Genomic DNA, 72,089 nt, shown 5'->3' with positions numbered 1-72,089 from the left:
ATGGTGAATAATCTTCTTAATATATTGTTGGATCCTATTGGCTAGTATCTTGTTGAGAATTTTTGCATCCATGTTCATCAGGGATATGGGTCTATAATTCTCCTTTTTGGTAGTGTCTCTGTCTAGTTTTGGAATTAAGGTGATGCTGGCCTCATAGAATGAGTTTGGAAGTACTCCATCTCTTTCTATCTTTTTGAACAGCTTTAGTAAAATAGGTACGGTTTACTAAAAGTAATATAAATACAATTCATTTAAGTAATTTTAATTTTTTTCATTTCTACCTTTTAATGAGAAGACAGCTGGTTTTCAGTTTAAAAAAATGTGGAGTGTCCAATTTTCCCGCACCATTTATTGAAGAGACTGTCTTTTTCCAGTGGATAGTCTTTCCTCCTTTGTCGAATATTAATTGAACATAAAGTCCACTTCTGGATCCTCTATTTTGTTCCATTGATCTATGTGTCTGTTTTTGTGTAGGCACCACACTGTCTTGATGACCACAGCTTTGTAGTACAAGCAGAAATCTGGAATTGTGATGCCCCCAGCTATAGTTTTCTTTTTTAAAATTCCCCTGGCTATTCAGGGTCTTTTTGATTCCACACAAATCTTAAAATAATTTGTTCCAACTCTCTGAAGAAATTCCATGGTATTTTGATAGGGATTGCATTAAATGTATAAATGCCCTAGGTAGCACTATTTTCACAATATTAATTCTTCCAATCCATGAGCATGGAACACTTTTCCATCTCTTCGTGTCTTCCTCAATTTCTTTCAGAAATGTTCTGTAGTTTTTAGGGTATAGATCCTTTCGTCTTTGGTTAGGTTTATTCCTAGGTATCTTATGTTTTGGGGTGCAATTGTAAATGGGACTGACTCCTTAATTTCTCTTTCTTCAGTCTCATTTGTTAGTGTACAGAAATGCCACTGACTTCTGGGCATTGATTTTTGTATCCTGCCGCACTGCCGAATTGCTGTATGGGTTCTAGCAATCTTGGGGGTGGAGTCTTAGATTTTCTATGTACAGTATCATGTCATCTGTGAAGAGGGGGAGTTTGACTTCTTCTTTGCCAAATTGAATGCCTTTTATTCCTTTTGTTGCCTGATTGCTGAGGCTAGGACTTCCAGTACTATGTTGAATAGCAGTGGTGAGAGTGGACATCCTGTCGTGTTCCTGATCTTAGGGGAAAGGCTCGCAGTGTTTCCTTATTGAGAATATTTGCTGTAGGCTTTTTGTAGATGATTTTTAAGATGCTGAGGAATGTTCCTTCTATCCCTACACTCTGAAGAGTTTTGATCAGGAATGGATGCTGTATTTTGTCAAATGCTTTCTCTGCATCTCTTGAGAGGATCATATGGTTCTTGTTTTTTCTCTTGTTGATATGATCAATCGCTTTGATTGCTTTCCGAGTGTTGAACTAGCCTTGCATCCCAGGGATAAATCCCACTTGGTCATGGTGAAAATCTTAATGTATTGTTGGATCCTATTGGCTAGTATCTTGTTGAGAACTTTTGCATCCATGTTCATCAGGGATATGGGTCTATAATTCTCCTTTTTGGTGGGGTCTTTGTCTGGTTTTGGAATTAAGGTGATGATGGCCTCATACATTCTCTTACACCATATACAAAAATAAACTCAAAATGGATGAAAGATCTAAATGTGAGTCAAGATTCCATCAAAATCCTAGAGGAGAACACAGGCAACACCCTTTTTGAACTCGGTCACAATAACTTCTTGCAAGATACATCCATGAAGGCAAGAGAAACAAAAGCAAAAATGAACTATGGGGACTTCATCAAGATAAGAAGCTTTTGCACAACAAAAGATACAGTAAACAAAAGTAAAAGACAACCTACAGAATGGGAGAAGATACTTGCAAATCAACTATCAGATAAAGGGCTAGTATCCAAGATCTATAAAGAACTGATTATATGGTCTCATTCATTTGGGGAATATAAAAAATAGTGAAAGGGAATAAAGGGGAAAGGAGAAAAAAATAAGTGGGAAATATCAGAATGGGAGACAGAACATGAAAGTCTCTTAACTCTGGGAAATGAACAAGGGGTGGTGGAATGGGAGGTGGGCGGGGGGGTAGGGGTGACTGCGTGACGGGCACTGAGGGGGGCACTTGATGGGATGAGCACTGGGTGTTATGCTATATGTTGGCAAATTGAACTCCAATAAAAAAAAATGTAGAGTGCTCTTTAATGGGGAAAATATATGCTGCCTATGATACTGAATTAGACATTTATCTTAATGGAATCTTTGAAATTTAATAAGTATTAATAAATGGAATCAGGAGGCATCTGGGTAGCTCATTCGGTTAAGCATCACACTCTCGATTTTGGCTAGGTCATGATGTCAGGGTCCTGGGATCCAGTTCAGCCAGGAGTCTGCTTTCTTCCCTTTCCTGCTGTCCCTTCCCCCATTCACATATGGGTGCTCTCACTAATAAATACATTTTAAAAAAGAACTGGAATCTGAACTCTCAAAACTAATATTTACAGAAGAGTAAATGTTTGAGTCAAAGAACCCAAATTTTCCCAAATTCATTGGATTTTTTCCCATGGTATCACTTATGTTCCTTTTTTAAAAAATTATTTTATTTATTTATTCATGAGAGACACACAGAGAGATGCAGAGACATAGGCAGAGGGAGAAGCAGGGAGCCTGATGAGGGACTCGATCCTAGCACCCAGGGATCATGACCTGGGTCAAAGGCGAGACTCTCAACCAGGTGTGAGCTATCCAGGTGTCCCACTTATGTTCCTTACAAACAAACAAGTTACTTTTGCAAGTTCTCATTCGAGAGAAAATGAAATGCTGCTTATATTTCAGTGAAGTTCTTCCAAAGAATGCCTGGAAGGCCAGCAAGTTTTCATGTAATAGAGAAAAACACATTTTTTTCTCTTTGAATACTTTTATTTTTATTTATTTATTTATTTATTTATTTATTTATTTATTTATTTATTTTATAAATTTATTTTTTATTGGTGTTCAATTTGCCAACATATAAAATAACACCCAGTGCTCATCCTATCAAGTGCCCCCATCAGTGCCCATCACCCAGTCACCCCCACCTCCCACCCACCTCCCCTTCCACATCACTTACCATCAGGGAAATGCAAATCAAAACCATAATGAGATACCACCTCACACCAGTGAGAATGGGGAAAATTAACAAGGCAGGAAACCACAAATGTTGGAGAGGATGCGGAGAAAAGGGAACCCTCTTACACTGTTGGTGGGAATGTGAACTGGTGTAGCCACTTCGGAAAACTGTGTGGAGGTTCCTCAAAGAGTTAAAAATAGATCTGCCTTATGACCCAGCAATTGCACTGCTGGGGATTTACCCCAAAGATACAGATGCAATGAAATGCCAGGACAGCTGCACCCCAGTGTTTATAGCAGCAAATGTCCACAATAGCCAAACTGTGGAAGGAGCCATCGAAAGATGAATGGATAAAGAAAAACACATTTTATTCTTAAATCTTGGTATAACCTCTTGAGAAGCTGGATATTCCAAGTCCTACATTTTGAATGTTGATGAAATTGACTATTTTCTTAGACACAATTTCAGAGCTGTTAGAAGAATTTCTAGCTAATGGATGCCAAGAAAAAGAGCAATGTTCACAATACTGTGTGGAGTTTCCTCTCATCAAAAGAGTAGCAAGAGCAGATAAATTGCTAAAAATGAAATACTCCATTTAATAAAAGCGAATCATATTTTTCCCTCTGTGTACTTCTTGACAAAGCAGCTCTGTAGATTATCAATTTGATGTCTCTTGACATCACGTCCACCCTTCATTGGCCTGCTTTATGATACCATACCTGGACTCAAACCTTTTACCTTTGTCAGGATAGGATGCTTGATAAATGCTACAGAAAAAAAAGGCTTCTCTTCCCACTTCCAGTGTCCTTAATTTCTTTCTCCTACAGTGCAGCTGCAATGGGCCACCCAGTGGCACTCAGCCTCCAGCAAGTTTTGTTGCCAGTCTCAGCCTTAATTTTCTGCTCCTCATTCTCTCCATTTATGGACCAGCTTTGCCACAAGGCAATCTAGGGAACTTGCTATCCAGGGGGCCTAGTCATATGCTCTTCCCAGAGAGTTCTGAAACCCCCTTCCAAGTGTATTCTTTGCTTGGGTTCTCTCTTTCAGCCCTAGCACATTATCTAGAGCTCTCTTTCATCTTTTTGTAACCTCTTATTGCCATTTAACTAAGTGTTTATTCAATATTCGCTGTTCAAAATACCAGTGTGGTTTTTGTCTCCTGACTGGACTCTGGTAGATACAGAAACATTTAAGTATTTTGAAGATACTGAAAAATCAGAAGCATCTAAAAGTGGTTCATAAAATATGACACATAATGAGGAAATTCAGGAGCTGGGTGAACCAAAAAATGTTAGCGTTTTCATCTGTTTATATATTGATGTGAAATTCATCCACAGCATATTCAAAAAGGTGCAGAATCCTGCATCTATGAAGTATGTTATATCATTTTGCAAGCTATTTAAATGTTTTTCTCTTGGTAAGACAACAAATTAAGTATTTGCTATCTTAAAAAAATAATACAAAAATAAAATTTCAGTCTCTGCTCCAAGCCAATGTGACTCTTTCCATTGATTCAGCACTTTTTCCCCCATTGTTTTGTTTTGCTTGTTTGTTTTTCCCCATTCATAGTTTTTTAATGTGATAGGAAACCTTGTAGAGTGCTCTGTAACAAGGGAAAATGGATAATTCAAGTGTATATGTCACTGAATCCTCAAGGTTTGTGTTAAAATTGTAATCACTAGTCTGGTTTTCATGGAAATCTCTTACTGAAGTACTTTCAATTTGAAAAGATAAATCTGTTTTCTTTACCCTGTAGGCCTTCACATCATTACCAAGGCAGAAGCAACACCACTCTGCTACTGCATTTGTGTGTCATACATTCAATGATAAAAACAAACTATAAAGCCAAGAGTTATAGACTTTAATAAGTTTTTTTCATAAATATTTCAAATTACTCTAGTTCCAATTAAACAAAGACATTCATAATACTGAAACCAATGCATTTTTAATTTACTTTTTATCAACTATTCAAGGAAACTAGCAATATATTTCAGCTGGATGTGACATTAAGTGCAGTAGAAGCCGATGTTATATTCTGTTTAAAACTAATTTTAGGGATGCCTGGGTGGCTCAGTGGTTGGTCACCAGCTTTTGGCTCCGGTCGTGATACCGGGATCCAGGATCGAGTCCTGCATTGGGATTCCTGCAAGGAGCCAGCTTCTCCCTCTGCCTATGTCCCTGTCTCTCTCTCTCTCTCTCTCTCTCTCTCTCTCTCAGTCTGTGTGTCTCATGAATAAATAAATAAATCTTTAAAAAAATCTTAATCTAATTTGGTATAATTTTTTCTACAGGTATTTCAAAATGATAATTTGAAATAATCTTTTCTTTCTATCTGCTTCACAGATTTCTGTAGACTTTTCCTATACCACTTGAGAAACTGGTAGAGAAATTAAACTGCATAAAAATGGGGAAATCAGAAATATATATTTTAGAAATCTGAAAATAACTTTTGTAATGCTTGTCAAAACACTTGTCAAATCCAAGTACAGACTAAATTATTTTTATGTGATCTTGATCAGGTCACCTCCTTAAAATCTTTCAATTCTTATCCATTACTCTTGAGACAAAAGGAAAAAAAAAGTCTTCACTAACCCAGTTAACAAGGCTCTTGGCTCTCTACTCATATACCACACTAACCTATATCCTCATTTGATTAATATAGTTCTCCCTGACAGAACTAAGCTTCATAAGAACAGGGACTTTGTCTATGGTAGGTCATAAAATTCCCAAAGTGTTTTCATAATGTGACTATTTTAAAAAGTAGAAGTCTCCCCAAAAACCAGGGGAGACTTGTTTCTTCCCTCCCTCAGCTCTCAGAATTTAAATTACTTCTGCTATGTGTATAAGCTAAGTAGATGAGTAACACTTTAGACAAGGTACAGAAACGTAATGCATAGCCCAGAGAGCTGAAGTGATGGAACAGACTCAAGAGAAAAGACAATATGGCCAAAGGAAAGTGTACCTCAAGATGCTAGCTTGGGATAGAAAGTGAAGAAGATTTTTTAGCTTGACTCACACAGGATTTCCAGCTTACAATGAATCTTCTGTACTAAGTCCAGTCTTGAGGGCAAGCTACCCTGGTATTCAGGCTTCATAAGCCAGGAAAACCAATGAAATAAAGATATGGATGATAAATAAGAGCACTGTGTAGATTCTTTGGCAAAGTCACTTAGAAAAATGACGATGCTAACTCCTAGGAATCTAGAAAATACACCCTGCATCCTGCAGCAGAGAACTACATACTGGCTGAAAAGCAAATCCTAGGGTGCTGAAGGTCCCTATCAGAGAATGAGTTTTCTTTTGACAGTCTGAGACCATGGGTTTTCAGGTGACTATGTGACTAACACCGCTTGTTATAAACCAAGTATAGCAAGTCACAATTTCTAGCTGTCACAGTAGTAAGCCGTCATGTATTGCAACTGGTAAATCTAGGGCCAGACTGAAGCAGGTAAAAAAGCACAGGTAATTGGCACGATTAAGTAGCCCAGAATTCTATGCTATCTCCTTCTGTTGCATCAGTGCCTTTACTACAGATTAAGTTTATGGTGGCATAGAAGGATTTCTAGAAGTGGCTTGATTCTATGTCTTGATGCAAGCTGAAAAATGGACAACTGCTGCATTCTTGCCCACTCAGATGACTCTACTGGAAACTGGCAAAGGAAAATTCTATTACTGGGAAAGCCATAAATATTTCACTCAATTATCAAATTTGGGAAGGAAAATTGGTCTTAAGTAAGAATAAATACGAATTCCTAGACAGTGAAAAATAGTTTTGCTGGTTTGGTAGAGGTCTTAAAAGATCAAAATTGGAAAAATGAGGATAGTTCTAGGTGAGTAGGCACAAAGTGTGTGGATTTTTATATCTCACATCAGTGTCCACCTGAGACCAAAGCCATGGAATCCTTTTTATTAAGGTTAGTCTCCTAAGTGCTGCTGCTGCTCCTGAACACTTGATTAGCACAAGGGACTGATCCTGATAACTTGATATAATGTCATTCCCCAGTGAGACCACATCAAGTGGTGGCAAATCAATTATATCAGTGATTTGTCCTTACTGGGATCGAATCCTACTCCATCAGTATATTTGGCTATAGCTTAAAATTTTGCTTGTAATGTGAATGGAAACCATCCTTCACTGTATTTTGTTTGTAATTTTATAAAATTTTGCTCATTAGGGGCACCTGGTTGGCTCAGTCAGTAGAGCATGTGATTCTCAATATTGAGGTCATGAGTTCAAGCCCAACTTTGGGCATGGACCCAGGGGGAGGGAGAGAGAGAGAGAGAGAGAGAGAGAGAGAGAGAGAGAGAGAGAGAAAGTTTTGCTCATTAAAACTTATTTTTCTAATTTTTTTGAAGATCACACTTTTGACAAATATTGAAGATGTAAAAGCACAAAAAGTAAAATTTTAAAACAAGTATTTCCTTAACTTACTATTATATATACAGTATATTTGGTCATAGCTTAAATTTTTAAAAATATTTTCAGATTCACTTTAAGTCCTTTTTATCATATCTTGATATATTTCTTTATACATACCTGTTCCTTTTGTTTTATTTCAGTTTAGAATTTGTATTACTCACCAGTATATTTTAAAGCTGTTTTTCATAAGTTTGTCCAGATTTTTTTTGGTTTCTAAAAATGTACATGTAATAATTTTATCAATTTCCAATTACTTTCTCTTGACATGTTTTATAATCTGATGTAAATTCATATGCAAAATTTAATATGCAAAAATAATTCTAATCATCGAATATATCCATCAGATTAAAAATTTATATGCTACACTCTCAAATTCATAGATATGTCATTTGTCTCATGTTATCTCTTTCAATCAATGCTGCAGTATCACTCACTGTTCATTCTTTGTTAGGTACGTGAACACTTTATTAGAGTATATATATATATGCACACACAAAGCATATATATATATTCCATATTCCATTCCATATATATATATGGAAACTTATTTTCAATTTCCTTCTGTAAAGATGACCATTTGAAACTGCCATCTAAATCACCTTTGAAGAGCTACAAAACTTATGTAAAATAGAGTTGGAAAGACTGTTGACGTACGTTTAAGAAGAAATAGATTTGTCATGGAAAAGAAATGAGAGCACCTTCAAGTATCTGCAAAACCAACATGTTGAAGTGAGAATACATTTTTTCTATTTAACTACTAATGGTAGAACCAGTTGTGCAATTTAACAATAGATGGAACTATCTTGGGAAGTAGTGAGTTCCACGTGATGGGAGGAACCACTCTGAGCCTAGGTGATCGTTTGTAAGATTGTTTGATTATTTTAACAGAAATCAGTGGTTGAAAAAGTATTTGCTGACTGGAAGTCAGTGAAAATCTAATAATATTTTGCTTTTCTATGTGCCAACTAGTTGGCAAAATTTTTTTTGCCTTTTCCATTCCTGGAAAGATAATTTTGCAAAACTTAATTACTCCCACTGCAGAATGACATCAGATCTCCAGTGAGTGATTTCTCACTGCTCCAATGTAATCTATTTCCTAGAATAAGGATGGAGGCTTTATATTACCTTACCTTAGGATACTATTACTGTATAGTCAGGAGCAGAGGAGGAGCCTCACTACCTCAGGACTCAACCTGAGGGGCTTGCTTCTGCACAGCTTAGTGCAGAGAACAAGTTAAAATGCATTGTCGAGACTATAACACAAATATTTTAGGTATGAAGACTCATAGCAAAGGTGGGAAGCTTAGAAACTAATAGTAGGACACCATATTTGGAGAAAATAAGGAAGAACTAAAGGACTGGGAAAAATCATTAAAAGTATAAATATTACACATGCATTTCATCACTGTGTTTGGACTAGATAATTTGTAAATTGTCTTCTAGATGCAAAATCAGCAACCAGAAGATTTCAAAGGAAAGGTCACTGTTCTCTCAGTCAAACTGGAAACTCCACCTAAAAGAGGCAAATTCTTGCTCTCCACTTCTCTATTTTCCACTATACTTTAGGGTAGCTCTGCATATGATAAACAAAGGGAAGTATGGTACAACAATTACCTGTCCCTTCTTTGCTTCTTTTGTGCTTTCCATTCAGAGAATATTTAGCCATTTGTTAGCAAATATTTGTTGAATTTCCCTGGAATGAAGAAGGAGTAGCTACCGAAAGTAAGTCAAGAAAGATACCCTTGACTGTTTTTTACTGCTAGGCTTATAGGTAATCAACTTTAAAAGATAGTATAATGAAAAGAAAAAGTATGCCTGTTTATGGTTTTGGAGTTCTATCGAGATATTTTAAATGGGTACTGATGTAACATCAACTTTTATATATCAGACTTGGTCTTACATTAGAATGAAGAAATTCTCTTATAGTATATTTTATGATCTGAAAATATTTGTATCTCTGAAATTTTCTGGTGATAAAAACATGAATGTCTCATCAATGGAAAAGCTTCTGGGTGTTCTGTGCATAGATAGCCCAAGAAATGTTGAGTGACTTGTGTAAACTTCAGATATTTCCATAATATAACTGCCTCTGCATTTAGAATTTTAGAGATGAAAACAGCCTTAAAGAAATAATCTACTTCTATTTTCTAAGGTCAGTCACATAACTACTAAGTGGCATATATGGTATCTTTTCTAATGTGTACCTATCTTAATTAATAAAAAGAAAATGAGATAGAATGTTGAAACTGGTCTACTTAGATTTAGAAATCATGGGAAATCAGTGTGGAAAGGATTTTCTAATTGTTTTATATATTTTGAAAAATGAAGACTAACAAACTATCATTCATTAGGTATTAGAAGGATGGAATTTGTAGAAAGTTTTATTTTCAGAGTATCTTTTTTTCCAAAAATAAAGATCTTTAAAAATTCTATTAGTACCATTAATTTTATCTAACATGTTTTAATCATTATGCTTTCTCTTTCCCTTCTTCCTCCTCCTCCTTTTTGTCCCTCTTACTCTTTAATGTGATCTTACTAAGTTACCATAGTAGTTGGTAGCCTTTACACAATGAACACTGAAAGAAATCCCTCATGTCAACCTCTTAGATTTGAGATTTTAATCTTATCTTTTAAAAATGAATAACTGTAGATTCTTTAGGATTTTAGATCTTAGAAATAGGAATCTTTTTCCTTTCAATGTTTATTTGCCTCCTTCTCTCCCCTTTGCATTATAAATATGTGATCAGAAATGCTAGCATTGGCTCAACTCTTTCAAAGAGAGATAAGAATCCTATACTCATATGGAAGTCAGTCCATGTCTTATTGATCCGTTTATATTCTTCAGTCATTTACATTTTGGCCTTCTTCTTAAAACTACATATAATAATTCAAATACAAAGATGGAAATTATTGAAAGAGTAAGACTTAGTGCTTCGACAACCATAATGAAAGCTTATAACAGTTTAAATATTTTTAATTGATTTATGTTTACCTGTACAATTTTGCTTTTAAAGCTTTAAATATTTATATTAGTTATATATGTCATGGACAAACACAGAGTACAAAACTTGAATCAGTATAATGATAAATAAATACCTACTGTGTATTGTTAGGTACATAGGACTAAAGTCAAAAATGATTCCTGAACCCCCAGATGTTATATAGAATTTTCTTCTGGGATCAAGTGGCCACATGGTGTCCAATGACAAAAAAAATTTCAAGGGGCAATTTAAACACTAAACTTTACTCTTCTAAAAATCTATTATGCATGCAGAATGCATCATGTATAGTTATATGGATTATTTCCAAAAGGATGAGTTATGAAAGGTGACAGAGATTTTGATAAATCCAGGTGTGTCAGGTGTGTTTAGGAAGAGACAAAAGGCAGAGTCAGAAAGCACTGAAAAAACACACTGGTGGTTCATTCGAAATTGATCTTTATGTGACAGGAGGTGGACTCTGATAAACTAGTGTTAGATGAAAAAAACACTCTTGATTTTTAAAGAAATTTTCAAAGTATCAACATTGCCTCTTATTTTCATAATATGGCAAACTGCTTCCACTAAGCTTCTTAAAACATTGTCAAGCACTTTATGATTTTCAATTTCAAGAATATTGCTGCAGTTCACTTAGCCATCCTTTCAAGGTGTTAATTACAACTGTGTTTTGCTCCTGATCTATCATTTCCATCTTCGTTTTGATTGGTCCTTAGCATACCTTTCTCCAGCCAGGCCATTCAATTCATGGCATCATGAAAATGACTTTCATACTTTTACCTTTGTATTTTTCTTCCTGCTATTCCCTTTGCTTGAAATAGGCTTTTTCTTCAGTTTTGGCTGGCAAATTCCAAACTTTTAAGTTTGGACACCTTGCTTCACCATTTAGAAGTAATTTCTTTCATCTTACTAATATTTGTAATATTAATGTATCGCTTACATTTGTTTGTTTTGCATTTAATTTTTTATTTTCTAATACATGTATCTTATTTACTGAATTATGATAGTATCCATATCATCCCCCAATTCCCATACTTCTACTTTTCACAGCAGTCCAGATGTTAGTCAATTGATTATACAATTTCATTAAATTAAATTGACCTTTAGTTGAAATCTTATCATATTTCTTTTGCATATATACTAGACATAGTACCACCGTTGTGATCTTTCCTGATTTTCTTTTACTTAGGTAACAGGAGACTGGCTCCATGGCTCATACAAATGAATCAGTGGTGTCTGAGTTTGTGCTTCTGGGACTTTCTAATTCTTGGGAACTTCAGCTTTTCTTTTTTGCCATCTTTTCTTTAGTGTATGTGACATCAGTGCTGGGCAACATTATGATCATTGTTATAATTTCCTCTGATTCCCATTTGAACTCTCCTATGTATTTTCTGCTTGGTAACCTTTCTTTCATTGATATCTGCCAATCTAATTTTGCCACCCCCAAGATGCTTATGGACTTCTTTGTTGAACATAAGACTATCTCTTTTGAAGGCTGTATGGCCCAGATATTCCTTCTTCATAGTTTTGTTGGGAGTGAGATGCTGCTGCTTGTTGCTATGGCATATGATAGATTTATAGCCATCTGTAGGCCTCTACACTATAGCACAATTATGAATCGGAGCCTATGTATAATTTTTGTGTTTATTTCCTGGGCTGTGGGTATTCTTCATTCTATAAGTCACTTGGCTTTTACAGTGGATCTGCCATTCTGTGGCCCCAATGAGGTAAATAGCTTCTTTTGTGACCTTCCCCTGGTGATAGAGCTGGCTTGTATGGATACTTATGAAATGGAAATTATGACCCTAACTAACAGTGGCCTGATATCATTGGGCTGTTTTCTAGCTTTAGTTATTTCCTACACCATAATTTTGGTTACTGTTCGTCACCGGTCCTCTAGTGGGTCATCCAAGGCACTTTCTACATTAACTGCTCACATCACAGTAGTGATTCTTTTCTTTGGGCCTTGCATTTACTTCTATATATGGCCTTTTAGCAGACTTTCTGTGGATAAGTTCCTTTCTGTATTCTACACTGTCTGTACACCCTTGTTGAATCCCATCATCTACTCTCTAAGGAATGAGGATGTTAAATCAGCCATGCGAAGGCTGAGAAACCATCATGTAAACTCCTGGAAAAACTAGGGATCATCATGAATGAATATAATATTGAATGAGAATGAAGAGTCTCTACTGGATCACAACATCAAGCCAATTATTTTTGCTAGTTATGAGTTATTGAGTTATGGAATTGGATTTTTGTCCTAAGTGCAAGGGAATTGTGTAAAATCAGTCATGATTTAGGTATAATTTTAACCCATCTGTCATTGCTTATAATTCTAAGTATAAATGCTCTTGAAAATATTTAATAATACTTTAAAAATATTTTACAATTTCAAGATTCTAATCTACATAAAATGCTACACATGACACTAAATTCGTGATTCTTTTCAAGTGAACACATGACATTTCTATACCTTGCAATCAAAATATATAAGCAAGTTGAGTTTCTGATACCTTCAACTTATTAATAACATTTTCCCCATATATAGGGGGAAAAAGACATAGTAAAAAGAAATATGTCTTACAACATAGATTTCACCTCATTAATGTATTTGTTAGCTTATCTTTTCTTTCTGTATTGAATATTTTAGTAATTTATAATTTGGTTGGATATACAGTCAATGCCTGAACAACATGGATTTGAACTGTATGGGTTCACTTAAGTGCATTTTTTATATAAATACAGTATAATACTGTAAATTTATTTTTATCTTCCTTATTATTCTTTATTTTGAGCTTACTTTATTATAAGAATACAGTATATAATATATATAACATATAAAATATGTGCTAATTGACTGTTATGTTAATAGTAAGGCTTCCAATCAATAGTAGGCTATTAGTAGTTAAATTGGGGGGAGTCAAAAGTTATACCTGGATTTTCAACTGTGTGGTGGTTGATGTCTCTAAGACCTGCATTGTTCAAGGGTCAGTTGTATTTAGTTATTTATAATCTTCCCTATATACTATTTTTATCTTGCTTTAGATCATTTTATATGCACTTATACTCATTATAAAGCTTTTTCTACATATTTAATGCTATCAACAGTGTATGCAGACTTTCCTTGAAGTATGATGGTTCTACATCCTTCCATTGTAAGTTGAAATATCATAAGGTGAAAATGCATTTAATACATCTAAGCTACTGGAAATAAAAACTTAGTCTAAACTACCTTAAATGTGCTTACATTAGCCTACAATTGGGCAAAATCATCTAACACAAAGCCTTTTATAATAAAGTATTCACATCTCACGTAATTTATTGAATACTATACTGAAAGTAAATAACAGACTGTATGGGTACAAAATGGTGGTGAACATATTGGATGTTTATCCTCATGATCATGTGGCTGACTGGGAACTGTGGGTGCCCAGCATCATGCAAGAATATTGTACCACATATCATTAGCCGAGGCATGATCAAAATTCAAAGTACAGTTTCTACTGAATCCTTATCATTTTCACCCTATCATAAAGTAAAAAAATTTTAAGTCAAACCATCATAAGTTGCAGAATGTCTGTATATTTATTATCTAAGTTTACTTATTTTTAAGTAGAAATAATTTGTTACAATGAATTCTTTGTTATTCACAGAAAAAGTTTAAAAGTTCCATGTGTATCTAAAATATATCAATGCAAAAAATGACAAAAATTATTTGATGACAAAATCTGAAATCTATCCTGTCATATTTATTGAAAAACAGAAGAAAAGTAAAATTTGTGTACATATAATAATAAAGATGAAAAAATCTATTACTAGTATTTCATTTGACAGCCAAATATTTCTTATATATTTCTTCCTGTGATTTACATCATGAAAAAGGCCTTCTAACAGGAAGACTAAATGTATTTTAATAATGAAGAAAAGAATTGCTTAACAGAAAACAGAAGGCTTATAACTATCATCATTCTGGATTCAGTATTTCAATTATAAGACATAAATTAGTGGCTATACACATAGAAATTAACTCTTCATACTAAATCCTAGTGCAAACTGGAGTTTCATATATGAACACATAGTCTTTTTGAACCATGACAATGCTTATCAGCTAATTTCAAGAAATTTAGAGTTTTTGGTTCATTTATACAATATCAAACGTGATAATGATCTATTAAACTTGACTACTTTTTATATATTTTTATGCAGTGTCAAAAACTTAAAAATTCACAATAAACATTAATGCAGTCATGACATTGTTGATAGAATTTTTTTGCTTTTAACTGACTTGCTGGTGAAAATGGAGAAGTACTGATAACATTCTTGAAAAATCAAGTCATTTTGCCATTCTGATCCTCAATATTGTCAACTATGAGAACACTAGTTGAGTATTCTAGTTGAGGAAGAGGGAAGGACATGGGGGAAATGGAGGGGATGGGGAATGAGAACAGCACTGGGAGGAAGAGGGAAATGAGAATTTATGAGTGGCTATTTGACTTGTTCAATTCTTTGTACTGCCAAAGATACATTCTTCCACTTTAAAATTCTTCACCATTGGATCTACTTGGGTTTTCAGTTATCAGACATAAGCTATCACATTAAGTTGGACCAAAAAATCCTAAAGTCATAAAATTAAAAAAAAGGACTGATATCTGACATGATTTTCCATAGTGGGTTTGTTTTGTTGTTATTTTAAAAGCATATTAAATATTAAAAATGAAACTATGTGAAAAACAGTATTATTTGTACCAGTTATACCTTTATTTTGTAAAGAATAAAGTGTATTGGTAAGTGCCCAAAAAGGCAGTAGAAAAATTAGCAAAGTATATGAATAGGGAATTCATTACTAATATAATGAAAGTGAAACTTGAACATATTAATGAATAGTAAAACTATCATGTAAAAATACAAGTGTAAGTATAACAAAATTCTTTCATTTACCTATATGACTGGCAAAGATTCAGAAGTCTGATAGTATATCATGTTGACAAAATTGATAAAACATGAAAACTAAACCTCCCCCTACCAAAAAAGGAAATCTCAAATATTGTTATTAAATCTCTAAATTGGTAAAATACATAAAGGAAAATCTTCAATAGCTACTAAAATTTAAAACTTTGACTTTGGGAATGAGAAGGAAGAAGAGAAAATGGCATCCACGGATTACAATATCTATAGCCAAGCTGCAGCTCAGCAGAGCTACAGTGCATACACCACCAACTGACTCAAGGATATGCACAGACCACCCAGGCATATGGGCAGCAAAGTTATGGAACCTATGGATAGCTCACTGATGTCAGCTATACCCAGGCTCAGACCACTACGACCTATGGGCAGACCACCTATACAACTTCTTATGGACAGCCTCCCACTGGTTATACTACTCCACCTGCCCCCCAGGCATATAGTTAGCCTGTCCAGGAGTACGGCACTGGTGCTTATGATACCACCATTGCTACTGTCACTACCACCCAGGCCTCCTATACAGCTCAGTCTGCATATGGCACTCAGCCTGCATACCCAGCCTATGGGCAGCAGCCACCGCATCTGCAACCTGCTGAGACTAGTCAACCTCAATCTAGCACAGGGGGCTACAACCAGCCCATCCTAGGATATGGACAGAATAACTACAGTTATCCCCAGGTACCTGGGAGCTACCCCATGCAGCCAGTCACAGCACAACCATCTTATCCTCCTACCAGCTACTCCTCTACACAGCCAACTAATTATGATCAGAGCAGTTACTCTCAGCAGAACACCTGTGAGCAGCCGAACAGCTATGGACAGCAGAGTAGCTATGGTCAACAAAGCAGCTATAGGCAGCAGCCGCCCACTAATTAGCCCCCCCAAACTGGATCCTACAGCCAGGCTCCAAGTCAATATAGCCAACAGAGCAGCTGCTACAGGCAGCAGAGTTCATTCTGACAGGACCACCCCAATAGCATGGGTGTTTATGGGCAAGAGTCTGGAGGATTTTCCGGACAAGGAGAGAACTAGAGCATGAGTGGCCCTGATAACTAGGGCAGGGGAAGAGGGGGATTTGATCATGGAGGCATGAGCAGAGGTGGGTGTGGAGGAGGACGCAGTGGAATGGGCAGCGCCGGAGAGTGAAGTGGCTTCAATAAGCCTGGTGGACCCATGGATGAAGGACCAGATCTTGATCTAGGCCCACCCACAGATCCAGATGAAGACTCTGACAACAATGCAATTTATGTGTAAGGCTTAAATGACAATGTGACTCTAGATGATCTAGCTGACTTCTTTAAGCAGTGCAGAGTTGTTAAGATGAACAAGAGAACCGGACAACCCATGATCCATATCTACTTGGACAAGGAAACAGGAAAGCCCAAAGGTGATGCCACAGTGTCCTATGAAGACCCACCAACTGCCAAGGCTGCTACGGAGTGGTTTGATGGGAAAGATTTTCAAGGAAGCAAACTTAAGATTTCCCTAGCTTGGAAGAAGCCTCTGATGAACAGCATGTGAGATGGTATGCCTCCCCGTTAGGGAAGAGGGATGCCACTGCGACTCTGTGGAGGTCCAGGGGGCTCAGGAGGTCCCGGGGGCCCCATGGGTCTCATGGGAGGCCGTGGAGGAGACAGAGGTGGCTTTCCCCCAAGAGGACCTCAGGGTTCCTGAGGGAACTCATCCGGAGGAGGAAACATCCAGCACGAGCTGGGGACTGGCAGTGACCAATCCGGGGTGTGGAAACCAGAACTTCGCCTGGATAACAGAATGTAACCAGTGTAAGGCCCTGAAGCCTGAAGGCTTCCTTCCACCACCCTTCCCACCCCTGGGGGATGACCTGGCAGATGTGGCCCTGGTGGCATGCATGGAGGAAGAGGTGGCCTCATGAACTTCAATGGTCCTGATGGGATGTTCAGAGGTGGCCACGGTGGAGACAGAGGGGGCTTCCGTGGTGGCCAGGGCATGGACCGAGGTGGCTTTGGTGGAGAAAGACAAGACGGTCCTGGTGGGCCACCTGGACCTTTGATGGAACAGATGGGAGGAAGAAGAGGCAGGCATGGAGGACCTGGAAAAATGGATAAAGGCAAGCACCTTCAGGAGTCCAGAGACTGGCCCTACTAGATGCAGAGAACCTGAGAGCTGCATTGACTAACAAATTTATTTTTTAAACCGGAAAATGTTTTAAATTTATAATTCCATATTTATAATGTTGGCCACAGCATGTTGTCTGAACTTTAGTATTTTTCACCATTTGTGAAGAAATATTGAAACAAGTTAAGTGGTAATGTGCTGAGTTTTTTTTTCCTTCTTTTAAAGATGGTTGTTTAACAGAAGACTAAACATTGAGAACCCCTTGTGAGCATACTCACTATCAATGTGGAGAACCAAGAGGGCCTCTAGCGGTAACAATGTTCATGGTTGTGATATTTTTTTTTTTAATTCAAAATGTTTATAAACAGTAAAAAAAAAAAAAAAAAAGATAAAACTTTAGGGAATGGGACAAGATGGCAGAAGAGTAGGGTCCCCAAGTCACCTGTCCCCACCAACTTACCTAGATAACTTTCAAATCATCCTGAAAACCTACAAATTTGGCCTGAGATTTAAGAAAAGAACAGCTGGAACACTACAGTGAGAAGAGTTTGTGCTTCTATCAAGTACAACTTGTTTTTAGCAACTCTGCACTGAGCAAAATGACTAGAAAGAAGAACTCACCACGAAAGAAATAATGAGAAACAGTCCTTTCTCCCACAGAGTTGTAGAATTTGGATTACAATTCGATGTCAGAAAGGAAATTCAGAAGCACAATTATAAACCTACTGGTGGTTCTGGAAAAAAGCATAAAGGATTCAAGAGACTTGGTGACTGCAGAATTTAGATCTCATCAGGCTGGAATTAAAAATCAATTAAATGAGATGCAATCCAAACTGGAGGTCCTAATGATGAGGGTTAATGAGGTAGAAGAAAGAGTGAGTGACATAGAAGACAAGTTGATGGTAAGGAAGGAAGCTGAGGAAAAAAGGGAAAAACAATTAAAAGATCATGAGGAAAAGGTGAGGGAAATAAATGAGAGCCTCAGAAGGAAAAATCTATTTTTTTTATTTTTTATTTTTATTTATGATAGTCAGAGAGAGAGAGAGAGAGAGAGAGGCAGAGACACAGAAGGAGGGAGAAGCAGGCTCCATGCAGGGAGCCTGACGTGGGACTCGATCCTGGGACTCCAGGATCATGCCCTGGGCCAAAGGCAGGTGCTAAACCACTGAGCCACTGAGGGATCCCTCATTGTGGTTTTGATTTGTATTTCCCTGATGGCAAGGGATGTGGAGCATTTTCTTATGTGCTTGTTGGCCATGTCTATGTCTTCCTCTGTGAGATTTCTGTTCATGCTTTTGCCCATTTCATGATTGAATTGTTGTTTCTTTGCTATTGAGTTTAATAAGTTCTTTGTAGCTCTTGGATACTAGCCCTTTATCTGATAGGTCATTTGCAAATATTCTCTCATTCTGTAGGTTGTCTTTTAATTTTGTTGACTCTTTCCTTTGCTGTGCAAAAGCTTATTATCTTAATGAAGGTTTTCTGTGTACAGTATCATGTCATCTGTGAAGAGGGAGAGTTTGACTTCTTCTTTGCCAATTTGAATGCCTTTTATTTCTTTTGTTGTCTGATTGCCGAGGCTAGGACTTCTAGTACTATGTTGAATAGAAGTGGTGAGAGTGGACATCCCTGTCGTGTTCCTCATCTTAGGGGAAAGGCTCCCAGTGTTTCCCCATTGAGAATGTTATTTGCTGTGGGCTTTTCATAGATGGCTTTTAAGATGCTGAGAGATCTTCATCTCATCGGCCGGGACACCTGCACCCCGATGTTTCTAGCAGCAGTGTCCACAATAGCCAAACTGTGGAAGGAGCCTTGGCGTCCATCGAAAGATGAAGGGATAAAGAAGATGTGGTTTATGTATACAATGGAATATTCCTCAGCCATTAGAAATGACAAATACCCACCATTTGCTTCACCGTGGATGGAACTGGAGGGTATTATGCTGAGTGAAATAAGTCAATGAGAGAAGGACAAACATTATATGGTGTCATTAATTTGGGGAATATAAAAAATAGTGAAAGGGAATAAAGGGGAAAGGAGAGAAAATGAGTGGGAAATATCAGAGAGGGAGACAGAACATGAGAGACTCCTACCTCTGGGAAACGAACAAGGTGTGTGGAAAGGGAGGTGGGCGGGGGTGGTGGTGACTGGGTGACGGGCACTAAGGGCAGTACTTGATGGGGTGAGCACTTGGTGTTATGTTATATGTTGGCAATTTGAACACCAATAAAAAAAAAAACAAAACGTTGAAAAAATCTAAATATAAAAATCTAAATCTTCATCAATGCATATTCCTGAAATATATTATTGTTACATCAATAAAATACAATGCTTTTCAGCTATTAAAATATAATTAGAGACTATCTGATGATTTGTTCAATTTATGAGGAAAAGGAGTCGCTCAGATAAAAGGAGGGCTATCTTCATTAAGATAATAACACTTTATCATGGCCTTTTGGGAAAGGAAGGGTTATTAGAGATAATTTAACTCAGACTCTACTTTTTACTAAAGAATTTCAGGCTCAGGGAAGATAAATGACCTCCAAACAATTCAAGGAATTAATGCCATAGGTAAGTTTCAATTATATATCTCAACTGAAATATATCTTGCCTTCAACTAAGTTTTGGGTTATGAAACTGTAGACTTGCATGTGGGTTGCTGTTTTAGGTTTCACGAATATAGATAATTTGATAGGAATGTTCAAATTGAGGCGGTATTACAACCTATGATTTTTCTAACCATATAGTTACAATATTTTGGAAAATAAATTCATTGTAAATTCATGACAAATTAGTCTAGTTATGGATGCTTAGATATTCATGTAACAATTGTTTAAAGAGTTTCTTCCCTTGAACACAATAGAGTATGTTTTGGTTTTATAGTCGAGGAAAATACATTCCCATAAGTCAATAGCTCTGATCCAGGCAGTATTCCCTTAACTACTCTTGGGGATAGTATAAGAGGATGCCAACACCAGTCATGATTGGTATGTATTCAGTCACATCCTCTGTACTTATGAAAAACAATGCTTTATTTTTTACAGGAAATTTAGAATGGATCTAAACTAAAGTGGCCCCTTTTCGCATGTCTAAAAAGTGCCAACAACTTTCAAAGTCACATTTGACCACAATAGCATTTTATGGCAGGTATATTTTGTTATATAGGTAAAATGTTATGTTTTATCTATATTTTATAGATGATATAACTGAGGCTAAGTGGGAGGCAATATTTTTTAATTTTTATTTATTTATGATAGTCACAGAGAGAGAGAGAGAGTCAGAGACACAGGCAGAGGGAGAAGCAGGCTCCATGCAGGGAGCCCACCTGGGACTCGATCCCGGGACTCCAGGATCGTGCCCCCGGCCAAAGGCAGGCGTTAAACCGCTGCGCCACCCAGAGATCCCGGCAGGCAATATTTTAATGCTCGTATATCTAACAGCCATTTCCTACGCATTACAACACCATAAGTGAAAGACTTGGATGTTGAAACCCTACCCTCTTCCCTTGATTTTCTAAAGACTTGCTCTGAGATCAATAAAATTGTAGCGGCAATTAGAAATCTACAAGCCAGAAAGGGCTTCTGAAAGCTGAAATAAATATCATAAAGCCTAAGGCTAAACCCCATATTCTTTACTAGAAGAGGATAGCTTAAATTGTCATTCTGTTACCAATTTTAAATGTTTAAGTTTTTTTTTTATTTTTTTTTATTTATTTATGATAGGCACACGGTGAGAGAGAGAGGCAGAGACACAGGCAGAGGGAGAAGCAGGCTCCATGCACCGGGAGCCCGACGCGGGACTCGATCCCGGGTCTCCAGGATCGCGCCCTGGGCCAAAGGCAGGCGCCAAACCGCTGCGCCACCCAGGGATCCCAATGTTTAAGTTTTTAAAGACATTTTGTAAAAAATTCAAATAAGACAAAATATTATCAAACAAAGGTGCTGCCTCCACCCACCCCCACTCTACACCATTTTCAGAAATAACTGCCAAAATGTTTACATTACCCTTCAAGAGGTTTACCATGGATTCTGTATCCACTCCTTATACACAATACATAAAGTCAGTTTTAGTGTGTTTTCTTCTTATGTAAAAGGAAATGTACTTTCTTTCGTTTGTTGCTTAACCATGTGCCTCAAAAATCTTTCCATGGTCAGTCATAAATCTGTGACGTCTTTTGAACTCCTCCACAGTATTCTATAATTTACTTACCTACTCCCTGATTTACAGATATTTAGTTTTCCCTTTTCTTTTTGTCATTGCAAACACTGCTGCAGTGGACACAGAATATATGCAAAGATGTGTGCATTTTGAATCTTATTAGCCAGTATCAAATCACCCCCTAAATGAAGTACAGCGAGCTGGGTGTACACTAACTTTTACACATAGCAATAGCATTGGAAGGCACCCATTGACTCCCATTCCTGCCAAAATTAAATATTGCAGGGGTGGTAGTCAACCTTATGGCTTTCATGCCTTTCTTTTGTCCCTTTGACACCAAATTAGAGCTGGCTTTTGTGTCTAACAGAATATGATAAGAGTGACCATGAGGAGGTATCTCTGAGATCTGATCCTAGAAAAATCTGCTCTCTTTAGACTGCTTGCTCTGGTCAAAGTCCCTTACTGTATCATGGGGACACTCAAGCAAGTCCATGGAGAGGATTGGAGGCCTCTCTCCAACCTCTAGCTCCAAATGCCAGCCATAGAAGTGTGTCATTAAGTCCCAGCTCAGTCTTTCACTGTAGCATTATGAGAATGAGACACCCTAAGCTGGAACTGCCCAGTCAAACCATTACTGAATTCTAAGCACACAGAAACCATGAAAGATAATTTTTAAAAATCTAAATATAGTTGACACTCAATGTTACATTAGATTCAAGTGTACAATATGTTATGTTATCTTCACTAGAAGTGCAGCTACACTCTGTAACTACACAATACTATTAAAATACCATTTGCTATATTCTCTATGCTGTGCCTTTTATCCCCATGACTTATTCATTCCATAACTGGAATCCTGTAGCACCCCTTCATTCACTATGCCCATCCCCTCACCTCACCCACCTTTGGCAAACGTAAGTCTGTTCCTTGGAGTTAAGAATGTGTTTCTGCTTTTTGTTTTTTTTTTTTTTCTGCTTTTTGTTTATTCGTATTGGCTTTTAGATTATACATGTAGTGAAATCATGAGGTATTTGTCTTTCTCTTATTGCACTTGGCACAATACCCTCTAAATCCATCCATGTTGTCACAAAAGGCAATAAGTAATTTTTACAGACAAAAAGGGTATCATGGCATTATGTATGTGAGAATAGGAAATATCTCCATAAAGTATTCATTACTTTTTCATTACTGAAAAGTCAGTATGTAGAGTTATGTGCAAAGCATGTTACCATTTTCTTAATGATATAAATGTATAGGATATATTACATATTTATATTTACATATACTTAAATTCTTTTTTTTTAATTTTTATTTATTTATGATAGTCACACACACACACACACACACACAGAGAGAGAGAGAGAGAGGCAGAGACACAGGCAGAGGGAGAAGCAGGCACCATGCACCGGGAGCCCGACGTGGGATTCGATCCTGGGTCTCCAGGATTGTGCCCTGGGCCAAAGGCAGGCGCTAAACCACTGCGCCACCCAGGGATCCCATATACTTAAATTCTATTTATCTATCTATCATCTATCACCTATCTATCATCTATCTATAAATTATCCTTGGAAGTATCAAAGAATCGCACAAAGTATGCTGCTTTTTAGGAGAGAAAGTGGATGCCCACAATGGGAGACAAGGGTTGGACAGACAGAATTGAAGGGATTCAAAGGTATCTAAAGTAAGTCCTATCGATTGGCTGCATCTGAAGGTAAGGGACAGTAAGCATTGTCTCTCAGATTTCTTGCTTAGGGAACTAGTAAAAAGACACATACTCCAAGAGGAGTTCATTCATTAATTTCATAAAACATTCATTATGTGTCAAATATGGGGAAGATGATGATTAAGTATTGTACACAAAGGACTTGAAGTGGAGATACTCAGTAGGTAATTGGATACGTAATACAGAGAAAATATGCTTTAATGTTGTAACTACTTCTAGCACGATCTATTTACAAGGGAATGATATAATTCCTCCTAAAACCAGAGGCCTTTATTTAGTGAAGTATCTTGGCAGGCCACTTTTATGCAAGTTTTTCTAAGTTTTGGGCAGTCAGTTAAAATAAGAGATAAATAAGAATGGTTTTAATGGAATGATGAAGTCTAAAATCAGAATGTGTCAAGAAGTATGCAAATTCAGCTCAAAAAGGAAAGAAAAAACACACTTGGCAGAGATTTTTAAATATAATATGCAATATATAGAAGTCCTGGCAGAATTAAATGAAGTATCTAGGGTCTAGAAGCAGGAGTCTTTGCCACTCTTAGCCTGAAGAACTAAAGAAAGGAATGGAAACTAGTAAGAGCTGGAGACATAAAGGGGATTATAGGATATTGAGCAGTCAAGAATGTAAGTATTGCTAGAACTTTAGTGATATGGCAGGGAGAATTAGAAGAAAATTGTATCAAACCATCCCCAAATTTATTCAATTTAAACAACAAGAATTTTAAAAAAATAAAACAAACATTTTATATTTACTCACAAACCCAGTGGGTTCTTTCTCTGGTCTGGGCCAGCATGTAGAATCTCTGCTATACAATCTAGTGAGTCTGGAAACTGGATAATCAACAATGACCTCAGTCACATATTTGGTGGTTGCAATTTGGCAGTGGGAGCCAGCTGACTATCATACTAGGCACCTCAGTTTTCTCCACAGGGCCTTTTATTTGTGGTTGTCTGAGGCAAGAAAGGGCAGCTCCAACACAAAACACCTCTGTGCTATTATCCCACTGGACAGAACAAGACACATCGCCACGTCCAGAGTGCAGAATAGTACTCAGGAATAAAAAGGAAGCAACTATTGATTTATGAATGAATCTTAAAGGCATTATGTTGGGTAAAAAAAAAAAGCCAGTATAAAGAAGAAACCTATAATCCCATTTATGTGACATTCTCAAAAAAGCTTTATAGCATTCTTTAAAATAAATTAAAATAAGTAATGGGAAATTACACACTGTAATTCAATTATTCACTGGGACAATACTATTATTTGGGACATCTACCATTTGCTAAGTTCCATGCCATGTTTAATAACGATCTGAGAGACTCAGTCCTTGAATGCATGAAGCCTATACTCCTAGGGTAGAGAGGAGGAGAAACAAATACCAAAATGTACACAAATAAACATAAGTAAAAATTAAAATTGTAATGAGTGCTATGAGATGAGCAAATATTGTTGCAAGAAAAAAATTTAAAAATTAGGACACGGAGGGGAAGGGTAATCAGATAAGGCCACTCTGTGGAATGACCTTTCACCTGATACTTAAGAAATGGGGATATAGGTGCACCTGCGTGGCTCAGTTGGTTAAGCAACTGCTTTCAGCTCAGGTCATGATTTCAGGTCCTGGGATCCACCTCATATCAGGCTCCTTGCACAGTGGGGAGCCTGCTTATTCCTCTCCCTCTGCAGCTCCTCCTGCTTGTGCTCTCTTGCTAGTGCTCTCACTCTCGAATAACATCTCTCTCTCTCTCTAAAAAAAAAGTGGATATAGAATATGAAGAGACAGAGAAAAAATATTAAGATAGAGGAATGAGAAAGGAAAACTCAGTGATGTAAAAGGGATTTTCCAGGAAATGAAAGCAGGAGTTTAGTGTCTCAGTAGAGTGAGAAGAGGTGAGGTGAAGGTTAACATGTGAAATATAAAATGACGGGGGGGGGGGGGGGGGGGGGGGGGGAGGGGGCAAGACGGCGGCAGAGTAGGGTCTCCAAGTCACCTGTCCTCAACAAATTACCTAGAAAACCATCCAATCATCCTGAAAATCTACGAATTCGGCCTGAGATTTAAAGAGAGACCAGCTGGAACGCTGCAGTGAGAAGAGTTCGCGCTTCTATCAAGGTAGGAAGACGGGGAAAAAGAAATAAAGACACAAAAGGCCTCCAAGGGGGAGGGGCCCCGCGAGGAGCCGGGCTGAGGCCGGGGCGAGTGTCCCCAGGACAGGAGAGCCCCGTCCCGGAGGAGCAGGAGCTGCACCAACCTTCCCGGGCGGAAAGGCCTCCCGGGGAATTGGAGCAGGATCCCCAGAAAGGCGGGGATGCCCTCGGGCTCCCTGGGACAGTAACAGAGGAACTGCGCCCCGGAGAGTGCGCCGAGCTCCCTAAGGGCTGCAGCGCTTGGCGGGACCCGGAGCAGCTCGGAGGGGCTCGGGCGGCGGCTCCGCGGAGGGGGCTGCCGGGCGGGAGCACGAATCCAACAGCGCAGGCTGTTTTTGGGTTTTCTATGTAGAGTATCATGTCATCGGTGAAGAGGGAGAGCTTGACTTCTTCTTTGCCAATTTGAATGCCTTTAATGTCTTTTTGTTGTCTGATTGCTGAGGCGAGGACTTCCAGAACTATGTTGAACAGTAGTGGTGAGAGTGGACATCCCTGTCTTGTTCCTGATCTTAGGGGAAAGGCTCCCAGTGCTTCCCCATTGAGAATGACATTTGCTGTGGGCTTTTCGTAAATGGCTTTTAAGATGTCAAGGAAAGTTCCCTCTATCCCAACACTCTGAAGGGTTTTGATCAGGAATGGATGCTGTATTTTGTCAAATGCTTTCTCTGCATCTAATGAGAGGATCATATGGTTCTTGGTTTTTCTCTTGCTGATATGATGAATCACATTGATGGTTTTACGAGTGTTGACCGAGCCTTGTGTCCCAGGGATAAATCCTACTTGGTCATGGTGAATAATTTTCTTAATGTGTTGTTGGGTCCTATTGGCTAGTATCTTGTTGGGAATTTTTGCATCCATGTTCATCAGGGATATTGGTCTGTAATTCTCCTTTTTGGTGGGGTCTTTGTCTGGTTTCAGAATTAAGGTGATGCTGGCCTCATAGAACGAATTTGGAAGTACTCCATCTCTTTCTATCTTTCCAAACAGCTTTAGTAGAATAGGTATGGTTTCTTCTTTAAACGTTTGATAGAATTCCCCTGGGAAGCCATCTGGCCCTGGACTCTTGTGTCTTGGGAGGTTTCTGATGACTGCTTCAATTTCCTCCCTGGTTATTGGCCTGTTCAGGTTTTCTATTTCTTCCTGCTCCAGTTTTGGTAGTTTGTGGCTTTCCAGGAATGCGTCCATTTCTTCTAGATTTCCTAATTTATTGGCGTACAGCTGTTCATAATATGTTTTTAAAATCGTTTGTATTTCCTTGGTGTTGGTAGTGATCTCTCCTTTCTCATTCACAATTTTATTAATTTGAGTCTTCTCTCTCTTCTTTTTAATAAGGTTGGCTAATGGTTTATCTATCTTATTAATTCTTTCAAAGAACCAACTCCTGGTTCTCTTGATCTGTTCCACAGTTCTTTTGGTCTCGATATCATTGAGTTCTGCTCGAATTTTAATTAACTGTCTTCTTCTGCTGGGGGTGGGGTCTATTTGTTGCTTTTTCTCTAGTTCCTTTATGTGTAAGGTGAGCTTTTGAATTTGAGTTCTTTCCAGTTTTTGAATGGATGCTTGTATTGCGATGTATTTCCCCCTGAGGACTGCTTTTGCTGCATCCTAAAGATTTTGAATGGTTGTATCTTCATTCTCATTAGTTTCCATGAATCTTTTTAATTTTTCCTTAATTTCCTGGTTGACCTTTTCATCTTTTAGCAGGATGGTCCTTAATCTCCACGTGTTTGTGGTCCTTCCAAACTTCTTGTTGTGATTAAGTTCTAATTTCATGGCATTATGGTCTGAGAATATACAGGGGACTATCCCAATCTTTTGGTATCGGTTCAGACCCGATTTGTGACCCAGTATGTGGTCTATTCTGGAGAAAGTTCCATGTGCACTTGAGAAGAATGTGTATTCAGTTGAGTTTGGATGTAAAGGTCTGTAGATATCCGTGAAATCCATCTGGTCCAGTGTATCATTTAAAGCTCTTGTTTCTTTGGAGATTTGTGCTTAGAAGACCTATCGAGGGTAGAAAGAGCTAGATTGTATAAGTACTGTATTAGTGTAAGTGTATTATTATCTAAATATTTTTTCAGTATGGTTATTAATTGGTTTAAATATTTGGCAGCTCCCACATTCGGGGCATATATATTGAGGATTGTTAAGTCCTCTTCTTGGATAGATCCTTTGAGTATGATATAGTGTCCCTCTTCATCTCTCACTACAGTCTTCGGGGTAAATTTTAGTTTATCTGATATAAGGATGGCTACCCCTGCTTTCTTTTGAGGACCAGTTGAATGTAAATGGTTCTCCAACCTTTTATTTTCAGGTTGTAGGTGTCCTTCTGTCTAAAATGAGTCTCTTGTAGACAGCAAATAGATGGGTCCTGCTTTTTTATCCAGTCTGAAACCCTGCACCTTTTGATGGGGTCATTAAGCCCGTTCACGTTCAGAGTTACTATTGAGAGATATGAGTTTAGTGTCATCATATCTATTCAGTCCTTGTTTTTGTGGATTGTTCCACTGAACTTCTTCTTTAAGGGGAATTTTAAGAGTCCCCCTTAAAATTTCTCACAGTGCTGGTTTGGAGGTCACATATTCTTTTAGTTCCTGCCTGTCTTGGAAGCTCTTTATCTCGCCTTCCATTTTGAATGAGAGCCTTGCTGGATACAGTATTCTTGGTTGCGTGTTCTTCTCATTTAGGAAGAAGAAAGAAGTGCGAACTCTTCTCACTGTAGCTTTCCAGCTGGTCTCTCTTTAAATATCAGGCTGAATTCGTAGATTTTCAGGATGATTGGAAGGTTTTCTAGGTAATTTGTTGAGGACAGGTGACTTGGAGACCCTACTCTGCCGCCGTCTTGCCCCTCCCTCCTGATTTTTATTTTTAAACATCTTTCTGGAGGAACTGATTGGGAAACAGCAATGTTACAAGGTAGAGACCATAAAAGGCCTTTGAGACAGTTAAGAGGGAGACATAATAAAGGTTTAACATATATAATAGTAAAGAAGCCCAGCAAACCTCAAACAAAGTAACTCAAGAGAAAACCACAAGAAGGTATATCATAATCCATACTGGAAATCTGTCATAGAAAAAAGTCTTACAGTAGCCATAGATAAAAGAGAGATCATGGACTGAGGAACTAGAGTTAAAATAACTGAAGATAAGAAGACAAAAGAAGAGAATGGCTAGGGACACCTGATTGGCTCAGCAGTTGAGCATTTGCCTTCAGCTCAGGGCATGATCCCGGAGTCCCGGGATCGAGTCCCACATCAGACCCCCTGCATGGAGCCTGCTTCTCCCTCTGCCTGTGTCTCTGCCTCTCTCTCTCTCTTTGTCCCTCATGAATAAATACATAAAATCTTTTAAAAAAGGAGGAGTATGGCTAAAAGTCTAGAAGCACTAAACTGAGATGTAGGAAACAAATCCTTCAAAAATTAAGGTTCAAGAAGGACTGTTTAAACAAATAAAAATTGAGCAAATTTATGGTTGGTAAACTTCCACTACAAAAACAAAAAGATAAAGTCCATAATATGGAATGAAAAAAAAAAAAGAGAAATTCACTTGTATAGAAAAAGAATAAAAGTAACTGAAAAGGATAAATATGTAGAGAAATTTAAATGACATTCTCCTAAGTTTTAAATTTTTAAAAAGATAATTGGACTAAAATTTCCAGACACATTGGAATAATAAGTGGTAAGATCTAATATCTTGCCTAAAACAAACAAAAAACTAAACAGTATATGAAATAACACTTTTTAAAATAGATTTTATTTATTTGTTTATTTATTTATTTATTTATTTATTTATTTATTTATTTATTTTGGGGGGTGCAGAGAGAGAGACAGGATCCCATGCAGACTTTGCACTGAACATGGAGCCCAAAACTGGGCTTGACCCCATGACCCTGAGATCATGACATGAGTTGAGAACAAGAGTCAAGGTTTACCCAACTAAACCACTGAAGCACTCCAAAATAACACTTTCTATATATTTCCATGTAATGCACAAAATTGACTCCTGGGAAAACAAACAATCTGAGACCATGGATATCCCTAACTTACTGCCTAAAGGTTTGTTTTCTAGTCTATGGGTCAAAGATGAGAAATACAGACAAAGCCCAGCAATTTCCATTAGTTTGAGACAGCAAGACAGAAGTTTGAAGACGTCAATATGGCTATTGTTTAAGTACAGAATACTGAAGAGGAGAGAACTGCAAAGAGAAAGAGAACTTCAGAAAACAATATAGGATCACTTTTGAGTTTTCATGTAATTTCCAAATAGGGTCTGTGTGTGAGGAAAGTACCTAGTGTGGGGAAAATAATAGCCAAGGAGAAGCAGAAGGAAAAAATCATGAGACTTCACACAAAATCAGGAAATATCTGTGATACCAGCAGCCAGAGTGGAAAACCTCATAATTTATGTGACATTGCAAAATAACTCAGATTACTATTGCAACAATAGCAAAATACATTGTAGACTACCCTGACACCACCTAACAAAGCATTTTGAGAGCTAGTCTGGAAAAATAAAATAGTTTTCAAAACTTAAGAATACGTGTAGGAATATAAGCAATAGGTAATAATAACTAACAACTAAAATTCACAATACCTGCCTTCCAATAAAAGACTACCAGGACGCAAAGAAGCAGAAAAATTCAACCTGTAATGAGAAAAATGAAACAACAGAAATGAAAAAGATGAGATGAAATTTTTGCACATGTACATTTAAACAATTGTTAGAGATTTCATATAAATTAGAATGTACATAAAAATTTAAATTAAATAGAGACATAGAAGATATTTTAAAAATACCAACCTCTAGAGCTGAAAAATATCATGGCTAAAATGAAAAATATAGTAGATGGGCTTACTATCAGATTAGGCACTAAACAAGAAAATAAAAAAAAGAACTTAAACGTATGACCATAGCAACTAGCCAACATAAAGCACAGGAAAAGAAGGGTGTAAACCACAAACACTAGATTATTAGTGATATGTGGAGCATTTTTAAATGGCCTAGTATATTAGCAATTGGCTTAGGTAAAGAAAAAAGACTTTAAGAAATGATGCCTGATTATTTTCCAAATTTTATGAACATTCTACACCAAAAGATCCAAGAATATAGAAATAAAGCACAAGGATCATGAAAAAAACCCCACATCAACATACATAATAAAATTTCTTAAGACCAATGATAAACAGAAAATCTTAAAAGCAGATGGAGGGAAAAAACCATATGTGTAGAAAAACAAATTTAGAAATGGTAACTGATTTCTCGTTGGAAGTAATGCAAGCAGAAGACGGTCAAGGAGTATATTTAAAGAATTATAAACAAAAAGAATTACCCTCTTAGCATCATATATGCATCAAAAATATTCTAAGAGCAAAATAAAGGCCTTTGCAGAAATATCAAAATTGAAAAATTATATTAGACATACAGTACAAGAAACTTTAAAGGAAATCCTTGAAGGAAATAAAATGACATCATTTATAGAAGTCTGGATTTACAATATACTATAAAGAATACTGGACTAATATGAGGGCAAACATAAAACTTTATATATTTTCAAATTTTCTAAATGATAATTGAAAATTTAAAGCAGTAAGAGTAACAACACAATGTAGAACTTGAACATATGAAGAAGTGAAATATGCAATAATACACAAATGCTTGGAAAGGAGAAAAGTACATATAGTATTTAAGATTCATATACTATGTGTAAAGTGGTATGATGCTACTTAAAGGTAGATTTGTTGAGATAGAAACATATTATAAACAAAAACAACTAATAAAATAAACAGTTCAATATAATAAGCCAACTAAGGAGATAAATTAGAATAAAAGACATACTCAAAAATCAAAAGAAGGCAAAAAAGAAAAAGAAACAGCAAAAGAGAAGTAAAAAAAGAAAATTAATTTCAATCATCCCATTAAATGTAAACAGTCTAAACACACTTATTAAAATTCAAATTGTCAGACTGAGTAAAAAAGCTTGTGTTAAAGTGAATAAATAAAGCCAACAGTGGATGTGGGGAATATGACTCTTGTACACTGTTGTTGGGATTATAAACTGGTACCACCACAATGGAAAACAGTAAGTTTCCTCAAAACATTTAATGAATAGAACGACCATGTGGTCCAGCAATCCCACTTCTGAGAATATATACAAAGGAACTGAAATCGGAATCTTGAAGAGGTATGTGCATTCCAATGTTCACAGCAGCATTATTTACAATAACACAGGGACCTATATATCCATTGAATAGATAAAGACAATGTTGTGTAACATACAATTAAATATTCTTCAGCCTCAAAAAAAAAAAAAAAAAAAAAGGAAATCCTGCTCCTTGCAGTAACATTGATGAATCTGGAGGACACTATGTTGAGTAAAACAAGCCAGACAAAGAAGGACAAGTATTATGTGATAACACTTATATGAGGAACCTAAACTAGTCAGAATCACAGAAGCAAAGAGTAGAATGGTGGTTGCTAGTTATCGGGGGTGGGGGAAAGGGAAGTGTTCATCTAGTCAAAATTTACAAAGTTTCAGTTATAAGACGAAAAATTTCCGGAATTCAAATGTACATCATAATGACTATAGTGAACAATAATATGTTGTATACCTTTAAATCTGTTTAGAGAGTAAATTTTAAATGTGTTCACCACACAGCCACAAAATGGTAACTTTGTGAGGTGATAGATATGAATTAACTTTATAGTGATGATCATTTTATACATTAAAATCACCCCAAAGTGCACTTAAAATTTATAAAATTATATTTCAATAAAACTGGAAAAAGTAGTGATACTTGTAAATAAAAAAGCAGTTTATTAGTTTTACAAAATGAATCGGTCCTAGAGATCTACTGTACAGCATAATACCTACAGCTAAGAATACCATATAGGATACTTAAAATATTGCTAAGAGAGTGATCTTATGTTAAGTGTTCTTATCACAAAAAAAGTAATAATAAATAAAGTTGGTTAGGAAGCAGTTTTGGAAGTAACAGATATGTTTATAGCAGACATTTTGGTGATCGTTTCATGGGTATATAATTATCTTCAGACTCATCAAGTTGCATGAATTTATGTGCAAGTACTGTACACCAGTCATGCTTCAAAAAATTTATTTATTTTTTAAAAAGATTAAGGCCCCATGTCTAACAAAAGTTTAAAACCTGTCAAAGTGAAAAAAAAAAAACAAAAAAAAAAAAACCTGTCAAAGTGGGCAGCCTGGGTGGCTCAGCAGTTTAACGCTGCCTTCAGCCCAGGGCCTGATCCTGAAGACCCAGGATCAAGTCCTGCGTGGGGCTCCCTGCATGGAGCCTGCTTCTCCCTCTGCCTGTGTCTGTGTCTCTGCCTCTCTCTCCCTCTCTCTCTCTCTCTCTCTCTCATGAATAAATAAATAAAATCTTTTTTAAAAAAATTCTTTCTAAAAAAATTACTTAAAAAATCTGTCAAAGTAAATTTGATTAAGAAAATTTATTGTAGGGGCACCTGGGTGGCTCAGTCCGTTAAGCATCTGCTTTTGGCTCAGGTCATGATCTCAGGGTCCTGGGATCAAGCTTCATGTCAGGCTCCCTGCTCAGCAGAGAGCCTGCTTCTCCTTCTCCTCTGCATCTGCCCCCACTCATGCTCTCTCTCTCTCACTCAATCTCGAATAAACAAATAAGAATCTTAGAAAAATTTTTACTGTAATTACTGTCTCAAAAATGAAATGACATTTAATAAATATTTCTCTAAAAATTTAAATATAAAAAGAATACTGTTTCTATGGTCAAATGTTATAATACAGCAAAATGAAAAATAAAGGTTATAGGGCAATTTCAAAACACAAAATACAACCAGGACTGGAAATGAAATAAGATACTGGGGGAAAAAATTCCAACAGAGGGCAGGAAGAGTGAGAAAGGAGCAAAAATAGATAAAATAGAAAAAAACAGCAGATGGTAGCTGTAGAGCAATTTGAGTAATTGCATTACCTATAAATGATCTAAGGACTGCACTAAAAGACAGTGGAAGAACTGGCCAGAGTAACTTAAGAGTGCTCTAAATTCATGTGTCTGGGAAGAGATGAAGATTCAGCTAATCTCTAATCATAATCTCGAAATACGCCAATTTGTGGAAGATGAATTGAGGGACAACAGGAGGGGTGTTAGACAAAATATTAGAAGACATGTCCCCAAACTAGACAGCACAGCCTGAGTCAAGAAACTAATTCCTCAAGAATTTATTCATCCTATCTAATAATTTAGGATGTTGGACTAGTTGATTTGTGGGATTTATATCAGCATCAAAATTCTATGTGAGAATTAGAGGAAAACTCTTTCTTTATCCTTTTATACTGTTCTTGAATACAAAATAATCTCAGAGAAGGAGAAAATCAGAGCTTTGCCCAACACTAATTATTTTCCTAAAAATTTCAACAACAAAAAAATTCAAAAATCTGTGAGATTACTTTAAGTCACTTCACCAGAATTGACTCTGTAGGATAGGGTGTTTCTACTGGAAAATGGCTCTGACTGCCCTACCCTAGAAACCTTGGCCTGGAAAACAGGCATGTGGGTCTTCTATTAAATGCCAAGACATTTGCACTGCTGTGTATTGGCATTTGCACACTATGCAAAGGCACAACGATCTTCTCATCAAAAGAAGATGGCCCTCCTGGGGCCTAAATTGTTCTAAAGCTCTCCTGAAGCAGAAAGGAATAACCGACAAAATTATTCATTGCTTTTCTTTCCACTGGTTACATTTTCTCCAATAGGACAAAGCATTTCCATTAGGCCTGCTCCTTTCATATTTGTAAAATCCTCAAGGTGATGCTCTGTAACTCTTGTGCACACACAAACTCTCTCACATAATTAGCCATAAGGAAGGTGATTTCTACTATCACAACTCTCCTCTGGGTCTCTGAGTCACTGCATTCAGTGATGTCAAATTGCTAATCAGCTTCTATTTTAATGGCTCTCTTAGGTCTATGTGCTGAGGATACTTCAAAGTATAAATAGTGGAGATTAAAGTCTGGAAAGACATGGGTTCCCTAAATTTGTGCCCCACCCAGTGGATCCTGAAGAACGTTCTTTCTCCCAGTTGGTGCAATATAAGCCGAGGGTCAAGAAGAGTACGGTTGTTGTGCAGCCTGCTAATTTGGTCACAACAGAGAACAGAGAGAGAAAATTAGCCTTCACCCTTCCAATTAATCTTTGAATATTTTATGTCCATTTTGCCTATTAAATGTCCAAATTACTAAATCTGAGAAGTGACTGAAGGCCATATTTCTCAGCTAAAACCAAGATGGATTTAGCATGTTAACTGAATATACTTGTATTTCAATACAAACTTTTATAATTTTATCATTGAATTAGCTTTCTGGCAGGGGTCATGCTTTCAAAAGCCAGACGATTACAGGATATTGGAATTAGGAAGGAGACATCTTCCCTCTTGTTTTTGAAGGAAAATGGAGCACCTTGAAGGTATGTAATTTGCCCAAAACTGTGACATTATTTATTGAGAGGCAGAAATTGAACAGATATTTTCTATAACTCAGGCTAATACTTCTCTTAAAATCTATAATGTCTTTGGATATCATCCACTGAGTTGGACTCAGGTTATGTTAAACCTTACAGTTTAGAATGCTCTTTGTTAGTTCATGACTAGAAAATACACATAAAATGAAAAGCAAATTATCCTGCTTGACATATGTCCTTCTTATGGGAGAAAAAAAGAGGATACCCCTTATATGATTTCTATCTTTTACAGTCTTATTAGTACTATGCTAAATTCATTATATTGCAATCACACAAAAATGTCTGGTTCAAGTATTTGATGATCATGTATAACACATATCTGAGAAGCAGGGGAAAATGTTACCTACACTTTGAATCAAGGGGAATGGAGATGAAGGGAAGAAAAGCCTAAGTTTTCCCTAAACATAATTTTAATAAAATGATACAATATTCTGATATATCTCTTTTCAGACCCCAAATCATATAACAGTTACTACCATAACTGACACTTCTAAAAATATTCTTGGTGATTTTTAAAAGAAAAATTATGTGAAATTGTTGTAGAATGTTGCTGAAACCTCTCCTAGTGAACATTGTTTAAATCTCTCAAGAATTTCATCCATACTTTTGGACTTGTTGGATGCAGTTAAGGTAAAAAAGGCATTTTCCTAATATATGCAGGTAAATATTCTATACTGGAAGCTGCAGTACAGACTAAGAACTAACCTTCATGTGATCCTCAGTTACATATGATTGGTATCGATTTCTAGAGGTCTCTGAAAGTTATTTGTAGTCATCTATTAAATAGTAGCCATCTGACTGCTATTAAAAACAGAAGCAAGACAGATACAGTTAGGCTGAGTTCTCTGCAAAACTGGAAATTTTGCTTTAACATTACTTCCTTTTTGTCTATTCCTCTGTCTCTTAGATTCCTGAGGTCTCCAAGTGCTCCCCGCACTACTCTACACCTGAGTTCAAATACTACCTTCAGCTTTCTCTCACCTCTATGAAGACAGTCCATCCTGGCTACAGACAGCCTAGGTCCATTTCCTTCTTATTTAAAAGTAGACTTTATGATTCATCTCTTCTGAGTCAGAGCTATTCCTCTAGGAGTTGTGGAAGTGACAACAAATTCTTGCTAAGTATTAATGAGTATAAATTACAGAACATATCCAGATTTCCCATTTCATCTCAGGTAAGTGAAAGCACTCTGTCAGCATCCTTACAAGACCCACATGCCAGCGTGTATCTCCACAGTAAGTGTTATATCCCTGATCTGGATTTAGAGAGAGAGGGTAGAGGGACTGGCAATGCTGGAAAGCTTGTGAATGATGTCTCTTTGATCTGAGAGTGTTATCTGGCCTCTTACAAACATTACTACTTACTTTACTTAATCCACCAGTCATAATAGTCAAGATAAAAGTAGCAGGAAAAAATTTGACAGAATTTCAAAAAGGGAGGACCTGAGGGTTACCTAAGTACGACCTTGTATGCATGTATTAATTTATTTTCAAATAGTACAAGGGATGAAACTTGGTCTTTACAAGAACACATTGACTCAGTAGAAACTCATTCTTGGATGAGTCAGGTCATGCTATCTTTGAGCATGTAACATCATCAGAAAATACATACTCTGATCTGAAACAGTACAGTAATTTTTAAAAATTGTATTGTTTATTGAGAAAGAGAGATAGTACACATGGGGAGAATGGGAGAAGGAGAGGGGGAGAGAGAGAGGATTCTTAAGCAGATTCTGCACTTAGCATGGAGCCCCACACAGGGTTCAATTCCACAACCCCAAGATTATGACCAGAGCCAAAACTAAGTACCCGACAATTAACTGAGCCATCTAGATGCCCGTAACATAGTTTTTAAAATTTCAAAGCTTTATGTTTTCACTAAATTACAGCAGCCTTATTTGGTGTAAAAAGTCTATTTCTAGTAAAAAAGAATGTGCTAGCCAGTGAAGGAAAATGAGGATTTGGCAACTTCTCTAAATAAAAAAGGGTTGAGTGTTAGTAAATGATCTCTGGAGGCAAGTTACAAACCTAACCACTCTATCACAGTGCACAGCACTGTGCCCTGAGAGGTGGACATCTACATACTGACAGGGCAAATCAACTGAAAAAGAATGCAGTTCTATCAGAAGTAAAGAATTTGTCTTTAGAGTACACGTATTTAGAATTTAACTCATTGTTGTTTCCTATATTAAGAAACCCGGCTCTTGATTGGATTAACTGGCCCAGTATTTTTTCCCATGAAAAACTGGGTCTTTTCTTTTCCTGGGTCCGCCAAGAAGCCATTGACCAGGAAGAGTAGAGCTTGTAGATTTATTGGGAGGATAATTCCTGTGGTGATTTTCTCACATGACTGGATTATGTATTTTATTCCTATATTTCCAGAAAGTCATCTCTGCTATGCCTTTCTGTTGTATCTCTAGAAGGTCCCCCTGGGAGACTCATTTCCTGTGCTTAATTTAAGGCTTTGCTGTTTCTGACAGGACACATGTGGATGCCTATTGGTTGGTCTTGTTGGATATCATTTTCCCTCCTGCTTCCAGGCATTCAAAGTAGTATTTGTGCCAAGGAGTCTAAGAGTCAGGGTGTTTCCTGGGGAGGATAGGCCATGTGTGCACCTGGAGTTAACTTAAAATCAGGCTACCAAGAAATGATGAGGAAGAGAGAAGAAACGCACCATGGAGAATGTGGTGGCTCCTCAAAGACAATTTATTCCATTGTTAAATTTACTTCCATCCTGCTCTGACTTCAGACTCTGCTGTTAGTCCCTTCTGAAATCCTAGAGCCATATTTTGATACATCTGGTGATGATAAGTGAATTACTTTTTTTGTGGGAATTTTCTAGAGAAGTAGAGATTTGAAATATAGTAGTGAGTTCCTGAATCTGATTCCTAGGAGTTAAAATTATTCATCACAGCCCTGTCTTTATGTGTAAATGCTCCAGTGAAACTCAAGGAAACACTAGGCAATTTGCAATTAGATCTAAGAAGACATTAATATAAAAAAAAACTGCAGATAGTTAGAAATCTGAATAGATAAGACACTGTCTTCCAAATACCTGATTTGGATATAGAAAGATATATTTCTCTACATTTCACCTTTTAATTTTCTTATTCACTATACAATGTTTACAAGCTCTAATAGTTTATAAAAATAAAAACAACATGAAAAGGAGAAAGTGTTGATAAAATATAATGCGGAATAATTGAGTAAAAGAGAAGGAACTTTTTATTTATGGTCTGAATTTCTTACTATGAATACTATTGTGCAATATAATTTCTAAAATCCCCACCAAATCAAATCTCAGTCATAATTCAGTAATACATCCATGTGAATTAACAATACCTGAGCTTAATGAATCTTAATATCAGGGAGTAATTAAAGAGAACAAATGCACTAGATTCCTTCATATAATAGAAGTCCAGGAAGAAAGGAGTCACAACTCTAGGAAGAGTTTCAATAAGCTCTAGAGCTTTGGGTTTTGCTGGGTTTTGTATTTTAGTGCATACATTTTGTAACTAAATAGATACGGGAATAAGATCTAATCACTCAAGGCAATGATTCTGCCTGTGAGCTCTTAACACAATATATTGGTGTCCCTTTTATCTGCTGGTTAATGTTTTATTAACAATAAAATATGCACAGAAGTACACAAAGCAGAATTACACATCTTTTTAAAAAAATATTTTATTTATTTATTCATGAGAGACACACAGAGAGAGAGGCAGAGGGAGAAGCAGGCTCCATGCAGGAAGCCTGATGTGGGACTCGATCCTGGGACTCTGGAATCATGCCCTGAGCTGAGTGCTTCAAGTGCTTAACCACTGAACCACCTAGGCATCCCAGAATTACACATCTTTTTAAGTCTTAGCAAAGCAAACACTTCCATGTACTTATAAACCACATCAAGAAACAGAACATTAGCAGCACTTCAGAAGCCCTTCCTGTCACCTTCCAGTGCCTATTCCCCTATGACCACCACAGGAGCTTTATAATATCATAGAATAGTGTAGCTTATTTTTGAACTTTATTCGAATAGGTTTGTACAGGATATACACTTTTGTGTCTACACTTGGGGGTCAATATTGTGAAATTATCTCCCTCTGTGTTAGCCATTCAAACTTTGTTACATCATTTATTGTAGAGAAAATGATCCAGCTTGCCTCCCTGTAATTTTGTAGTCTGGATCTCTATAGGTCAAGAAAACATTCCAAGATTTTCAATTCCATTTTTAGTGTAAATAGATTATACTCCTCAAATTCACATAACTGGATATACCAATGTCAAACATCTTCTCAACTACTCTCCCCTCCATCTCTCTTTAGTGTTGTTTTTATGCTGTCGATATAACTTCCGATGATGCATGAAAATTCAGATACATAATATAAGTAGAAATAAGTAGAATCTCTAAGGAAGATTCTATAAGTAGAATCTCTAAGGAACTCGGAAGTGGAACTCGGAAGTGAAATCCATGCTCACTGATTGATCTCTGTCTCTCTCCTACTCAGGTAACAAGATAAGTTCCTTCCAAAGTCAATGAATGAGACAAATCATTCCCGGGTGACGGCGTTTGTGTTGCTGGGACTCTCTAATTCCCGGGAACTCCAACCTTTCTTGTTCCTCATATTTTCACTACTTTACCTAGCAATACTGCTGGGAAACTTTCTTATCATCCTTACTGTAACCTCAGATTCCCGCCTTCACACCCCCATGTACTTTCTGCTTGCGAACCTCTCTTTTATAGATATATGCGTTGCCTCTTTTGCTACTCCCAAAATGATTGCAGACTTTCTGGTTGAGCACAAGACTATTTCTTTTGATGCCTGCCTGGCTCAGATTTTCTTTGTCCATCTTTTCACTGGCAGTGAAATGGTGCTCCTTGTATCCATGGCTTATGACCGTTATGTAGCTATATGCAAACCTCTCCACTACATGACAATCATGAGCCGTCGTGTTTGTATTATTCTTGTTCTCATCTCCTGGTTTGTGGGTTTCATCCACACTACTAGTCAGTTGGCATTTACTGTTAACTTGCCTTTTTGTGGCCCCAATGAGGTAGATAGTTTTTTCTGTGACCTCCCCCTAGTGACCAAGCTGGCCTGCATAGACACTTATGTTGTCAGCCTACTTATAGTTGCAGACAGTGGCTTTCTTTCTATGAGTTCCTTTCTCCTTTTGGTTGTCTCCTACACTGTGATACTTATCACAGTTAGGAACCGCTCCTCTGCTAGCATGGCAAAGGCCCGCTCCACATTGACTGCTCACATTACTGTGGTCACACTCTTCTTTGGACCATGCATCTTCATCTATGTGTGGCCCTTCAGTAATTATTCTGTTGACAAAGTCCTTGCTGTATTTTACACCATATTTACTCCTATTTTAAACCCAGTTATCTATACTCTAAGGAACAAAGAAGTGAAGACAGCTATGACGAAACTGAAGAGTCAGTATCTGAAGCCTGGCCAGGTTTCTACAGTCATAAGAAATGTTCTTTTCCTGGAAACAAAGTAAAGTTACTCAACTGTAACTGCTGTAGCCTTATCTCTAGACAACTACAAATAGAATCACTATGATGTTAAAGGACATTATTTTGATCAATGGATGGGTTGATTAACTCTATTGAAATAGTAATGATAATAATAAAAGCCAGAGAATGAACCTTACTGATATTTTGATTCTCTTTCATTAGTGTGTGTTTTATTTCTATTTCTTATTTTTTTATTTAAAAATGTTTTAAATTTTTATTTATTTATTTATGATAGTCACACAGTGAGAGAGAGAGAGAGGCAGAGACACAGGCAGAGGGAGAAGCAGGCTCCATGCATCGGGAGCCCGACGTGGGACTCGATCCCGGGTCTCCAGGATCGCGCTCTGGGCCAAAGGCAGGCGCTAAACCACTGTGCCACCCAGGGATCCCTTTATTTAAAAATTTTAATATATAGCCTTTGAATACATTGAGAAATGGTATTTATTTATATATAATAAATAAATTGTACCTCTTCCTCTCAAAACAATACAGCTCAGATGACAATTTTGGAGTAATAGATATTTATCTCCCTACAATAGAGAAAATAGATCTATTTCTGTATATATGATATATTTAGATAATATTACATTTCACACAGTCCTAGATAATTGACAACACATAAAGACAATTATATGATTGGTGTTAATGTTACAGTACCATGTAAAATAGCAAGGCTATCTAACAAAGCATTTATAGTCAACACTTCCACAAATCCTTCTTCAATGTTGCTGCTTAATACATATTAATCATGGAAAACAACTTGCTGAATAAATTTATTCACCAGAGCATTTTGTATTTAGTTATGTTAATTTATGATTTCTTTATTTTTAATAAATTTTTTTATTTGAGGGAGAGAGAGAGAGAGAGAGAGAGAGAATGAGTATGAGCAGGGAGAGAGGCAGATGGAGAGCTAACAGGAGAAGCAGGCTCTTCACTGAGCAGGGAGACTGATGTGGGGCTTGATCCCATGTCCCTGGGACCATGACCTGAGCTGAAGGCAGGAATCTAACCGAGTGAGCCACCTAGGAACCCATTAATTTCTGTTTAATACTGATAAAATAACCTGGGAAATTTCAGAGATGAGTTATAATTCTCTACCACTTGTTATCATATTATGGGAGACTAATACTTCATACAAAACACTCTGTCATCACATAAGTCTTCCTAATTCCTGTCTTTTCAGACAAGGTAGTTTTTTAATATTATTAGCTGGTAGAAATAATCATTTTTCTATGTGGACTTATTTAGTTAAAATTTTATTTTTAATATTGCATAATGAAGGTACAAAAAATGACAGAATCATATTTTTAAAAAGATTTTATATATTTGAGATAGAGTGAGAGAAAGAGAGAGAGCACACAAGTAGGCAGGAAAGGCAGAGGGAGAGGAAGAAGCAGACTCCCCAGCGAACTGGGAGCCCCACAAGGGACTCAAGGGATCATGATCTGGGCTGAGGCAGAAGCTCAACTACTGAGAAACCCACATGCCTGAGAGAACCCTCTTTCAAGAACTTTAAGGGAGCCACGAATTTACTCCTCCATGATCACTTATGAAAATAAGACTTTCTAGGAATCCTTATTATAGTTTATTGGAGGCTTTTACTCTTTCATTGCATTCAAGTTTTTCCTATATTTTCTACTGTGTTCTAGTTTCACAATCTGTTATAATGTTACCTGTTTTGTGGACTCTGGTTCTTAGAATCTGTGAAAGTGGGATCCCTGGGTGGCGCAGCGGTTTGGCGCCTGCCTTTGGCCCAGGGCACGGTCCTGGGGACCAGGGATCGAGTCCCACGTCAGGCTCCCAGTGCATGGAGCCTGCTTCTCCCTCTGCCTGTGTCTCTGCCTCTCTCTCTCTCTCTCTGACTATTAAAAAATAATAATAAATAAATAAATAAATAAAATTAAAAAAAAATCTCTGAAAGTAATTCTATAATTGTTCTTACTGAAATAAAAAATAAGTTCTCCCTTTTAAGCCATAGGAAACTTATTTATTATTGACCTAAAGGCAAAAGCAATTCTAAGAAGGAGTTTTATAGTGATACAGGGATACATTTAGAAATAAGAAAAATGTCAAATGAACAATCTAACCTTAGACCTAGAAAAAGAACAAGAGCAAACAAAGCCCAAAGTAGCAGAATAAAAGAAATAATAAAGATTAGAGTGGAAATAAATGAAATAGAGACTAAAAAATAAATTAAAAGGTTCAATAAAACCAAGAGATAGTTCTTTGAAAAGATAATTAATTGAGAAATATATATCCAGAGTAATCAAGAAAGAAGAGAGGACAGAAATAAAATCAGGAATTAAAGAGCAGTTTCAAATGATACTACAGAAATAAAAAGTATTATAAGAGAATACTATGAAAAATTATATGCCTAACAAATTGAGGGAACTAGGATAAATGGATATATCCCCCCCCAAAAGTATATCTAACATCCTAAAAACATCTTCCAAAGCTGAATCAGAAACAAATAGAAAATTTGAATAAATCAATTATTAGTAAATAAATAAAAATTGAATCAACAACCAAAACATTCCTAAGAAATTAAAGCTCAGGACTGGATGGATTCAAGGTAAATTCTAACCAATATTTAAAGAACAGTGAATACTGGGGTGCCAGGGTGGCTAAGTCAGTTAAGTGTCCAACTCTTTTTTTTTTCTTTTTAATTAATTTTTATTGGTGTTCAATTTACCAACATACAGAATAACACCCAGTGCTCATCCTGTCAAGTGTCCCCCTCAGTGCCCGTCATCCATTCCCCTCCAACACCCGCCCTCCTCCCCTTCCACCACCCCTAGTTTGTTTCCCAGAGTTAGGAGTCTTTATGTTCTGTCTCCCTTCCTGATATTTCCCAACATTTCTTTTCCCTTCCTTTATATTCCCTTTCACTATTATTTATATTCCCCAAATGAATGAGAACATACACTGTTTGCAATGAAACGTCGGGACACCTGCACCCCAATGTTTCTATCAGCAATGGCCACAATAGCCAAACTGTGGAAGGAGCCTAAGTGTCCAACTCTTAATGTTGGCTCATGTCATGATCTCAGCGTTGTGAGATCATGCCATGCTGGGCTCATGCTGTGTGTAAAACCTGCTTAAGATTCTCTCTACCTGTCTCCCTCTGGCCCTCTCCACTTAGAAAACAAATATAATAATAAAAACAATAAGGAACAATTAATATGTAATACCTCACATCAACAAGAGAAATGACAAAAACCATATGATCATTTCAGTAGATTGAAAAAAAAGTATTTGGTAATGTAGATCACCAATTCATGATAAAAATCTTCAACAAAGTAGGTTTAGAGGAAAGATACTGGAGTAATAAAGGCCATATATGAAAAACCTGCAACTAACATCACACTCAATGTTAAAAAACTGAGAGCTCTTCCTCTAAAATAAGGAATAAGACAAAGATGTTTGCTTTTGTGACTTTCATTTATCATAGAACTGGAAATCAAGAAGTACAACAGAAAAAAAAAAGGCAATCATAATGGTAAAGAGGAAGTTCAGTTATCAGTACTCACAGACGACATCATCTATATACAGAAAACCCTAAAGGCTCTACCAAAAGAAACAAAACAAATGAACAAAGAAAGAAAAGACAAACAAAAACCAGATACATATATACAGAGAACAAGCCAGTAGTTACCAGAGGGCAGGTGGACGGGGGCGATGGCTGAAATAGGTAAAGAGAATTAAGAGTACTCCTACTATTATGAACACAGAGAATTGCATAGAGTGTTGAATCACTGTACTGTATACCTGCAACTAATATAACACTGTATGTTAATTATAGTGGAATAAAAAACAATAAGAATAAAATTGAGTTAAAACCTTTTCACCTCAAACTATTTCAAAAAAGAAGAAGGAAAGCCTCCAAATACATACTACAAGGCCAAAATAGATACAGATTACACACGCGCACACACACACACACACACACACACACACACACACACAATACAGGCCGAAATCCATCATTAACATAGATGCCTAAATCCTTAGCAAAATATTAGCAAATGAAATCCAACAATACATCAAAAAAATGATTCACCATGATCAGGTGGGATTTATTCTGGGGATGCAATGATGGTTTACTATTTGTAAATCAATTAACATAATATTCCATGTTTAAAAGGAAGCATAAGAATCATATGATCCATGTGACCAACTCAAAAAAATATAAAAGAAAAAGTATATGATGGCAGGATGAAAAAGATGATAAAAATCCTCATTAGGGGCGCCTGGGTGGCTCATTTGGTTGGGATGCTGACTCTTGCTTTGGGCTCAGGTTGGGATCTCAAGGTCCTGGAATCAAGCCTCAAGTCAGGCTCTGCATTCAGTAGGGAGTTTGCTTCAGGGTTCTCTCTCTCTATGCTTCTCCCCTTGTTTGCTCTCTCTTTCTTTCTAAAATAGGTAAATAAATCTTTAAAACCTCCAATAAAAGGGATTTAGAAGGAACAAAGCCGGGCAGACCAAGTGGCTCAGCAGTTTAGTGCTGCCTTCAGCCCAGGGCATGATCCTGGAGACCTGGGATCAGTCCCATGTCAGGCTCCCTGCATGGAGCCTGCTTCTCCTTCTGCCTGTGTCTCTGCCTCTCTCTCTCTCTCTCTCTCTGTGAGTGTCTCATGAATAAATTAAAAAAAATCTTAAAAAAAGAAGAAACAAAGCCCAACATAATAGAGGCCATAATGGAAAAATCCATAGCTAACATAATTCTCAATGGTGAAAAACTGAGAGCTTTACCTCCAAGATCAGGAAAACAAAAGGATGATTGCTTTTATTCTTCATAAAACTGGAAGCCTTTGCCATAGCAATCAGAAAACAAAACAAAACAAAACAAAATAAAACAAAACAAAACAAAAAAGGCAAGCATATTGCTCAGGAAGACTTTGAACTTTCAGTATTTGCAAATAATGTGAGAAAACCCCCAAAACCACACCAAACAACTATTAGAAGTAATAAATGAATTCAGCAAAGTTGCAGGATACAAAATTTATATGCAAAATTGATTGCATTAATATACACTAATAATGAAGCAGCAGAAAATTAAGAAAACAATTCCATTTACAATTGTACCGAAATGAATAAAATACCTAGAAATACACTTCACCAAAGAGGGTGAAAGGGTTGAACTCAAAACCTATAAAGCACTGATGAAAGAAATTGAAGATGATACAATCTAATGGAAAGATAGTCTGTGTTCTTATGGATTGGTAGAACAGATACTGTTAAAATGTCCATACTGTTAAAAGCAATCTACAGAGTCAATGAAATCACCATTAAACATTTTTAAAAGAAAGAGTGAAATATGGAACTATAAAGACATAAAAAATCCAAAACAATTTTGAAAAGGAAGAAAAAAGGTGGAGGTATCAGTTTCAGATTTTTTAAATAATAAATTTATTTTTTATTGGTGTTCAATTTGCCAACATACAGAAACACCCAGTGCTCATCCCGTCAAGTGCCCCCCTCAGTGCCCGTCGCCGATTCACCCCCACACCCTACCCTACTCCACTTCCACCACCCCTAGTTCGTTTCCCAGACTAAGGAGTCTTTATGTTCTGTCTCCCTTTCTGATATTTCATACCCATTTCTTCTCCCTTCCCTTCTATTCCCTTTCACTATTATTTATATTCCCCAAATGAATGAGAACATATAATGTTTGTCCTTCTCCGATTGACTTACTTCACTCGGCATAATACCCTCCAGTTCCATCCACGTCGAAGCAGATGGTGGGTATTTGTCGTTTCTAATGGCTGAGGAATATTCCATTGTATACATAAACCACATCTTCTTTATCCATTCATCTTTCTATGGACGCCGAGGCTCCTTCCACAGTTTGGCTATTGTGGACATTGCTGCTAGAAACATTGGGGTGCAGGTGTCCCGGCATTTCATTGCATCTGTATTTTTGGGGTAAATCCCCAACAGTGCAATTGCTGGGACATAGGGCAGGTCTATTTTTAACTCTTTGAGGAACCTCCACACAGTTTTCCAGAGTGGCTGCACCAGTTCACATTCCCACCAACAGTGCAGGAGGGTTCCCCTTTCTCCACATCCTCTCCAACATTTGTTGTTTCCTGCCTTGTTAATTTTCCCCATTCTCACTGGTGTGAGGTGGTATCTCATTGTGGTTTTGATTTCTATTTTTCTGATGGCCAGTGATGCGGAGCATTTTCTCATGAGCATGTTGGCCATGTCTATGTCATCTGTGAGATTTCTCTTCATGTATTTTGCCCATTTCATGATGGGATTGTTTGTTTCTTTGCTGTTGAGTTTAATAAGTTCTTTATAGATCTTGGAAACTAGCCCCTTATCTGATAGGTCATTTGCAAATATCTTCTCCCATTCTGTAGGTTGTCTTTTAGCTTTGTTGACTGTGTTCTTTGCTGTGCAAAAGCTTCTTATCTTGATGAAGTCCCAATAGTTCATTTTTGCTTTTGTTTCTTTTGCCATCGTGGATGTATCTTGCAAGAAGTTACTGTGGCTGAGTTTGAAAAGGGTGTTGCCTGTGTTCTCCTCTAGGATTTTGATGGATTCTTGTCTCACATTTAGATCTTTCATCCATTTTGAGTTTATCTTTGTGTCTGGTGCAAGAGAGTGGTCTAGTTTCATTCTTCTGCATGTGGATGTCCAATTTTCCCAGGACCATTTATTGAAGAGACTGTCTTTCTTCCAGTGGATAGTCTTTCCTCCTTTATCGGATATTAGTTGACCATAAAGTTGAGGGTCCAATTCTGGGTTCTCTATTCTGTTCCATTAATCTATGTGTCTGTTTTTGTGCCAGTACCACACTGTCTTGATGACACAGCTTTGTAGTACAACCTGAAATCTGGCATTGTGATGCCCCCAGATATGGTTTTCTTTTGTAAAATTCCCTGGCTATTCGAGGTCTTTTCTGATTTCACGCAAATCTTAAAATAATTTGTTCTAACTCTCTGAAAAAAGTCCATGGTATTTTGGTAGGGATTGCATTAAACGTGTAAATTGCCCTGGGTAACATTGACATTTTCACAATATTAATTCTGCCAATCCATGAGCATGGAATATTTTTCCATCTCTTTCTGTCTTCCTCAATTTCTTTCAGAAGTGTTCTGTACTTTTTAGGGTATAGATCCTTTACCTCTTTGGTTAGGTTTATTCCTAAGTATCATATGCTTTTGGGTGCAATTGTAAAGGGGATTGACTCCTTAATTTCTCTTTCTTCAGTCTCATTGTTAGTGTATAGAAATGCCACTGATTTCTGGGCATTCATTTTGTATCCTGCCACGCTACAAAATTGCTGTATGAGTTCTAGCAATCTTGGGGTGGAGGCTTTTGGGTTTTCTATGTAGAGTATCATGTCATCGGCAAAGAGCGAGAGTTCGACTGCTTCTTTGCCAAGTTGAATGCCTTTAATGTCTTTTTGTTGTCTGATTGCTGAGGCTAGGACTTCTAGTCCTATGTTGACTAGCAGTGGTGAGAGTGGACATCCCTGTCATGTACCTGATCTTAGGGGAAAGGCTCCCAGTGTTTCCCCATTGAGAATGATATTTGCTGTGGGCTTTTCGTAGATGGCTTTTAAGATGTTGAGGAATGTTCCCTCTATCCCTACACTCTGAAGAGTTTTGATCAGGAATGGATGCTGTATTTTGTCAAATGCTTTCTCTGCATCTCTTGAGAGGATCTTGTTCTTGTTTTTGCTCTTGCTGATGTGATCAATCACATTGATTGCTTTACAAGTGTTGAACCACCTTGCATCCCAGGGATAAATCCTACTTGGTCATGGTGAATAATCTTAATGTATTGTTGGACCCTATTGGTTAGAATCGTGCTGAGAATTTCTGCATCCGTCTTCACCAGGCTTATTGGTCTTAATTCTCCTTTTTGGTGGGGTCTTAGTCTGGTTTTGTAATTAAGGTAATTCTGGCCTTATAGAACGAGTTTGGAAGTATCCATCTCTTTCTATATTTCAGAACAGCTTTAGTAGAGTAGGTATGGTTTCTTCTTTAAACGTTTGATAGAAGTCCCCTGTGAAGCCATCTGGCCTTGGACTTTTGTGTCTTGGGAGGTTTTTGATGACTGCTTCAATTTCCTCCCTGGTTATTGGCCTGTTCAGGTTTTCTATTTCTTCCTGCTCCAGTTTTGGTAGTTTGTGGTTTTCCAGAAATGTGTCCATTTCTTCTAGATTGCCTCATTTATTGGCGTAAAGCTGCTCATAATAAGTTTTTAGATCGATTGTATATCCTTGGTATTGGTGGTGATCTCTTCTTTCTCATTCATGATTTTATTAATATGAGTCTTTTCTCTCTTCTTTTAAATAAGGCTGGCTAGTGGCTTATCTATCTCATTAATTCTTTCAAAGAACCAACTCCTGGTTTTGTTAATCTGCTCCACAGTTCTTCTGGTCTCTATTTCATTGAATTCTGCTTGAATCTTTATTAACTCTCTTCTTCTGCTGGGTGTAGGATCTATTTGCTGGTTTTTCTCCATCTCCTTTAGGTGCAAGATTAGCTTTTGTATTTGAGTTCTTTCCAGTGTTTGGATGGATGCTTGTATTGCAATGTTTTTCCCCTCAGGACTGCTTTTGCTGTATCCCAAAGATTTTGAATGGTGTATCTTCATTCTCATTAGTTTCCATGAATCTTTTTAATTCTTCCCTAATTTCCTGGTTGACCCTTTCATCTTTTAGCAGGATGGTCCTTAACCTCCACTTGTTTGAAATCCTTCCAAACTTGTTCCTGTGATTTAGTTCTAATTTCAAAGCATTAGGTCTGAAAATATGCAGGAGAGGATCCCAATCTTTTGTTATCAGTTAAGACCTAATTTGTGACTCAGTATGTGGTCTATTCTGGAGAAAGTTCCACATGCACTTGAGAAGAATGTGTTTTCAGTTGCGTTTGGATGTAAAGTTCTGTAAATATCTTGAAGTCCAGTCATCCAGTGTATCATTTAAAGCTCTTGTTTCTTTGGAGATTTTGTGCTTAGAACATCGTCGATTGTAGAAAGTTCTGTGTTCAAGTCAGCAAGTTTAAGTGTATTATTATCTAACTATGTCTTAACTTTGGTTATTAATTGATACACTTGGCAGCTCCCACGTTTGGGGCATAAATATTCATGATTGTTAGGTCGTCTTGTTTGATAGATCCTTTAAGTATGATATAGTGTCCCTCTTCATCTCTTACTATAGTCTTTGGGATAAACTTTAATTTAGCTGATATAAGGATGGCTACCCCTGCTTTCTTTTGAGGACCATTTGAATGGTAAATGGTTCTTCAGCCTTTTATTTTCAGGCTGTAGGTGTCCTTATGTCTAAATGAGTCTCTTATAGACAGCAAATAGGTAGGCCTTGCTTTTTTTATCCAGTATGAAACCCTGCGCCTTTTGATGAGGTCATTAAGCCCATTCACATTCAGAGTTACTATTGAAAGATATGAATTTAGTGTCATCATGGTACTTATTCAGTCTCTATTCAGATACCTGTTTTTGTGGATTGTTTCCTTGGACTTCCTCTTTCTTTTACAGAGTCCCCCTTCATATTTCTTGCATAGATGGTTTGGTGGTCACATATTCTTTCAGTTTCTGCCTATCTTGGAAGCTCTTTATCTCTCCTTCTATTCTGAATGAGAGCCCTGCTGGATAAAGTATTCTTGGTTGCATGTTCTTCTCATTTAGGACCCTGAATATATCCTGCCAGCCCTTTCTGGCCTGCCAGGTCTCTGTGGAGAGGTCTGCTATTATCCTAATGCTTCTTCCCATAAAAGTTAGAGATCTCCTGTCTCTTGCTGCTTCATGGATCTTCTCTTTATCTTTGGAATTTGCAAGTTCACTATTAAATGTCGAGGCGTTGAGCGGTTTTTATTTATTTTAGGGGGGGGGTCTCTCTATCTCCTGGATCTGAATGCCTGTTTATCTTCCCAAATGAGAAGTTCTCAGCTATGATTTGTTAATATACATATTCTGGACCCCTGTCCCTTTCAGCACCCTCAGAAACCCCAACTGAACGTAGATTTTTCCTTCTGAGGCTCTGATTTATTTCCCTTAACCTATCCTCACGTTCTTTTAATTTTTTGTCTCTTTTTTCTGCAGTTTCCCTCCTTGCCTTCAACTTGTCTTCTTTTTTTTTTTTAATTTTATTTATTTATGATAGGCACACAGTGAGAGAGAGAGAGGCAGAGACATAGGCAGAGGGAGAAACAGGCTCCATGCACCAGGAGCCCGACGTGGGATTCGATCCCGGGTCTCCAGGATCGCACCCTGGGCCAAAGGCAGGCGCTAAACCGCTGCGCCACCTAGGGATCCCTTCAACTTGTCTTCGTCACTCACTTGTTCTTCTACCTCGTTAACCCTTGTTGTAGGACCTCCAGTTTGGATTGAATCTCATTTAATTGATTTTTAATTTTGGCCTGATTAGATCTAAATTCTGCAGTTTTGAAGTCTCTTGAATCCTTTATGCTTTTTTCTAAAGCCACCTCTAGCTTTGTAACTGTGCTTCTGAATTGGCTTTCTGACTTCGAATTGTAATCCAAATTTTGTAACTCTGTGGGAGAGAGGACTGTTTCTGATATTTTCTTTTGAGGTGAGTTTTTCCTTGTAGTCATTTTGTTCAATATAGAGTGGCCAATAACAAGTTGTACTGGAAAAAGGAGAAAAAGAGAGAAAAGAAGAAGAAAAAGGGGGAGGGGGAAACAAAGAGAAAACAAAAAACAAGGGGGAGTATCCTCTGATTCTATATACTGTAAATCCCTCGACTTCCCCTGAAACTTTTCAGTGCTGCTTGGTCAATTACTTGCTTTTCCCCTGTCCTTCTAACTGGTCTTCTGGGGGAGGGGCCTGTTGTGCTGATTCTCAGGTGTGTGCACCTGGGGGAGCTGCCCAGCCCCCTGCCAGGTGCACAGCTCAGTGGGAGCTGTTTATCCTGTGAGGCCCCTGCTCAGTCCCAGGTACAAGGTGACACCAGGAGGAACAGCAACAGTACTGGCGGCCAGCTGTCCAGCTCTAGAGTCAGCTCCCGCAGTAACTATCGCAGCTCTTAGTCCGCAGTGACCTGGATGCTCTGGGGGCCAGGGGTGCGGATCTGCACAGCTCTGGGCTGCCTGGCGGCAGGAGCGTCCTCGCTGTCCTGGGTCCTCCCGGTCCCTGCCTGTCCCGGGCGGAGCCTACGATCTTGGGGTGTGTCTCCCAGCACCTTCGGCTCGGGGCCTGCGCCGGTGGAATTTCCGCCTCCAGGCGGGCAGCCTGAGCTGCTCCTGGGGCCCTGCCATGTGCGGTCTGCAGCCCTTTAGGGAGCTGGGCCTGCGTATGTGGCCCGATCTCTCCCCAGGCGCAGTCCTCTGTTAGTGCCCCTGGGAGCCTTAGGGCATCCCTGCCCCTCCTGCGATCCTGCCGGAGCTCCCTGCAAGCACCTTTCTGTCCAGGAATATTGGTAAAGCGTCTGCCTCTCCTGGCCTGGGCTTTCCTGTCCTGGGGGCGCTCACTGCGGGCCTTAGCCCGGCTCCTCGCCAGGCCCCTCCCCCTTGGATGCTTTTTTATTTCTTTATTATTGTTTTTTCCGTCTTCCTACCTTGCTAGAAGTGCAAACTCTTCTCACTGTATCAATCCATCTGTTCCCTCTTTAAATCTCAGACCGAATTCATAGATTTTCAGGATGATTTGAAAGCTATCTAGGTAAGTTGGTGGGGACAGGTGACTTGGGGACCCTACTCTTCTGCCATCTTGCCCCCACCCCCTCATATGTGGAATTTAAGAAACAAAACAGATGAACACAGGGGAAAAGAAGGAGAAATAAAATAAGATGAAAAGAGAGAGAGAGCCAAACCATAAGAGACTCTTAACTCTAGGAAACAAACGTTTCTGGAGAGCAGGTGGGTGGGAGGTTGGGGTAATTGGGTGATGAACATTAAGGAGGACACTTGATATGACGAGCAGTGGGTGGTATATGCAACAGACGAATCACGAACTTCTAGCCTAAAGCTAATAATACACCATATAGTAACTAATCTGAATTTAAATAAAAATACACTAAAGATATATTTTAAAAGTACAAAAGAAAGTCAAAATATCAAAGGATATATTCAAGAAAGTAAAAAGCCTAAAGATTAGAAGAATATAATTTCAGATTACACACATTACTGGTAAGCGACTTATATCCAAAATATATTATTAATATCTTCTAATATTCAACAATAAAAAGAGAGATAACCCCATCTAAAAGTGCTCAAAGGATTTGAATACATATTTTCCTAAAGAAGGCAAGCAAGTGTCCAAAATAAGCACAGGATACAATGACCAATAGCATTAGGGGAAATGCTGATGAGAATAAAAAAATATCACTTCACACCTACTAGGATGACTAAAGCCAAAAAAACAAAAAATAACAAATATTGGTGAAAATACACAGAAAGTTGAAAACCACATTACATACAGTGAGGGTATAAAAATAAAAATGTTGTAGCCTCTTTGGAAATACTCACAGTTTCTCAAAATGTTCAATTTATAGTTAACTTATGAACCAGCAGTTCTGCTCACAGGGATATACCCTAGGGAAGTGAAAAAATGTTCACATAAAGATTATGACTATTCACAGCTGCAATCCTAGTAACAGCCATAAAGCTGAAACCACTCAAATGTCCAACTGTTGAATGGACAAAGAAAATACTTTATATCCAACAGATGGAATGCTATCCAGCCATAAAAAGGAATGAAATACTGATACATGCTAGAACATAAAGGACCCTTGTGGTTTATCTGTAAACATTTACCTTGGTTTACTTTGGAAACATTATCCTAAGTGAAGGAAAGAAGCCAGTCACAAAAGGCCACATATTGTATTATTTGATGTATATGATGTCCAGAATACATAAATACATAGAAATGGAAAGTGGTTGCCAGAATTTGAGAAGGGAGAAGAGGATACAGGGAGAGTTACTGTGTTCGGGCTTTCTCTGTAGGATAAGGAATATTCTAGTTGAGAATGTGAGACATAATATTCTTGAGACGGTGACTAGAGATAAATCGAATAACTCTGGCAACTGCAGCAGCACCTGGCAGCTAGTCAGTCCTAACTGACAGTAGGCAAAAATGGCACATCAGGAAAAGTTAAAGCAGGGTTCATCCTAAATAGAGCTCTTTTCAAAGAGACTTCTTAGAAGCAAATACATAATGGAAGCAAATTAAATGGCAACCATATGGGTCTAAATATTAAAAGTATTTTCACTAAAACCTGGTGAGAAAGTAGGAAGAAATGCAGTTATGGTAAATGATGAATCACCTTTCATAGAATATATGTTGCTCTGTTTTTAGTATCAACATAAGAATTAACATCTAAATGTTGTTTTCTAAATTCAGCATACATAACTTTTAACTCACTTGAGAAAATTTTAAATGTAAAATAGAGGACAGACTGTGTGTACACATGTGTGTGTGATATTAACAGTGGAATTTTAAATAGCATTAAATCTAAATGTCAGAAAGTTTAATGATCATTTTCCTTTATATTTATTTAAATTTGAAAGACTTTACTATTAATAATTTTCCCTAATAATAAAAATGAAGAGATGGATACAGTCAGCTTTATAAGCATTCTTTTACAATGACTGTTCCTCCTCACCCCAAAAAATATGTTTTTAATTCAGTTAATACAATGGAATACCAAGTTTTCAATTATTTATTTCACACACAGTATTTCAGTTGTGCACAAAAGTACTTTGAATTTTTTTCATGCCTCTAAATCTGACAGTCCTGGATAATCTTCCTTATTTCAGAAACTATAGATCAAGGGGTTGAAAAACGGAGTTAATGTAGAATAGAACAAAGGCACAATTTTCTGAATCCATGCTGGATTGTCTGCTCTAGGGCTTACATATGCAGCGATGACAGAGCCACAGAACAGGGACAACACAGCCATATGGGAGCCACATGTGAAGAAGGCCTTGTGCCTGCCATCTCCTGAAGGGACCATGAGCACAGCTTTAATCACCAGAATGTATGAGATGGTAATAAAAAAGAAGGTGGAGAAAATGTGGACTGAGTTATAGACAGCACAGATGATCTCAGTAGCAGGACCTGGCACACAGGACAGCTTCATAAGGGGTCCTTGGTCACATAAAAAATGATCAATTGTATTGGGGCCATAAAAAGGAAGTCGGAAGATGAGGTAAACTCGGAGAAAAGACAGGAGAAGCCACACACCCAGCACTGGGTCCTATTCTGATGTAGCACTGAGCAGTCATGACAGTGGGGTAGTGCAGGGGCCTGCAATGGAACCTGTCAAAGGCCATGGCAAGCAAGAAGAAGGTCTCAGCAGTGCCTTTGGAGAAGAAGTAGAACTGGAAGAAGCAGCCATAAAAGCAGATGGTGCTGGTCTCAGAGAGAAAGTTGGCTAGCATTTGGGGGACAGTGGAGGTGATAAAGCGGATCTCTAGGAAGGAGAAATCAGCCAGCAGGATGTACATTGGAGTTTTTAGGTGATGGTCCTACCTCACAGCACAGATACTACACAGATTACCAGTCAGTGTCAGAATGCAAGTCCCACAGAAGATTGAAAAAAGGACAATCTGAATTTCCCAGGTATAAGGAAGCCCAAAAGGATGAATTCACTCACAGAGCTAGAATAATTTTTTTGTGTTCAAATATTCATTTGCTTGTAACACTGCAGAAACAAGTTTCCATATGATAAATGGCCTTTAAGTATTCCTCATTAAGGCAAATGTATTCATTATGAGTACATCACTCTGCATGTCAGGAAATATCATAACTCATGCAGAAATATTTTCATCATTTATAGTCATTCATAGTCCTATTCTAGATATAACAAACACAAAGTGAACAGATACTTGCCTGCCATCCTGAGGTTTACAATCACATTTAGTTTGTATTGGCAATAAGCAAGTCTGTACGAAGATCTCCAGTGTAGATCTACAGTTCTGTACAAAGATCAAGCAGTGAATGAATACAGGGTGACTGAATACAGCTAAGAGATAACTCAGTGTTTCTGACATACAAAGATGTTAAGATAATAAGCTTCCATATTTACTCTATTTGTGAGAGAAAAATGCCAAGCTCATTTGAAGACAATATCCAGTTGATTAAGTACTATGTGCAACATAATTAATTGTCGTTTAATGTTTGGTGGTGGGCCATATTCCTATATATATGTATTTTAGAACAGATTATAAGTCAATACAAAACTGAGAAATTATTAGAAGATTTTAAATTTCAACTCATCCCTTCAGTAAAAATACACTTCTAAAAATACTACATGTGTATAATTTTTTAAAATGTTCACTGCATTTCAGTACTTGGGATGCTGCTCAGAAAGTCAAAGATCATTGACTCTGTACCAACAAAGACAGCCCAGGAAAATGGGTATGTTTTCTATTCATCATCCTATAGGGAGGAAATTCCATTTTTAAAACTTCAGCTCTAATGGCAAATACTGAGTGAGGATACTTTCTCTAAGTTGGTTAACACTTAGAGTTATCACCATTAATTAAAATATGAGAGAGAAAGGATAGGATTCAATGAGGCCCTCCAATACCACATGACTGGTATGGAGGTTAGGTCTTTAACTCTCCAGCGTTTTATGTGGAAAAGGACAAAAACTCAAAGGTGATGATATTCTAGAAGATACTGGTTCTCATAGTGCAGTCAGGGATTCCTGATGGTCTCTGAAGATTTTCAGGGCATTAAGGTCAAAACTATTTTCATAATAATGATAAGATATTATTTGCTTTATTCACTCTAGCTTTTTCTTCATTACTGAAAAGAGTTTTCCAAGCTGCATAATGGGTGATCTCACAACAAAAGTTTGGTGATTCAAACCAGACAACATCCTACTGCTTTCTCTCAAAGTAAATATTAAAGAGATTTATTAGAGATATTTAAAAACATAACTCTTTTCATTAATTTTTGTTACTTTGACAGAAATAGTTATTTCTAAATAGACATTTATGGCAAGGTGATTAGCTTATTGCCACTTTAAAACGAATTTGAGTATAAACATCCTTTTTTGTTTTAATTCCTAATGGATAAAGATGAATAGCAAGAACTCATATAAACAAAACCACCTTGGGGTCCTTGATAAATTTTAAGATTATGGAGGGGTCCTGAAATCAACAAGTTTGAAAGCCACTGTTCCAGGTAAATCTTACCTTTTGCAGAAAATTAAATCATTTTCAACACTCACACATTACAGAATGATGAAGACTTACTTTGCTAGAATTATGTCAGTCTATAAATGAAAGATTATTTTTTTTGTTTTGTTTTACTTCTGGTTTGGTATCACAGAGCATAGATACCTGCATGTTAAACTTAATAATAAAATGTGGTGAGAATACAGCCATGTATCAAGTGTTCAAATCTTTATTATTAACTATTGCCACCATGCTGTACATTAGATCTACGGAATTTATTCATCTTATAACTGAAACAAGAGAAAGGTAACTATGGGAGGTGATGGACATGTTAATTAGTTTGACTATGGCCATCATTTTTTTTTAAATTTATTTTTTTATGATAGTCACAGAGAGAGAGAGAGAGAGGGGCAGAGACACAGGCGGAGGGAGAAGCAGGCTCCATGCACCGGGAGCCTGATGTGGGATTCGATCCCAGGTCTCCAGGATCGCGCCCTGGGCCAAAGGCAGGCGCCAAACCGCTGCGCCACCCAGGGATCCCTGGCCATCATTTTACAATGTATATCAAATCATATCATTGTACCCTTAAATATATGCAATTAAATATATGCAACTTTTATTTGTCAATAAAGTCAGAAGAAATAACCTATAAAAGACGATTTGGAAATGAAGAGCAAATAAAGGAGAAAAATAAATTAAGCTGTAGTACTAAGATCTTAGTTATGAATTCACCTATATTCATACTCTTTATTGTTTCTTTTTAAAAAATTTCATTTACATTCAATTAACCAACATATAGAGTACATCATTTGTTTCAAATGCAGTGTTCAATAACCTATCAGTTGCATATACTCTTTAAATTAATGGAATCATATATCTTCTTAAAGATTATTCTTAAAAATAAACTTCAAATTTTGAAAAGTAATGGATTCATACTTAGGAACAACTTTTCTAAGCCAGTAATTTCATCTAAATTCCAAATTAATCACAGATAAAAACCCAGATTGAAGCTGTAGATTCAGTGTGTGGCATGGTATTACACAGTTGTAGCCCACTTAAGCCCTCAATAATCTCCTATAACATTTGCCATCAACTTTGAGTTTTCCCTCTTCATGTTTTTCTTCATTTATTCTACTATTTCTATATGTGTGTGGAAATGTCTCTCAATATCTTAGCGTCTACCTATTTCTCTTTGTTTCATTTGGTTTCTTTCTATTCAGAGTATATGCACGCATGTGTGTCTGTGTGCATGTGTGAATATTTTGTAATTCTTTCCCTATCTATAATTTATTCACAGCCCAGGAAAATGGGTATGTTTCCTAGGTTCCTCTTAAAACCTATTTTATACATGCACACATATATACACATACATGTTACATATATACACATACATGTTACATGGAAAGAGAGAGAATGGGCTTTTATAAATATTTTCAATTTGAAAATCTGATGTGTGGAATACTGTCTTTCTTCAAAAGGAAATACATTTTTAAAAGCCATTCATAAAAAATCCTCATCTTTGACATATAAGAAATATTTTGAAGATTGAAAAAGATTAGAATGTGAGTAGCAGAATTTGAATAGAAAAAATACAGAAATCTTTATAGGAGAATACTGTGCTACTGATTAGAAAACTTCATTAAACAACACATAGAAAAGGCAAATCTTAAAGGGATTAACAATTTTAATTGAATTTTTAAAACTACTGGAAAACAAAAAATGTCATGAATTATGGGAAAAGAAATGCCAAAATAATTTCAAATAAATAGCATCCATTATACAAAGATATCCTATAAAACAATAAGTAAAAGACAGCATGTTAGAAAAGTTGGTAATGTTAATAATGTCTGAATGTAATAGATTTATTCACAATCTGCCATATTTTCCCAAGAAGTTTAAGGAACCAAGTGTTACAATAACTTTGCCCTTCAGATCAATCTAATATTGTCATTCACAACACACTCAATGCTTATATGATGTTCTTCATTAAGATCACAATTGATAAGAAATATTAGTAGACAAATATGTATCATTAATAAAGATATGTCAAAGTTGGCTGTGCTCACAAAAACTGTTCCTCAAATTTTGCAGTCTCAAGCAGGAATTAAATTTCCTTGTCTTCTACTTGCTACAAGTAACAGAAAGTAACATGAGAGACAGTTCATCACTTGAAGTTTCATTGAAGGAAAGTATAATCACATTCGTTTATTGGAATTTTCCCTGACCTAGGGCCCCCAGCTGCTACATAGAGCCTTACACATGGGGAACTAACAAACTACTTGAAGAGTTCTATTACATTTTTAAAGTAATATTTGTTTATAAGCTCTCAGGAAAAAAAAAAACTTGGCTTTGAATCTGGAAAAAGAATACTTTCATCAAGCCCTGAATCAGGCTGTGTGCTCAGCACAGAGGCTGCTGGAGATTCTCTCCCTCTCCCTGTACCTCTGTTACTACCCCCTCCATCACTCACTATCTCTCTCTCTCTAAAATAAATATTTTTTTAAAAATAGAAACATAAGAATGCTTGATAATGGCAACAGATAAAGCTGAACTCCATTCTTGATAAAAATAAAACAGAAATAAAACGAATTTCTAAAATTAGTAAAGAATCTATCAGAAATGATTGGTGAAATTATTTTCTAATAACAAAACACAAAAAACATTCTAATTAATCAAACAAAAAAGGAAATGAATGTCTCTGAATAAAGAGACACCTTAGAGTTTGAAGCTGTCAATGTGACAGGTATTTGGTTCCCCAAATACCTGATAATAATAATACCTGATGATAATGAAAGAGGAGAAAACTGAAAAGAAAAAGCCTAAAAATCTATGTAAAAGTTGAAAAACAACCCAGAAAAATATAATTAATGGATAAAAACCCTAATCCTGTTCAAAACCACAATAGACAAATAGACAAATCACATGACTTGACAAAGTAAAAGTGGGAAAATAGAATAAAAAGATCCTGTTTTTTCCAATTGTTTAGTAAATTTTAAATAAAATTTTAGTAAACTGTAATAAAATTCAATATATGGATCCATATGCATTAAGATAAAATTCAAAAACAAATCAAATACAGCGAAAATTACATTTAAGCTGATAAAAGAGCCCTAATGGGAAGCCAGTCTGAAAGCCGCCCAAACCAAAGGCAAACAGGCAGTTCTAAATACCAACGCCAGGGGGAGGAAGATATCACAACATTTTTGAGAAGCCCTAAAACCTCCCATGAGGTTGATTGGTGGAGATCTCCTGAAAAAAGCCAGTCGCATAGAATGAGATGATGCTTGTTTTTTCAACTGCCCAAATTCCAGCCAAAAAAAAAAAGAAGCTATACAAAGAAACAGGGAAACATGACCCAATTAAAAGACCAACATAAAACCCTAGAACTAACCCTAAAGGAAAGCGTTATCTTTGAATTGCCTGATAGAGAATCTTTAATAGCTGTCATAAAGATGCTCAATGAACTAAAAGAAAATGTAGATACACAATCAAGTGAAATCAGGAAAATGATACATGAACAAAATGAGCATATTGACAAAGAGAAAGGAACTTTTAGAAAACAACCAAACAAATTCTGGAACTGAAAAATATAATAACTTGGGGTCACTTGGGTGGCTCAGATGGGTAAGTGTCCAACTCTTGATTTTGGCTCAGGTCATGATCTCAGGGTTGTGATACTGAGTCTTATGTTGGCCTCTGCACTGGACATGATGCCTGCTTAAGATTTTCTCTCTCTCTTCCTCTGCTCCCCCACACCCTGCTTGCATTCTCTCTCTCTCTCTCTGTCTCCAAAATAATAAAACCACCCTCTCTCTTTCTATATGTATATGTATATATGTATGCATATGGTAACTAAAGTGAAAAATTAAATAGAGGGTTTAACAACAGACCTGAAAGGTAAGAGAAAGTCTGTGAACTAGAAGATACATCATTTGAAATTATGAAACCAAAGGTGCAAAAGACCAAAAAATTAAGAGAATTTTAAAAAGCCTAAGGACCTTAGCGAACACCAGTTAAGTGAACTAATATATGCCTGTGGGATCCTAGAAAGGGGATTAGCTTATTTGACAAAGTAGTGGCCGAAAATTTCCAAAATCTGAGCAAAGTAATGGACATACAAATAAAAAAAAATTAAAGAACTCCAACTGAAGTAAATCTGAACAAAGCTACATTGAAACACATTATAATCAAATTGTCCAAAATAAAAACAAAGAAAGAAATCTTCAAAAAGGAAAGAGAAAAGCAATTCATTAAATACAATGGATCTTCTATAAGAATATTCATTAGATTTAACATCATTAGCTTTTCAGGCACAAAGGGAGCAAGCGTATTTATTCAAAGTACTTAAAAAAAAAAAGAAAAAAAAATACCCACTATTAACCAAGAATAATCTATCAGTGAAAACTATCAAAACTAAAGAAGAAATGTGTTGAAAATGTTGGCACACACACACACACACACACAAGTATATGTTGGCACAAAACTGTGGAAGGAGCCTCGGTGTCCATCGAAAGATGAATGGATAAAGAAGATGTGGTCTATGTATACAATGGAATATTCCTCAGCCATTAGAAACAACAAATACCCACCATTTGCTTCAACGTGGATGGAACTGGAGGGTATTATGCTGAGTGAAATAAGTCAATCGGAGAGGGACAAACATTATATGGCCTCATTCATTTGGGGAATATAAAAAATAGTGAAAGGGAATAAAGGGGAAAGGAGAAAAAATGAGTGGGAAATATCAGAAAGGGAGACAGAACATGAGAGACTCCTAACTCTGGGAAATGAACAAGGGGTGGTAGAAAGGGAGGTGGGCAGGGGGTGGGGGTGACTGGGTGACGGGCACTTAGGGGCGCACTTGATGGGATGAGCGCACTGGGCGTTATGCTATATGTTGGCAAATTGAACTCCAATTAAAAAAAATAAATAGATAAATAAAAAAGAGAGAAAATGTTGGCACAGGAAGACCTTAATACACCTCCTCCCACAGACATAACAAATTTACAGATATGTATGGAATAGCTCAGAGAGAAAGGTCTGAGCTTTGAGATAGCTCAAATAGATTTGAGAAAGGTCTGAGAATTAGATACACTGCCTTCACAACAAAAGACAAAAGAGAGGCATCCAGAAGGATAGAAGAGAGACAGCAACAGACTTGCGAAAACTATACCCCAGATGCAGTAATCCCAAATTTTGGGGAAAAATAGAGAACTCTCCCTCAAGGGGTGAAGGGATTGTACCCCATATCAGGCACCCAGACCCTAGAGTCCAACACTGGAAATACAAGATGACAAAATGTCCACTTTTAGAAATCTATGGTGATGAAAACCAGGAGAACTATAGAACAATAAAGAATGGATATCCAATATTAAAGGGCTTGTATGCAAACCCACTCACCCTGTAATCCAAGCAAAAGCAATCCCTAGTTCATAAGCAAGGGGGACCAATTACTAATTTTAAAGCAGCTGCTAGAGAGGCAGGAACCTGAAGGGACGTTATCCAGGAATGGAAGCACTGGTTGATGCTATTTTTGCAACCTCATTCTAACTTGCTATGGAAAGAGCACCCCGCAGGTGACATTTTTTTTTTTTTTTGGTGCCTTCCCTTTTAGCCTGATAGCATTGGAGGACAAATTTCATCCACTCAGCACAGAGAGCTATCTGCAACCAGGATGGGTATGCATTTGGAGTCCCGCCCCATTGTTCAGCATTTGATATGTAAACAGAAGGGCTAGGAGAGTGCCCTGAACCCTTCCCAAGCCATGCAGCAGACAAGGTGATGATCTAAATCCTGCTCTACCTGTGCAGTAGCCAAGTATGAAAATGGCCAGACAGGTGTCCCAAGCCCTGACTTCCCTGTGCAAGTGTGGCCCCATCATAGCAGGCAAGCATACAAAGCCCACACAGAGTGCCTGGCTCCAGTGATCAGGGGATATTGCACTCTAGCCCATGTAGAAAAACCTGTACACAAAACAATTCTTTCAAAACTAAAAAGGTAGTGACTTCACCTAATATATACAGACCAGCCAAGAGTGAGAAACAAAACGAGGAGACAGAGGAATATGTCCTAAACCAAAGAACACAGGAAATCCCAGAAAAGACCTTAATGAAACAGAGTTAAGCAACCTACTTGATAAAGAGTTCAGACTAATAGCCCTAAAGATGCTAACCAATCTCAGGGGAAGAATGGGTGAATACAGGAGGAACATATATATATATATATATATATATATATATATATATATATATATATATATATATATGAAACATGAAGCTCTAGCCAAAAACATTGTTTTATTTTTTCTATTTCTTTATTGGAGTTCAATTCGACAACATATAGCATAATATCCAGTGATCATCTAGCCAAAAGCCCACCTCAGTGCCCATCACTAAGTCACCCCAACCCCACACCCATCTCCCTTTCCACTACCCATAGTTAGTTTCTCAGAATTAGGTGCCTCTCAAAGATTTGTCACCCTCACTAATATTTTCACTCCTTTCCCTTCATTCCCTTTCATTACTTTTTATACTCCCCAAATGAATGAGGCCAGATACTGTTTGTCGTTCGCTGATTGAATTGTTTCACTCAACATAATACCCTCCAGTTCCATTCATGTCGAAGCGAAGGTGGGTATTTGTCGTTTCTAATGGCTGAGGAATATTCCATTGTATACATAAACCGCATCTTCTTTATCCATTCATCTTTCCATGAACACCGAGGCTCTTTCTACAGTTTGGCTATTGTGGACATTGCTGCTATAAACATTGGGGTGCAGGTGTCCTGACGTTTCACGGCATCTGCATCTTTGGGGTAAATCCCCAGCAGTGCAATTGCTGGGTCGTAGGGCAGGTCTATTTTTAACTCTTTGAGGAACCTCCACACAGTTTTCCAGAGTGGCTGCACCAGTTCACATTCCCACCAACAGTGCAGGAGGGTTCCCCTTTCTCCACATCCTCTCCAACATTTGTGGTTTCCTGTCTTGTTAATTTTCCCCATTCCCACTGGTGTGAGGTGGGATCTCATTGTCATTTTGATTTGTATTTCTCTGATGGCAAATTATGCGGAGCATTTTCTCATGTGCGTGTTGGGCATGTGTATGTCTTTCTCTGTGAGAATTCTGTTCATGCTTTTGACCATTTCATGACTGGATTGTTTGTTTCTTGGGTGTTGAGTTTAATAAGTTCTTTATAGATCTTGGATACTAGCCCTTTATCTGATACGTCATTTGGAAATATCTTCTCCCATTCTGTAGGTTGTCTTTTAGTTTTGTTGACTCTTTCTTTTGCTGTGCAGATTTTATCTTGATGAAGTCCCAATAATTCATTTTTGCTTTGTTTCTCTTGCCTTCATGGATGTATCTTGAAACTTGTGGCCAAGTTCAAAAAGGGTGTTGCCTGTGTTCTCCTCTAGGATTTTGATGGAATCTTGTCTCACATTTAGATCTTTCATCCATTTTGAGTTTATCTAAGTGTATGGTGTAAGAGAGTGGTCTAGTTTCATTCTTCTGCATGTGGATGTTCAATTTTCCCAGCATCATTTAATGAAGAGACTGTCCTTTTTCCAGTAGATAATCTTTCCTGCTTTGTTGAATACTATTAGTTGACCAAAAGTTGAGGATCCACTTCTGGATTCTCTATTCTGTTCCATTAATCTATGTGTCTGTTTTGTGCCAGTACCACACCGTCTTGATGATCACAGCTTTGTAGTAAAACCTGAAATCTGGCATTGTGATGCCCCCGGCTATGGTTTTCTTTTTTAATATTCCCCACGCTATTCGGGGTCTTTTCTGATTCCACGCAAATCTTAAGATAATTTGTTTCAACTTTGAAGAAAGTCCATGGTATTTTGATAGGGATTGCATTAAATGTGCAAATTGCCCTGGGTAACATTGACATTTTCACAATATTAATTCTTCCAATCCATGAGCATGGAATATTTTTCCATCTCTTTGTGTCTTCCTCAATTTCTTTCAGAAGTGTTCTATAGTTTTTAGGGTATAGAATCTTTTACCTCTTTGGTTAGGTTTATTCCTAGGTACCTTATGCTTTTGGGTGCAATTGTAAAAGGGATTGACTCCTTAATTTCTCTTTCTTCAGTCTCATTGTTAGTGTATAGAAATCCCACTGACTTCTGGGCATTGATTTTGGATCCTGCCACACTGCCGAAATGCTGTATGAGTTCTAGCAATCTTGGGGTGGAGCCTTTTGGGTTTTCTACATACAGTATCATGTCATCTGTGATGAGGGAGAGTTTGGTTCTTCTTTGCCAACTTGAATGCCTTTTATTTTTTTTTTTTTGTTGCCTGATTGCCTAGGCGAGGACATCTTGTACTATGTTGAATAGCAGTGGTGAGAGTGGACATCCCTGTCTTGTTCCTGATCTTAGGGGAAAGGTTCCCAGTGTTTCCTCATTGAGAATGATATTTGCTGTGGGCTTTTCATACATGGCTTTTAAGATGCTGAGGAATGTTCCCTCTATCCCTACACTCTGAAGAGTTTTGATCAGGAATGGATGCTATATTTCATCAAATGCTTTCTCTGCATCTCTTGAGAAAATCATATTGTTCTTGTTTTTTCTCTTGTTGATGTGATCTACCATGTTGATTGCTTTATGAGTGTTGGACCAGCCTTGTCATCCTGGGGATAAATCCCACTTGGTCATGGTGAACAATCTTCTTAATGCAGTGTTCGATCCTATTGGCTAGTATCTTGTTGAGAATTTTTGCATCTGTGTTCAACAGAGATATTGGTCTATAATCTTCTTTTGGGTGGGATCTTTGTCCAGTTTTGGAATTAAGGTGATGCTGTCCTCATAGAACAAGTTTGGAAGTATCCATCTCTTTCTATATTTTGGAACAGCTTTAGTAGAATAGGTATTGTTTCTTCCTTAAACGTTTGATAACATTCTCCTGGGAAGCCATTTGGCCCTGGACTTTTGTTTCTTGGGAGGTTTTTGATGACTGCTTCAATTTCCTCCCTGGTTATTAGCCTGTTCAGGTTTTCTATTTCTTCTTGTTGCAGTTTTGGTAGTTTGTGGTTTTCCAGAAATGTGTCCATTTCTTCTAGATTGCCTAATTTATTGGCATATTTCTGCTCATAATAAGTTTTTAAAATCGTTTGTATTTCCTTGGTATTGGTGGTGATCTCTCCTTTCACATTCATGATTTTATTAATTTGAGTCTTTTCTCTCTTCTTTATAATAAGGCTAGCTAATGATTTATCTATCTTATTAATTCTTTCAAAGAACAAACTCCTTGTTTTGTTGATCTGTTCCACAGTTCTGGTCTCTATTTCATTGGGTTCTGCTCCAATATTTATTAATTCTCTTCTTCCGCTGGGTGAAGGTTTTATTTGCTGTTCCTTCCCCAGCTCCTTTAACTGTAAATTTAGCTTTTCTATTTGAGTTCTTTCTAGTTTTTGGATTGATGCTTGTATGCGATGTATTTCCCCCTCAGGACTGCTTTTGCTGTATCCCAAAGATTTTTAGCATTGTATCTTCATTCTCATTATTTTCCATGAAACTTTTTAATTCTACTCTAATTTCCTGGTTGACCCATTCATCTTTCAGCAGGATGGTCTTTAACCTCCACGTGTTTGAAATCCTTCCTAACTTCTTGTGGTTTAGTTCTAGTTTCAAAGCATTATGGACTGAAAATATGCAGGGGATGATCCCAATCTTTTGGTATCAGTTAAGACTTGATTTGTAACCCAATATGTGGTCTATTCTGGAGAAAGTTCCATGGGCATTTGAGAAGAATGTATTTTCAGTTGGGCTTGGATCTAAAGTTCTGTAAATATCTGTGAAATCCATCTGGTCCAGTTTATTTTTTTCTTTTTTTTATAATAAATTTATTTTTTATTGGTGTTCCATTTGCCAACATACAGAATAACACCCAGTTCTCATCCCATCAAGTGCCTCCCTCAGTGCCTGTCACCCATTCACTCCCACCCCCGCCCTCCTCCTCTTCCACCACCCCTAGTTCATTTCCCAGAGTTAGGAGTCTTTATGTTCTGTCTCCCTTTCTGACATTTCCCACACATTTCCTCTCTCTTACCTTATATTCCTTTTCACTATTATTTATATTCCCCAAATGAATGAGAACATATAATGTTTGGTCCAGTTTATCATTTAAAGTTCTTGTTTCTTTGGAGATGTTGTGCTTAGAAGATCTATCGGTTGTAGAAAGCACTGTGTTCAAGTCTCCAAGTGTAAGCTTATTATTATATAAGTATATCTTAACTTTGGTTATTAATTGATTGATTTACTTGGCAGCTCCAGCATTCAGGGCATAAATATTCATGGTTGTTAGGTCCTCTTGTTGGGTAGATCCTTTAAGTATGATATAGTGTCTCTCTTCATCTCTTACTACAGTCTTTGGGATAAACTTTAATTTAGCTGATATAAGAATAGCTACCCCTGCTTTCTTCTGAGGACCATTTGAATGGTAAATTTTTTCCATTTTATTTTTAGGCTGTAGGTGTCGTTCTGTCTAAATGAGTCTCTTATAGACAGCAAATAGATGGGCCTTGCTTTTTTATCCAGTATGAAACCCTGCACATTTTGATAGGATCATTAAACTCATTCATGTGCAGAGTTATTATTGAAAGATACGAATTTTGTGTCATCATAATACCTTTCAGTCCCGTTTTCGTGGATTGTTTCCTTGGACTTCCCCTTTCTTTTACAGAGTCCCCCTTAACATTTCTTGAAGAGCTGGTTTGGAGGTCACATATTCTTTCAGTTCCTGCCTATCTTGGAAGCTCTTTATCTCTCCTTCTGTTCTGAATGAGAGCCTTGCTGGATAAAGTATTCTCGGCTACATGTTCTTCTCATTTAGGACCCTGAGTATATCCTGCCAGCCCTTTCTGGCCTGCCAGGTCTCTGTGGAGAGGTCTGCTCTTAACCTAATACTTCTCCCCATAAAACTTAAGGATCTCTTGTCTCTTGCTGCTTAAGGATCTTCTCTTCATCTTTGGTGTTTGCAAGTTTCACTATTAAATGTCGAGGTGTTGAGCGGTTTTTATTGATTTTAGGGGGGGATTTCTGTATCTCCTGGATCTGAATGCCTGTTTCTCTTCCCAAGTTAGGGAACTTCTCAGCTATGATTTGTTCAAATACACTTTCTGGTCCTCTGTCCCTTTTGGCGCCCTCGGGAACCCCAATTAAATGTAGATTTTTCATTCTGAGGCTGTCATTTATTTCCCTTAACCTTTCCTCATGATCTTTTGCTTTTCTCTTTTTTCCTCAGCTTCCTTCCTTGCCATCAGCTTGTTTTCTATGTCACTCACTTGTTCTTTTATTTCGTTAACCCTTGTTGTTAGGACCTCCAGTTTGGATTGCATCTCATTTAATTGATTTTTAATTTCGGCCTGATTAGATCTAAATTCTGCAATCATGAAATCTCTTGAATCCTTTATGCTTTTTTTCCAGAGCCACCAGTAGCTTTATAATTGTGCTTCTGAACTAGGTTTCTGACACTAAATTGTAATCCGAATTCTGTCACTCTATGGGTGAGAGGACTGTTTCTGATAATTTCTTTTGTGGTGAGTTCTTCCTTCTAGTCATTTTGCTCAGTGCAGAGTGGCTGAAAATACGTTGTACTGGATAAATGAGAAAAAGAGAAAAAGAAAAAAAGGGGGCGAAACAAATAAAAAACAAATAAACACTGAGGGGTATCCTCTGATTCTATATACTGTAAGTCCCTAGACTTCCCCGGGAACTTTCCAGCACTGCTTGGTCAAGAACTTGCTGTTACCCTGCCCTTCCAGCTGGTTTTCTGGGTGAGGGGCCTGCTTTTGATTCTCATGTGTTTGCATCTGGTGGAGCTGCCCTGCCCCATGCCAAGTGCACCTTTCAGTGGGAGCCATTTTTCCTGTGAGGCCCCTGCTCCCTGGCGGTCGGCTCAAACCCTGGTACAAGGTGACACCAGGAGGAATAACAACAGTGGCCGCGGCCAGCTCTCCAGCCCTAGAGTCAGCTCCAGCAGTAACTACCCCAGCTCCCAGTCCGCAGGGACCTGGATGCTCTGGGGGAGGGGGAATCTGATCTGCACAGCTTGGGGGCACCCGCTGGCAGGAGCGTCTTGCTACCCTGTGTTCTTGCGGCCTCCGCCTGTCCCGGGGGGAGTGCTGGAACTTGGGCTCTGTCCCCCGGTGCCTTCGGCTCTGGGGCCTGTGCCACTGGAATTGCAGTCCCGGGACAGGGCAGTCCCCTCTGTGCAGAGCCACCACCTGAGTCGCCGCCTGAGCTGCTCCCTGGCCCAGTGGGCGCACGTTCCAGCCCTTTAGGGAGCTCGGCCCACAGTGTGCCGCACGCTCTTCCTGGGGGCACATCTCCTCTGTTAGTGACCCTGGGAGCCTGAGGGCATCACTACCCCTCCTGAGATCCTGCCTGAGTTCCCTGTGAGTGCCTTTCTGTCGGGGAAGATTGATAAAGTTCCTGCTTCTCTGGGACTGGACTTTCCTGTCCTGGGGGCTCTGGCTGCCCGGCCTTAGCCCTGCTCCTCGTGGGGGCCCCTCCCCATTGGATGCTTTTTTATTTCTTTTTTCCCATCTTCCTACCTTGGTAGAAGCATGAACTCTTCTCACTTTAGCATTCCAGCTGTTGTCTCTTTAAATCTCAGGTTGAATTTTTAGGTTTTCAGGATGATTTGAAAGTTATCTAGGTAGGTTGATGGGTACAGGTGACTTGGGGACCCTACTTTTCTGCCATCTTGCCCCCAGGAAGAACTTAGACAGTAATGTAGAAAATATAATAAAATTCTAAACAGAAGTTATAACTGAACTGAAAAATACACTAGAAAGTTTCAGCAGCAGAATGGATGAAACAGAACGAATCAGTGAGCTGGAAAACAATGCAAAGGAAAACATTTAAAGCATCAAAATAAAAAAAAACAAGAGAGAGAGAATTATATACGCTGTATCAGGAGGAGAGGCTAAACAGCAGAAGAGTGGAGGACCTCGCTTTATCCCGTCCCTTGAATTTACTTAGATAACTATCAAAGCATTCTGAGCACCCATGAATTCAACCTGTGGTATAAGAAAAGAATATCTGGAACTGTACAAATAAAAAAGTGACCACTTTTTGCAAGGTATGAAGTGTGGAGAAGTGAATCTGAGGGGAGATATCAGAAGAAAAATGGCAGGGGCAGGGAGCCTCTGTAAACTGACTACTGGAAAGTGGTATTCCCCTGGAGGACAAAATGAAGAACCCTTAGAAATCTCTCCAATGAGAGACATCATGCCTAAAAGGTGCTCAGGTGGTGAAACGGGAGAATTCTAGGTGGGACAGTGACATCTCAGTGGGGTCTCAGAATTAAAGGGAGTGCCTGAGCTGGTGGAATTCCCAGGCACTGGAAAGGAGAAACTGGTTGGGATTGGTGAGCCCAAGAGGGAGCCCTCAACTTGGTACCATAGACACTGAGCTGGAGACCTGCTGGATTCAGTAACCACCCTCCACCTAGGGAATCTGCATAGGACTGGAATGCAAGGACCCTTGGCCATCCCATAGTAGGGGCAGAGCATGTCCAGGAGCAACTGACCAATAGCTCTCATGGCAAGGGACCATGTAAAAGACAATACCAGGAGGCCCTCCACCTTCCCTTAGGAGGGATGGAGCAGCTATGGGGGCATTCCAGTGGCCACTCTCAGTGTCAGCGTCGTGCAGAGAGCAGTGGGGTGGGACATTCCGACTTCCCCCAGGGAGGACTGGTGTGGGCATGCACTGCAGGAGTCTGTGTACTGTGGCACATGCAAAAGTAAGAACCATGTATCCCTGAGAGTTTGCTGAAGACAGGGGACTGCGATCTTTCAGCTCTGGGGATGGGGATGTGAACTCTGTCATTTTTGTTTGGATTCAGTGCAGAAAGCCTTCAGGAAATAAAAGCCACACTCAAGACCAGCTTACAGTGAGCCTGGTCCCCTGGCAAGGGGCAGTGTGACTCTACCAAGGCAAAGATACTTGAGAAGCAGCACAGAAGACCCCTCTCCCAGAAGATAAACTGGAAGTCTGCACAACAAATTAACAGACTCTACAAGACCATAAAAATCCAGGATAGGGGAAAATAGCATACAGAAGTGGAGGTTCTTTCTCATGATACATGTATCTTTCAATTTAAAATTTTCCATTTCTTTTTTCTTCTTTCCCTTTTCAACTAGTATCTTATTTTATCAACTCTTTGTTTTTAGATTGTAATTTTCATTTTTTACATTTATATTTTATGTTTTTTATTTATTTTATATTTTTTGTTTGTTTGCTTGTTTTTTATTTATTTTTTATTGGTGTTCAATTTGCCAACATATAGAATAACACCCAGTGTTCATCCCATCAAGTGCCCCCTAAATGCCTGTCACCGAGTCACTGCCATCCCCTGCCCACCTCCCTTTCTACAACCCCTTGTTCATTTCCCAGAGTTAGGAGTCTCTCATGTTCTGTCTCCCTTTCTGATATTTCTCATTCATTTTTCTCCTTTCCCCTTTATTCCCTTTCACTATTTTTTATATTCCCCAAATGAATGAGACCATATAATGTTTGTCCTTCTCCGATTGACTTATTTCACTCAGCATAATACCCTCCAGTTCCATCCACGTCGAAGTGAATGGTGGGTTTTGTCGTTTCTAATGGCTGAGGAATATTCCATTGTATACATAAACCACAGCTTCTTTATCCATTCATCTTTCAATGGACACCGAGGCTCCTTCCTCAGTTTGGCTATTGGGGACATTGCTGCTATAAACATCGGGTTGCAGGTGTCCTAGCATTCACTGCATCTGTATCTTTGGGGTAAATCCCCAGTAGTTCAATTGCTGGGAGGTAGGCCAAATCTATTTTTAACTCTTTGAGGAACCTCCACACAGTTTTTCAGAGTGGCTGTACCAGTTCACGTTCCCACCAACAGTTCAAGACTGTTCCCCTTTCTCCACATCCTCTCCAAAATTTGTTCTTTTCTGCTTTGTTAATTTTCCTCATTCTCACTGGTGCAGGGGGTATCTCGTTTTGGTTTTTATTTGTATTTCCCTGATGGCCAGTGATGCGGAACATATTCTCATGTGCTTGTTGGCCATGTCTATGTCTTTCTCTGTGAGATTTCTGTTCATGTCTTTTGCCCATTTCATGATTGGATTGTTTGTTTCTTTGGTGTTGAGTTTAATAAGTTCTTTACAGATCTTGGATACTAGTCCTTTTTCTGATACATCATTTGCAAATATCTTCTCCCATTCTGTAGGTTGTCTTTTAGTTTTGTCGACTGTTTCTTTTGCTGTGCAAAAGCTTCTTATCTTGATGAAGACTCAATAGTTCATTTTTTTTATTTTTATAAATTTA

At 37.7% G+C, this 72,089-nt stretch overlaps 2 protein-coding genes and 2 pseudogenes across 2 annotated transcripts; 3 read left to right on the top strand and 1 right to left on the bottom strand.

Moving 5' to 3' along the window:
• The first annotated feature begins 11,731 nt into the window (after positions 1-11,731).
• Positions 11,732-12,667, top strand: LOC140597483 (olfactory receptor 4K1). Its single transcript, XM_072746077.1, has one exon. The coding sequence runs from the start codon at positions 11,732-11,734 to the stop codon at positions 12,665-12,667; it is 936 nt and encodes a 311-aa protein (XP_072602178.1).
• Positions 12,668-15,672: 3,005 nt separating this feature from the next.
• Positions 15,673-17,612, top strand: LOC140597482 (RNA-binding protein EWS pseudogene; annotated as a pseudogene).
• Positions 17,613-39,606: 21,994 nt separating this feature from the next.
• LOC140597481 (olfactory receptor 4K15) lies at positions 39,607-40,711 on the top strand. Its single transcript, XM_072746076.1, has one exon. It carries the CDS (start codon positions 39,654-39,656, stop codon positions 40,626-40,628), a length of 975 nt encoding a protein of 324 aa, XP_072602177.1. The 5' UTR covers positions 39,607-39,653; the 3' UTR covers positions 40,629-40,711.
• Positions 40,712-54,349: 13,638 nt separating this feature from the next.
• Positions 54,350-70,610, bottom strand: LOC140597487 (olfactory receptor 11H6-like; annotated as a pseudogene).
• Positions 70,611-72,089: the final 1,479 nt, after the last annotated feature.

Source organism: Vulpes vulpes, unplaced genomic scaffold (genome assembly GCF_048418805.1).
Source record: "Vulpes vulpes isolate BD-2025 unplaced genomic scaffold, VulVul3 u000000715, whole genome shotgun sequence".
NCBI classification, from domain to species: domain Eukaryota; kingdom Metazoa; phylum Chordata; class Mammalia; order Carnivora; family Canidae; genus Vulpes; species Vulpes vulpes.
The sequence above is the reverse complement of the archived record's forward strand: the minus strand, read 5'-3'. Positions and strand labels throughout refer to the sequence as shown.

Excerpts from the sequence above, each read along its gene's own strand:
- LOC140597481 (XM_072746076.1), top strand. The coding sequence starts at position 39,654 with ATGAATGAGACAAATCATTCCCGGGTGACGGCGTTTGTGTTGCTGGGA.
- LOC140597483 (XM_072746077.1), top strand. The coding sequence starts at position 11,732 with ATGGCTCATACAAATGAATCAGTGGTGTCTGAGTTTGTGCTTCTGGGA.